Source organism: Saccostrea cucullata, unplaced genomic scaffold (genome assembly GCF_032062105.1).
Source record: "Saccostrea cucullata isolate Sc308-1 unplaced genomic scaffold, CSIRO_AGI_Scuc_v1 ctg14, whole genome shotgun sequence".
NCBI lineage: Eukaryota > Metazoa > Mollusca > Bivalvia > Ostreida > Ostreidae > Saccostrea > Saccostrea cuccullata.
In genome coordinates, this window is record NW_026941090.1 from 532,885 (window position 1) to 604,973 (window position 72,089).

Sequence of the window (72,089 nt, forward strand, 5' to 3'; positions counted from 1 at the left end):
TTGACAAAGGTTTTATTCATATAGCTAAAGATTTCAAATGTAAAGGTGTTAAACTTTATTGTCCGCCTTTTAAATCAGAACTCCAGTTTAGTAGGGGTGAAGTAGAAACTACTCGTAGAATAGCTTCAGCGAGAATTCATGTAGAACGCAAGATGGAACAGATAAAGAATTTTAGAATTTTACAGGGTATTATGCCTTGAGCAATAAGTGACTTTGCTGACCAAATATTCTTTGTGTGTACTGCTCTTACCAACCTTCTACCACCCCTGGTGTCTGAATAAATTACTGGTACTTACGCTTTGTCAGAACACGTTTTATAAAAAACTGAAATAAATTGTTTTACTTCAATTTTATTTCTTAATCTTACTTTAATATGAACAGTATCACATGTGTATATTTTACATATACATGTACCCATTTACCTGGTCCCGGGATCATGAAACATCTTAAGCTAAAGTCAAAATCTTTTTTTTTTTATTATAAAATGTTGTAAAGGTCGAGAAGACCAAAATTAAAATATTTTTCAATATTGCTTCTCAGATGAGTTGTTATCTGCAAATTTCTAATTAAATCCTCAATTGATGAATATTTTATAGGTGATAGAAAATTTGACTCAAGTCTAAGTTTGTTTCATGATCTTGGGGCCTGGTGTATGATACATGTTTATTCATACATGTACCAGTATGTATAAAAATATTGTTTTTAATTTTGGATTGATCAACTTAAATCTGAACACTTCTCATGAAAGGCATAGTTTGCCATATTTTTATTTTACTCATCACTATCCCTACAATTAACCCCTTGCATAGGACCAGACCTATTTAAACAATTTAGAGTGCTTCGCTGCACATGTCTCACCTCTGTGGACACACACTTTGCATTGTCATATTATTCTGTCAGGATGGAATTATCAAACTTTATGCCATTATTTTAAGCCAGGGGGATAATAACATCAAATATACAGGTTTTAAAACAGTGTGCTTGTATTTATTTATGAGTAGACACAGTGTTCAACTTAAACAGTTTTATTCATTTTAAAGTATGGTGTATCTAAATAACTAATATTTACAGAAACACAGTGAATAATGTATATGCATTCTATATCTGATGTAAAACAGATCTTTAAACAATTTATACAAAGAAAACAAGTGTACTAAAACTGTAAACTCTCACATCACCAGTTATAGAAGTTTCACTCAATGTCAATATTGTCAAATGACACATGATATTATTAAAGGAAATAAAACATAGGATATATGCATACACTATGATTTAAAATGATGCAATTCAAAGGATCATAAAACTTCGTCTTAGTTTTTCAAATTTGGAAAGAGCTCTTCAATGTAGAATTTTTTAAGCTTCGTGAGTAATGATTCCCAAAAAGAGTTGTCAAATTGGATGGGAATGACTAAAAAGTCTTTGATCGTATAAATAACAAAATCACATCTCTCCATTTGACATACACCCATTTGACCCTGCACCTGGGTATAATATTTATGACTTTTCTTCAACTGAATTGTATTTGTATCATCAACATAACAACAAAATGTTTTATCCTTGCAAGCTTCTAAAATAGTACACTGTCTCCATTTAAAAGGACACTTTACTTCCAAAAGATATTTGTGCATTTCAAACTTTACTAAACCATCAGGGCTTGCACCTAAGTAAGAGCAATGTGTATACAAAACCAGCCCCATATCTTCAACAATGACATTCTGTTTTTTTTTCAATTTCATGTAAGCTATATACCTTTTTTTAGCAATGGGTTCTTGCTTAATCCCCCAATGCACAGCACTATTTTCTATAGGTTTACCCTGACCCAAGAGTCTACATATGATATTATCCGATTTTGTGGAATCTTTTTTTGTTTTAATTTCATGAAAATTTGAAGCTGTTATACGAGCTACTCGAGCTGAAACCCACAAAGAATTGTTATGTTGCCCTTTAGTACGAACTTCAATTTCATCAACTATTTCTTGATTGCATGCGGATATAAAAGTCAAAAAGTCAGATTGAGACATATTTTCATCTTGAACAGTTTTTTGTAACGCAATATATTTGTCCGACAGGTGAAGAATATGGTCACTAGTCTCTACTTCTTCAAGATGAGCAATATTGAGGTCACTTTGTACATCAATATTGTCATTGGCACATGGGGGAAGAATGTAAAAAATAGCAGCACGCGAGTTATTTCCAAGTTTTGCGCACAATGAGTTTCTAAATTTTATGCTATCTACTTTATAATTCACCGTTTTTTTTTCTTTACATTTTCTCCAGATAATTTGATCTTTTTGAAACTCATGTCTTGCACAGGTTTAGTGTCTTTCTTTCTTTTGCTGGGTCGATTCCACTCGCAAGGCTTTGAAGTGCATGGAACATCATCGTCTGCAACAGGGCGTCCTTCCAGGGCAAACAACAGTCCGGCAACATGGGTACATCCTTCACCAAGGCTGAAAATACATAACATAATCATATACATGGATTCATATCAGCTATGAGAGTTTATATCATTTATCAAATTGATTAAATAATGCTTATTCACTGAGATATTAAAAATAAAATTGAATTGTTTATTGTTAGAATTTTTGCTTTATGAATGCATGCATGATTGAAATAATCCATTTATTTCATAATTTTAATTTGGCATATTTATATAATTTAAGAGGTGTCGAGTGGTTACGACCCGATTCCGTGTTCGACCCGCGTGGTAACGACCCAAGTGGTTTCGACCTACTTATAATTATATACATACAGGTAAACAGAAGGGTTCACACTATTGAAGACGAAAAACATTTCTTATTAGACTGTCAATTGTATAATAATGTTAGGGAAAAATATTTTGATAGCGTGTACAAAGAGCACCCAAATAGTAATGATAATGATTATTTGTTCAAGGTTCTAAATCAAAATTACCAAATAAAGTTAGCCAAATTTGTACATACAGCATATAACCATAGAAAGAATCTTCTGCATGTGTAAATTTATATAAATGTTATTAATGGAAAAAGTGACTTATAGGTCCAATGGGCCGGGTGCAGATTCAGTTTGACGTATTTTGTTTACACTGTATATTGAAATGTCTAAAATGCACAATGTCACTATAATAAATGATTACTTACTTACTTACTTACTATAAGGTATGGTGTATACCTTAGGTATACACATGGTTACACGGTAGCTGTATGGCTTCAGGGAGGGATACGTGTCAATTATTGGTTGTCAACATTGAAGTCAATAGTAAACTTGAAATTGTTTTTAGGACAATGATGCAATTAATATCATTTGAAATATATAAATAATTTATATTTGAACATTTTTCCTTAAAAACTAACCAGCCCTTTGTGGGATAATATACGAATTTATGGTCTATACATGTATATTAAATGTTTAAATAAACATAATTATTTAGCAATATTTTTAATAATAAACAGTCACGAGCGGTTAAAAAAATCTGAATATTTTGAATTAGACCCCAAAAAATGTTTTTAAACTATCGAAATTGTTATAATTAATATTGCTTCGGAACGAAACCACTTGGGTCAAAACCACGCGGGTCGAACAAGGAAAAGGGTCGAAACCACGCGGGTCGAACAAGGAATCGAGTCGTACCCACCCGCATTCATTTAAGAAAGGGATTTTCATTTAGCTAATACTGATAATTCATACCCTGCTGGGCAAGTGCAACTTGCTTTCTGGACATGGAAAGGGGGTTTCTTTGTCATTAGGATCCACTGCTCATACACACCCTGCTTCATTGACGGATAACATTTTGATCGTATACAGCAATACTCGCTGTCAGGATTTATCTCATTCAACATAATCTTATGTATGTAGCCCTCTTTGAAAAAATTTAATCCTCTAATGTATTGTCTATAGCACTGCATTTTCTTTGCATCGACAGTCCTGTGGCTACTATGGATTAAATAATTCTCCACATCTTGAATTTTAATGTAGGGAAACATATTCGATTTACCTGCCCAACCTGAATGCAGGTCCTTAATATCTGGTACAGGTACATCTGAAGTTTGACACGATTGATGTGGGGGTATTTGACTGGGCGTCGTGCACGAACGATCTTTTATAGCCTTCACTACACGTTGGGCGAGTTCCAGCTTGTTGCCACTCACTTTTATGTGATTTACAGAAATGTTTGTATTTGAGATTTCTGGTAATTAAGTATGTCTTCCACCGTGGTATTGAATGATAACGGCAAGTCTGTGCCTTCATTACGAAGTGGTTCCATCGCATCGTTTGGAATATAGCGCTATGGAACTCTTTACCGGAAGTGTACATACCGTCCCGCAGGAACGATAACTCGTATAAGCAAACATTACGAAAGGAGGGAATAGTAGGGTATGGGTTATATAGAGACAAACTGACAGGAAGCATAATAATGAATAATGAGTGAGAGCAGTTGCATCGGATATGCGTACAGCCTTTAATTAATTAATTTTTGATAAACAAAATAAGTCTTCCCGATCAACTTCTTTTAATATAAAACACCCTTTAAAACATTAGGATTTTTTTTTACAAAATTAAAAGGAATTGTAGGTTAATTTTAAAAATTTATTGATGTTATTAGTCTTATGATACAAATGCTTAATAATATTGTCGAGTCACAAACACATAACAGGACAACTCATAGTACCGAGCGCAATCCAATGAATGACGTTTTCTTACTTTTGGTAAATAACCAACCACAAAATAGTTCTAAACAATTTTCAAGCACTCTTGGGAATAAAGAATATCTTGAATAACTTTGTCATTCCCAGAAATAGCGTTATGACATTTCAGTAAACATACATAACAAAAGGTTTGGAGCTCTAAATCTGCATTGCATCTCAACAACTGAAATTCAAATTTTAAATGATCATTAGAAATAGCTTAGTTAAATATTTGTAAACATAAAAAAATGGGAAAAATAAAATTGAAAATGTCGATCTGAAACTGTGTCCTTTTCCCTATATTAAATGTTCTTGCATTTAATTCTTGATAAAACCTAATATTCATAAAAGAATGAAGTGCAATTCAGTATAAAAGAACGTGTGGTATGTTGGTCCACTGTTTTCATGTACATTTATCTTGAACAAGACAAAACCTTTCTAAATATGCTACGCCTTTTGATCCCGTAGACTCAAACTTGAAGTTTGAAGTACTCCAAATGTTAACATTCATATGAACTTTTGATTGAAAGATAAGGTTTTTGTATTTGACACGTGCATCGTGTGCCAAGATTTTACAAGTGTGCAGTGATTTTGACCATGTTACCTTGAACATAACTTTTAAAAATATTACTCTTTCTTTTTAAGGATCATCTAAAGATGTGTTGTAACTCTTTTGCTTGAATGAAATTTAAAAAAAAAGAACTTCTTTGTTTCGATCAATCCATAGATTTATTAACTTTGAACGCGGAGAAGTAGGTGGTTTTAGTGCTTTGTTGATGAGCTTTTCTGTGAGAATATCTATGGATTGAATTGATGAAAAGGGTTATGATTTATTGATGAAATAACTAATGTTTTAATATACCGGTAATATGCACAGTTTATCTGAAATTGTAAGATACTCTTTAAAGATATATATAATTTCTGTTATCTGAATACATTAAAAAAGTCATCAAGCTACAGCTTTTGCAGAATTGTTTGACCAATTAAGTAATTCAATTTTGCCACAACAAAGATTGTTTTCATCCAGTTCCAACTATTGCGGAGGTTGTTACAGGGATTTCTATATGGGACCATTCAAAGTCAATCACTATGTTGGGTTCGCCATTCTGATCGGAGTCACCTTTCATATAACCAAACGCCATTTTGATATATATATATATATATACAAGTTTGTAGCATCAGAAATTGTCGACCATTTTTAAAGAAGAAGTGATACCGGTAGTACTCTTTAATAAACAAATTAGAAACATTAAGACAGTTTTGTTATTTAGAAGAATTTATTTCAAATTTTGGGTTCAAGAGTGAATGCCACCGAAAAGAAGTCAATCTGGTTTGCCTGAACTGTCATCTTTGATGGGAGCATATCCTAACACGTTTTGAAAAGAATGGGACAATAATAGTAGTACATATTTAAACATTTTGATCAGTTGTAATATACAAGTGGGTTGCAATTTTCATCTAAATTATCTTTTGAATCTTCTTCATAGTTACAATAATTTCAGGGGCGTAGCCAGGGTGCTTTTGATGTGGACGCCCGAGTAGGCAGGGGGTTTAGAGACCGACTTAAATCCCAAAGTGGGTCCAGGGTAACGCTCCTTGGGAAGAAGGAGGGGGCAAAGCGCCCGGAAGCTAGTGAATTTTCTACGATTTCGATGTGCATAATCGATCCTCCTGATCGCATTTCTCTTACACTTTAAACGTTTGTTACGCAGTCATATTCGAGTCCTGTTCTGTTTTGTACAAAAAAAAAATAAAACAAACAAAAACAACAAAAAAAAAAACCGGACAAATATTCAAAATTGAGATAGGATCTGTCCAAATCGCAGTAGGATTGGAAAGTCAATATTAGAATGTAATGCATTTAGAAAAAAAAGCCTCAAAATAAGTAAACAAAATTCCGGGAAAATCTTATGATTTCAGAACGTTGCATATACTATCGTTTCCCCCCTAAAACTGATCCTGTTAATTTTCATTTTTTTTATCGCTACTCTAAATCTTAATTATTTTTATTTTTAAAATTAGTTACTTAAAACATACATATTTATTAATTTTATTTATTTTATTGCGAAATGATGTGTAAAGTTTAAGAGCATACATTGATATTACCCATGCCCCCTATTTCTCTCCTTTAAAAAAAAAAAATGATGTGGACGTTTTTTGCGTACAAACGTACGCCTGGCTACGCGCCTGAATTTTATACTTCTCTGAAAGAGAAAATCTTTTGCTCGGCAGCAGCAGGACCCTGTCTTATTACTCAGTTAAACGTGAGACAGCAATTTTAAAATAAACATGATATTATACGTGCAAACAAATTGTTTGAATTTAACTCTAGTGAACACTTTAGCGTCATCTTACCTCAGATAAACTTGTACAAATGGATCAATATATCTCTTTCTTTTACCCAAATGTATACCAAGATAGATATATTAAATTTCTTCATTGTATGCGTTTCAAATGATTGCAAAGCACTTGAGGATGATAGTTCATACAGTACACCCCTTAACCTGTAGATAGTATCATAATATAATCATTCATATTAAATAAATATGTACACTATTACTAAATAAAACTTTATGGAAACACTACATGTACGTGCACATTTGTTCACATTTACACGTCCATGGACTTCCTTTCCAAATTTCCTGTGGTCCAAATCACACATTTTTTTGTACACGTTATCACCACGTACAGTGTACATATATACCCTGACCTTCACTCGTCATGGGAGTTTTAAAAGTCTCACTCTTCGTTCTGGTGCTGTCCGTTTTGTTTTATATTTATAAAGAATACAAATATACACAGAAAGCACCTTTACCTTTCGATGGACGATTTCATCCGGATTTTAAAGAAGTTGTGGATAATTTCAGGTATGATTTAAAAAATGTTGATATAAATTATCTTTGCATAATTTAATTGGCATAAGATAAAACTCACGAGGGTCAATAAAAAGGATTATCTAAACACATTGTTTATACTTGCTCACAGTAATAGTATTGCCATAATATTTATTTTAAACATTAAATTGTCATCCTCCTCGACAGCTCGTTCGAAACGTTTTCTCCAAATTCGGAAAATTTTTTCGTTTTCATCATGAAAAAAAATCCCCCATTTCGTACATGCATCTTCAAGTTTCGACATGTGTTAACTAAAGGTTCCTTTTGAAAATAGGTCTCTCTATATCTGTGTGTCTCTCATGTATTCAATGTTTTGAAAGGGAGAACTTCTATCGTGGAATTGAGACTGGAGCCTCACTTTCGATTTTTCACGAGGGGGAGCCATTAGTGGACGTATGGGGTGGGTATGCTGATGTGACCACGAAGAGACCCTGGACAGAAGACACACTTTCCATTATCTTCTCCGTCACTAAGGGAGTAACTGCTTTGTTGGTGGCAGTGTTTGTGGACAAGTAAGACAAATAAAGCTTCCATCGATCAATTATAGCAAATACATGACTAGGTAAAAATTGTGTCGTTTTTTTCTTGCTCACCTGATTTTGAAATACATTTTTTTTCGATTCACATTTTTAATAAACTAAATACTGTCTTAAGTTTATTGTTCCTTCTTTTTTTTTTTTTTTTTAGAAATTTATTCTAAAAATTTATAAACTACGAAATACGATTTTTAGGGGATGGTTAGATTATAAAAAATCTGTGGCGTATTACTGGCCAGAATTCGGGAAAAATGGAAAACATGAAATAACCGTAGAAATGCTTCTAAGCCATCAGGTACTTGCTTCAAGGAAATCTAACTCTATTTTCCAATGACTTGATTTTATTCCGACTTACATGTAAATAGGTTATAAAATGGCTTTAATCTGGCTGAATACATTTCTGCAGGGAGGTCTGTCTATAACAAATGGAACAGTTCCAATGCAATGGATAGAAGAGCACCCAGATAAGGTGTACAGGTTTCTAGAGGAGCAGACCCCTTATTGGAAACCTGGTACATATGTAAACTACATATACAATCTAATCTTAAATTAAACAAATCTGAAAATTGCACTTGTAAATGCTCATACAGAGTGGGAAAGAAAGATCACCAATTTCTTTATGCGAGGAAGAATAACACAAAAAACATTTTTTTTTAATAATCTTAATATTTTTTTTCAGGAACTTCGTATGCTTACCATGCTATAACATACGGTCTTTATGTCGATTCCCTTTTAACAAAGGCGGATCCAAAACACAGGCGTGTGGATCAAATTTTTAAGGAAGAAATAGGAGACAAATTTGGTAAAATATACAAAGTCATTGTATCAATTGTATTACATGTATAATGCTTAATATAAAAATCATTTTTATTATAATACCGGTACATGTGTGAGTACTATTAAAACTCTAAATCAATGGTAAAATCTTTATTATTAGGTGTTTTACTCCTATCCAAAGGTTAATTGTATGGTGTTCAAAACAAATGATAGAAATATAAATTATATGTCTGTCACTCTTTTATTATGACGGCCATGATTTTCTTTTTTTTTTTGAAAAAAGCACGATCTAGCTGACACGAAAAATCAACATTAATATCTTTTTCAGGTATTGAGTTTTACAATGGACTTCCATATGACAAATATTATAGGACGACGAGGTATGACATGACTCCGTTCCCTGTCGTGCTGTGGAAGACTCTGACGTCATTAGATTTTGAACCCCTTCTACTGATCTACAAAATAATGAACAAGGAGTCCATAGTGTCAAAAGCTATAAACTCTGGGACTGATCCAACCCATCTAGTAAACCTTACTCGTTTTCTTTAAACGAAATTTATCAATACATCAGAGAGAGAAAGAGAGAGAGAGAGAGTATCAATAACATCAGAGAATGAGAGAGAGAGAGTATCAATAACATCAGAGAGAGAGAGAGGGGGGTCTCTATCTACAAATTCATCAAAACATATTTACAATGTAAGATTAAATGAGAATTTGAAGAAAAAAATCTTCTAAATTTAGGATACAGCGTATAATATCCCAGAGTACAGTAAAATTCCACAGTCTGCTTTAAACGGATACAGTAATGCTAGAAACCTTGCAAAGCTGTTTGGAATCATTGCAAATGGAGGAAAAACCGAAAAAGGGATTCTTCTATCAGAGAAAACAATTCGAGCACTAGAAGAAACTCTAACATCTGGAACCAGTCTGGATGGAACGATAATTCCGACATTTGGCCGTGGAGTTACTATGTTGATGGAGGATAAACAAATGGTAAAATGATGAATCTAACTAGTCAATAAATTATGAATTTATTCAGTATCTCGCAAAATACTAAATTTAATATAAATTTTCCAAACCCCCCCCCCTTTAGAACTACTGGTAAATGTGATGATTTTTGGTCCAAATATGATTATTTAGTACCAGTGTTTGTTGCACTATACAGAATGTATTTTTCTGTTTTTTATTCTTAATAAGAGAATCAAGTGTTTCCAATAACAACAATGTTAAGTCTCATATACATGTACATGTATGAAATTTTATCCCGGCTTTTGACACCCTTCCCCTAACCCATTGAATTTTTGTCTGATTCTAAGTCTGTCAACAAACGATAATGTTTCAAAATTAACCTAGCGCCAGAATTTATTATTTCTGTTTGGATCTTTAAAGATATTCCATTATATTTACCCTTTATTTTTTTTTTTTACTAAGATTGGGTTTGGACATGGCGGGTATGGAGGACAAATAGCATACGCGGACAAGCAGAGGAAGACAGGGTTTGCTTACGTCACTTCCCGGCTAAAGGAAGTCAGAATGATGCCTTTATATAGGGAAGTCAAACAGTATAGTGATATATATTACAAATGTCTAAAGAAACATTTGCAAAATAAAAGAGCGTAGCAGATAAAATAAACAATAGTGTAGTGTTTTATGGAATAGTGATTACGCTATGTGTTCATGTTTGTATGGGAAAGGCGAGTTTTCGAACCAAATATATATACCCAATGTACAGTAAAAAATTTAATAGATCAGCAAATAAAATGTTCATGTGAACAGAGATCTGTCGAATGTAATTCTTATGTCCTTAAATTTCAATAAATGTTTTTTCATGTATTTTGTTCATTTATTGACTAACAATCCGAGAGAGAGAGAGGAGGGGCGTAATCTTTGGAAAAACTTGGTTCTTTGCTTTTGATGATTATTGTTATTTTCTGTAAATAAATATCTTGGTATTTATACATATACCGGTATATTATACACGTTTTCTATCCACCCATCACCGAATTCCCCAACAACTACCCACTTTCTAAGTTCTATCAGTATACAGTCGATATTAATGCTCTATTCATATTCTAAGTTCCTGCCACTCTGTGTCCTCGTATGTATAGACACAATTACTAAACTCCATCTCATCATCACTGAGTAGTCCTCTGACCTCTTATTGGGTCTTCATTCCCCTACTAACTGATGCTGGTTCTCTGACCTCTGTATTGGATCTTCATCCTTTAGCTGATGCTGGTCCTCTGACCTCTTATTGCTTATTGGGTCTTCATTCCCCTAATTGATGCTAGTTCTCTGACCTCTGTATTGGATCTTCATCCCCCTAACTGATGCTGGGTCTCTGACCTCCTATTGGGTCTTCATTCCCCTTACTGATGCTGGTTGTCTGACCTCTGTATTGGATCTTCACCCCCCATAACTGATGCTGGTCCTCTGACCTCTGTATTGGATCTTCATCCCAACTAACTGATGCTGGTTCTCTGACCTCTGTATGGGATCTTCATCTCCCTAACTGATGCTGGTACTCTGACCCCTGTATTAAGGTCTTCATCCCCACTAACTGATGCTGGTTCTCTGATCTCTGTATTGGATCTTCATACCCACTAACTGATGCTGGTTCTCTGACCTCTGTATTGGGTCTTCATACCCTTAACTGATGCTGGTTCTCTGACCTCTGTATTGGGTCTTCATACCTCTAACTTATGCTGGTTCTCTGACCTCTGTATTGGGTCTTCGTCCCCTCTTACTGATGCTGGTTCTCTGACCTCTGTATTGAGTCTTCATACCCCTAACTGATGCTGGTTCTCTGACCTCTGTATTGGGTCTTCATACCTCTAACTTATGCTGGTTCTCTGACCTCTGTATTGGGTCTTCGTCCCCTCTTACTGATGCTGGTTCTCTGACCTCTGTATTGAGTCTTCATACCCCTAACTGATGCTGGTTCTCTGACCTTTGTATTGGATCTTCATCCCCACTAACTGATGCTGGTTTTCTGATCTCTGTTTTGGATCTTCATCCCCCTTACTGATACTGTTCCTCTGACTTCTGTATTGGGTCTTAACTGATGCTGGTCCTCTGACTTCTGTATTGGGTCTTAACTGATGCTGTTTCTCTGACCTCTGCATTGGATCTTCATACCCCTAACTGATGTTGGTTCTCTGACCTGTGTATTGGATCTCTATCCCCCTAATGATGCGGATTCCCTGACCTCTGTATTGGGTCCTCTTCCCTTTAACTGATGCTGGTTCTCTGATGTCTGCATTGGATCTTCATCCCCCCTAACTGCTGCTGTTTCCCTGACCTCTGTATTGGATCATTATCCCCCTACATGTAATTGATGCTGGTTTTCTGACCTCTGTATTGGATCTTCATCCCTACTAACTGACGCTGTTTCTCTGACCTCTGTATTGGGTCTTCATACCCCTAAATGATGCTGGTTCTCTGACCTGTGTATTAGATCTTCATCCCCCCTAACTGATGCTGGTTCTCTAAAAACTGTATTGGATCTTCATCCCCCTAACTGATGCTGTTCCTCTCACCTCTGTATTGGATCATTATCCCGCTAACTGATGCTGGTCCTCTGACTTCTGTATTGGGTCTTAACTGATGCTGTTTCTCTGACCTGTGTATTGGATCTTCATCCCCCTAACTGATGCTGGTTCTCTGACCTGTGTATTAGATCTTCATCCCCCTTACTGGTGCGGATTCCCTGACCTCTGTATTGGATCTTCATCCCCCCTAACTGATGCTGTTCCTCTCTATATTGATATTGATATTTCTCTATATTCCCTAACTGATGCTGTTCCTCTCACCTCTGTATTGGATCATTATCCCCCTAACTGATGCTGGTTCTCTGACCTCTGTATTGGGTCAACATCCCCCTAACTGATGCTTTCACCTTACTTTGAAATTATAAAAAGGTGCTGATGCCTGTATCATTTCTACCTTGTGTTTTAGGAATGGATACAGCATTCATTGTTGCTTTTTGAATTTCTTTTCTAATTATGTTCCCCAAACGAAGTTGGGGAACATATTGTTTTTACTCTGTTTCTTCTTATTATTATTATTATTTTTCTTCTTCTTCTTCTTCCTGGAACTTTTTTGTCCGGGAATGATCTTGTAAACTATTCGTCCGATGTAGGTAAAACCTTTTTAGGGTTAGTAGACATGTTATGTAGATTTGCGGAATCAAGGTCATTTTGCGCGCACGTGCTTGCAAGAGCGTGCACGTGCAACACGTGAAATGACCAATTTAATAGATATAGCCAGAACTGTTCTATTTTTAGATGAAATGCTTTGAAACTCATAATGTGAAAATATATTAGTAGTATAGACATGACGACATGGTGAAAATAGCAAGATCTCACGCGCATGCACGTGCACTTCGCTCTGATTGGCTGCAACTAAAGTCTCAATATCTTTCTTGTTTTTTGACGAAATTCTTTGAAATTTTGAACATAGCCATGTATTAGGATATCCTACAACATGAAATAAAGCAATTATCATGAAAACACGTGCATGCACGTGCGCTGCAATCTGATTGGCTGAAACTTTAAACAGCTATATCTCCCTTGGTTTTCAACCAAACAGGATGGGATTTGGAACATAGATAGATAAAATGGACTTCTACAAGTAGGTGTGGTCACCATGCACATGCATACACGTGTGTGTACATGTGCTGCAATCTGATTGGCTGAAACTTTAAACAGCTATAACTCTATTAGTTTTCACCCAAACGGGGTGGAATTTAGAACATAGATAGATGTAATGGACTTCTACAAGAAGGTATGGTCACCATGCTCATGTATGCACGTGCGTGCACGTGAAATGAGTAAAATCAAACATACACTTGAATGAGCCTATTTATTAATAATTTTGGATTAAATACTTTAATATTCAGTGTATTAAAATATAGATTGTGTAGACAAGATGATAAGGTCATGACGCAAATGCATTCACATGTGCACGCGTGAAATGCTAAATTTTAGTTGATTTTTGTACACTTCTTTGTAAATGTTGTTAAAATCTCAGATGCATAGAGTTTGTCTTATTTAATGAAGCTTACAGGGAATATGGCACCAAAAGGGAGTTGGGGAGCGTTTGGGGAACATCTGTAACGGTCCCCGTTACAATTAGCACTAGTTTAATGTGAAATACATGCAACCAGAAGATATGCTTCACCTATAGGCCTTCCAACATTGTACAAAAAATCCAAATTCTGGACATTCAAACATAAATTGTTTGACTAAAGATCTTCAAATACTTAAAGATAAACAAATTTAGGCTGAAGCCCACTTGCTACAAACAATCTGATGAAATAAAACACATTTCTTAATTTCTGGAAAAATGTTCTATACCGTGATAATAAATTTAAAGATTGGCAGCTAATGAGTCGGAATTTGGAACATTATAGAAATTTCAGCTTCTAAAAATAAAATGTAAGGAATTTGATATTGCATATTTGATATTCGAATCCATCCAGTTTTTTCGTTTATGATTAGTGCAATAGTTACCAACGACCAATGTGCCTAAATCCTGTTAGCAAAAAAGCGCATATACTAGTAATCCAGTGGTCCCCTTTGAAAATATCGAGTGAACACTCAATCAGGAGCCCGTTTCACTAAAAGGCGTAAGATACGACCAAACTTCAGTTAGGCCTCGGGGCGTACGCCAAAATTTAGTCCGGCGTAAGTTGCGTTTCACTAAGAGGCGTACGCCTGGCCGTAAATACTAGTATCGGACTAAGTTAAGGCCAGACTTACGTCCTTGACAACGAGCTTATGCACATGCGCATACATATCATAAAGAGAGAGAGAGAGAGAGAGAGAGAGAGAGAAAAATTTGTTCATTGAAAAGATATATGGAAAAGATCGCATATTCTTCTTTATTATTTATTGCAATATTTGTTTTGAGGTCTATAATAAAAACTTAAAAGCTTTGAAACATATTTAGATTGAAAATAAATCGTAGATTGAATTATGTTGAAAGGAATACACTCGCAACTGTGTTTTGTAGTGAAATAAAGAATTTAAGAAACCTCTCTCTCTCTCTCTCTCTCTCTCTCTCTCTCTCTCTCTCTCTCTCTCTCTCTGATCTGTCATGTTGATTTCCATAGCGTTTTCTTAAATAATGTGAATTTCGTAACAAACAAACATGTAAATATCGATATTGTCGTCTGCAATATTCGCTATTGACTCTGCACAATCAAAATGTCTTCGGAGAGTAAAAAACGTAAGCCAAACTGGACTGATGATGAAATGAAAATTCTAACATCTTGTGTAATTGATAACAAAGATGTATTATTTGCAAAACTGCCGGCTTCAGTGACAAACGAGAAAAAGAAAGCTGTATGGGAAGACATCACAAAGCAGTAAGCATTTAGGTTTTTAAAATAACGATCAACAAAAATATAATAACATCTCCGATTTGATTACATACAATTTGTTCATGTCTACATGTTACATATAATGTATATTTATGATCAAAAACCTAACTAAATTGGCAAAAATAGGAATGTTATTTAGGTTTTGTGTATTTTTATATATTTTTTTTAAATTTCTAACAAAAAATATACAAATGAAGGTAGACTGGGGATTCAAAAATATATTAAGTGTTAAAATTTTACTGCAGAATAAATTCTTCTTCTGCCTTGTGCAAGAGGGAAACAGAAGAAATAAAAAAAGAAATGGAAAGATGCAAGATCCATTGTGAAGAAGAAAGAAGCCAGTAGAAAATACCAGACGAAGAGAGCGGGCGGAGGGCCTCCCCCGGAATCTGTATTCAAGGCATGGGAACTTGACGTATGTGTTTTCTAATATTTACCTAAAATTGATATAATTATATGTACTATGTATTTAAAAAAACCTTTCGATCGTTGCTAAGATGAGTTTCCGATACTGACATAATTATTTTTTCATTAATGTTTCGCACCGTTTATTATTTTAAAAAATTGGAAAATTAGGCAACAACTTTTTTTTGTTTTTATTGCTAGATTTTGTCAATTATACCGGATGAACTTATCTCTGGGATTGACGGAGGGGTTGATACTGCCTTTGCCAGTAATTCTGAAACAAGTATGTATAAATACATGGTACATGCAAGTACATTGTAAACATACGTTCACTACACCTCATAATGTTGCCTTCCCGACTTTTGCTTCGTATACTACTATAGTATTTGATTTTCCGTGCTTTGTATATTTAGTGTTATTGTAGTATACAGTAGTTATAGTATAAAAAAATAGAAATATATGATATCTAAATACTAGTATTTCTTTGTAACAGATAACTCAGCCTCATCATGCACTGCAGTCCCATCGGAAATTTACGCTGGAATTCCATCCTTGATTGGTTTGTATAATTATACATATTATATAATATACTTATAAAATTTTATTCATAAAAATTATTATAATAGATAGTCAAAAATTTGATATGCATGTTCTTCACACGCGGAACACATAAGTGTGTAGATTAAAAATATTGATTTTTTTTTTCAAATTAAAAATTGTATGTTTGTACGCATGTGTATAGTAGAAGAAGTTGACGTTCCAGAAGAAGCTCCAAGTGTACATGTGCCCAGGCCTTCCACCGACAAATTCGTTGCTTCAACTCTGTATGGATCTAAACGTAAAGGTAAAAAAGAAACAATGCCAACGCTATGAAAATTAATGAAAAATGTATTAAACATTCCTTCAGTTTTAATTTTCGCGTAATTTTACGTTTGTTAAGAAAAAAAACCGTAGTGAACTGTTTCAACTTCATTCATGCACTTTTAACTATTCATTTTACACATATGATTTTATTTGATTTTCTTCTGTTTCAATTGACATTGTTCTGATTATAAAACTTTTCATTAAAAATAAAGACACGGCCAGCGACCCCGACGCTGAGTTTATGCTGAATTTGATAGGAGTGAAGGAGAGAAGAGCCATCGCAGAGGAGAGAAAAGCAGATGCCCTAGAGAGAATAGCGGCGGCATTTGAAAACAAATTTAGCATTTAATAAATTTGAACACAAAATGATAAAGTAGTCATGTTCTTTATTACAAAGTAAGTGTGTGATTTAATAAATAGATGAATTGTTAAAATAAATTTGCAACTTGAATGCGCACATCCTGTGCTCTCCTTGGTGCGTTTGCGTTAAACACGGCATTGTCATTGATGTTCTGTACAACCCCACCCTCAAGTAAGGGGACTTTCTCTGAAACAGCTAAATTATGAAGGCGGATACAGCATTGAATAATTTGAGAACATCTACTTGGTGAAAAGGGGAGTACTCCTCCAGTTCGATGTAAACACCTGCAAAGATTTACTTCAATGTAAATACTGTGGAATCATTAGATTTCGTGGTGGCTCAATTTTCGTGATATTCGTTGGTAGCCCCCCCCCCCCCCAAACCACCACGAATTTACATCTTCATAGGAAATTTAGAAAGAGATATCTTTGTTACTGAATCTGAAAACCCATACTCGAAATTACGTATACATCTCCACAAATAACCAAAAAACCCACAATCTAAGAAAATTGGCCCACAGAATTTTAAATGAATTCACAATAAAATTGTAAAAAAGGTTTATTTATGGTTGCAATAGATATACATTTTTTCTCAAATAAAAAAAATGTAAGGTCGCGTTTATCGTAATGAACGTTTGAAATAAAATATTTGCTTGCAAATATGACATATAAAGATATTTAACGAAAAATTGCGTTTAAATTACCTAAATCTGGATTTTAATACCCCAAACGATTTTTCTATGACAACACGAGTCTTTCCATGGGCATAGTTGTAATTCACCTCGTGTTGATCGGCTGGGGATAAGAATGGCGTTAAGAGCCATTCCTTGAGAGGGTAGCCAGAATCCCCAAGTAACCACCCACCCCCTTCGAGATGTTCCATAACACCTGACAATCCCGAGTTGCTCAAAACGAAAGAGTCGTGAGTTGCCCCGGGAAAACAGGTATTGATTTGAAGAAATCTGAAATAATATCAAATAATTTTTTTTTATCCTTTATGCATATGTAAGCAAACAATTAGCATTCTTATATTTGTTATATTTGTTTGGTTATATTTGGTGCAATAAAGTTATTTTAAAATTGACAACATTTACATTTTCAAAGGTTGTTATTTCATAAAACCCTTTTGACGATATATTAAATATTTTAATTTTCTCCTGTTGAAGTTTTGGCGTATACAAGGGTATTTCTATTACAAAAAAATGATGTGCTAGTATTTATGCTTTAATCAATACCGTTTATACCTCATATTGGAATCTGTTACGGCCTGAATATTTTAGGCATGAAAGTTTTTTCTGCATACAAAAGCAGGCTCCTGTGGACCACTCATGCCCTTAATTGGTATTAGAGTACCATCGATTGCACCAACGCAATTTGGAAATTTGGCAATGTCATAGAACTCAGATTTTACATGGCGTAATTCATTGGCAGTAACTGGAAACTTAATGTTGTCCACTGTTGTATTTATTGCACTGCACACTGTATAACAATATGATGAATCTGCGTTAAAATCATTAATGATATATATAAAGAATATTTGAAAAGGAAATGTACAACTGATTAAATGTATTACAGGCATGGCATGAAGGATGTGCAAACAGAAACATGAAGGAAATAGTGTAAAAAAAAAAAATTTTGTACCTCCAAAAAAAAACATGTACGAAAATCCTATTTTATTATGCAGTACCAAAAATTTTCTTCCAAACAACATCATTTTCCCAATTTTTAACCTATGCTAAGACGTATCTGTGGAAAGTGGGGGGGGGGGGCTAAACTTACGAAAATATGTTCATTTTCTATACTAAGTATATCTTTGGAAAAAAAAGTCATTAGCCCCTCGGTTCCGACGCCTATGTATAATTATTATTATCAGTATACCCCATAGTACTTGCAATTGTCACTTTTCTGAAACTGCTTAACCTAATTTCGTGAAACTTTGCAGTTATTGAGAACACATTGTGTAGGCGCATATTACAAAGAAATTCCGCTTCCTTTTTTTCTGGGAATTCCGGTACTTTTTATTATATTCATTTTATCTGAACAAAATAAAGACTCAATAATTGCACGGAGTTTTAGTACATGTAACGATTACTTTGGAATTATGCCTCATTTTGAATTACTTGTGTGTATTTGATGTGAAACATGCCATTTATTTTGCATGATATTGTCAAATATTAAGAGGGGAGGGGCGTGGGATATGTTAACTTGCTCACTTTTCTTTTATTATCATTTGTGAATGCAGGGGACAAAATGTTAAAACATTCAAGGGGTCAAATCTCCATATCAACGATGCTACGTGCCTGCAATAATTTTTAATAAAAATAGAGTTAACATCATTTTAAAGTTAAAATAATGAAGTATAACAACCTGTATGTACTACTAGGGATACGGATGATCTGGAATCGCCATGAAGGTCGCCTACTTCCGAAAAGAAGTCTGCCTTTGACAGATATCTTAAGGTGATAATTACCTGTAAGATGTTTATGTGTATCTTTATATATATGTTACAAAAATATGTGTAACCAGGAATTTCAGTATTATCCTGAATTTTAGGAAATACAAAATTTATGCTTGGGATATAACGTATTTAAAATTTCAAGGAAATACAAAAATTTTAACTTTTCAATACTTTTTACACATATTTTGACTGCGTTTTCAAAAATTTAAAACTTGAATCATACAATATAAATAGATGCGCAGTATAATCAATTTTCATATCAGTGAGCATACCATATCTGAATAAAAAATATTTGAAATAAACTTTTATTTATGTATAAATTTTGAAAAGGTATGTATTATTTGTAAATATTAACTTAAAATATATGATACTCTGCTTTCATTTTTCTGGAACATGTGTTTTCACAACATAGTCTAATAACTTTCAAACTTTTATATATTTTTATCTAAAAAACTAAAATCGCTTACTGGCATTTGTATTTTAAGATATTCATTTTGGGCTACAATTTTTAGTAAATTTAAAACCCTGAAACATCTTATTTACAAATATTAAAACAATTTTTATGCTGTCTCCTCAAAAATGCAACACACCAACTCCCGACATTTGTGTACACAAAATGTTCGAAATTAAAGTCAGGAATTCAAGATAAAAGTTTACTTTGAGCATAAATTTTCCCTATCAATTTTAAATACTTTAAAATAAAAAAAATAGTTTGAATTTTGAAAATTTCAAAATAGGGGCTAAACCATAATTTTAAAGATGTGAGACTCGAAGGAAACAGAAGTACCCTTTATATCATCATTTTAAATTTGTACATTTTTTTATAAATGTTATAATAAAAATTATGTAAAAAATTTCAAATACACAATCTAACAATGCTAAAGGATCTAAATTCATAGCTTCTTTAGAAATATTTTTGAAATGTGAGTATTAGAAAATTTTACATAAATCGAAGTACAATAAAGGAAATCAAAATTAATGCATAACGTCAGCTTTAAGAAACAATTCTTATCAAATGCTACTTTAAAAAAATGAATTTTAGCATTTGTATTTTTACTGAATGTTTTAAAAATATGCAAATATTAATTATTCTGTTTGTTCAGTAAAAACGTGTAAAATTGGCTAAAATTTTCAGTAAATACATGAATTTCCCAGCTATTCAGTAATTATTGATGTATTTCTAAACGGCCAGTAAATACATGTATTTACTGTATGGTTTAGGAAATACATGAAATTCCTGATTTCACATATTTACTGTAACATATACATGTATAAATAAGTATGCAAATGTAGTTTATTTATATTAATAGGTACATTGTAAAACAAATTATATTTGTCATATCATGTGATTCCATGCGTCAGTATTTGTTTATTTATGTGCGGATATTTAAGAAGCATACAATGCTACAGTAAGCATTCACATATACATGTACCTGAATGTGGGTGGGAATGGCATGACTTTTGTATGTAGGTCGCCTCACAATAGGGTCAACATCATTTATCAGTTTTCGAATGACTCTTCCGGGGAACCTATACCTACTTACGAGATCTATATCATCAAGATACTCGAGAGGGTTGGTTCGGTCCCGAAAAACGCGTTCTCGCCGAGGTGTTTCCTTTCTTCTTCTGCGAAGCAGCCAGAAAGTCGCCATTATCCAATGTTTACGTCTATAGTTACGCCTGCCTTAGACCAGCCGTAGATTTTTGTCTTAACTTAAGGCGGGCGCAAAGTTACGCCCTTTAGTGAAACGGACCTTAGTCCAAATGTTAGACGTAAGTCCGGACTTACGCCGGGCGTAGAGTTAAGACAGGCGTACGCCTTTTAGTGAAACGGGCCCCAGGCTTTTTAAAAGGCTTGGCTGTGATTTTCACAAACAGCACGGGAAATTCAAGATAACAATTTTTAATTTTGAGCGTCCTACATACACAGGTACATTATTTACCTTTCTAAGCTCTAAGTGACAGTGTGTATGACCTGCATACATACTAAATAAAAAGAAAGACAACTCTTTCTTTAGTTGTCAGCTATCGTAACAACATGACCGGGCTGAAGAAAATAAGCGTGCTGACCATCGCGGTGGTCATTCTGGCTTATGTTTATAAGACGTTCATCCAGAAACCACTACCGCTCAATTTTGGGGGCACATTTCATCCGGACTTCCAAGAAGTTGCAGATCTTTACAAGTAAGTACTACGCAAAATAATCCTTCTCTTTATTCTGTTTATTGAGTGAAGCTCAAATAAAGTTTGAATGAATAAGCAAGGGTAGATCTAGGTTTTGTTCCTACAGGAAAGAAAGTTCAACTGTGAATAATAATAATTCTTTTTTAAATGCACCAAACGTAAAGTCTTGCACCCTACTCCTTTCCCAGCCTTGTCGCTGGTTTCCTTCCTTGGGGCTTCCGCTGTTGACATGAAATACGAACATTTGTTTTAAAAGATTTAAGATTAAAGCTTCATTTGTTATGTTCTGTGACGATACTTTTAACAGGGGAGTAAAACACTTTAAATGTACATGTATGTACAATTAAAATAGATTATATTAAGAGCTCTTCGTGGTTGAAAAATGGGAACACTCACCTCGTGATGTACTTGAACGATGGTGCTTACTAATCAATATTCACATGATGCGTTAAGAACTCTAAACGATTTTTTAGATTTATTTGATTAATATCTTAGCTGGGGAATACATTTATGGAAGAAATGAACTTTAAAGAAGTGAAAATGAAAACAGGAATTAAAAGAATCGGAGGTGTAATACATATTGGTTATTCAATTCTTATTTTAATATCAGTAAAATTTTGCTGATTCAAAAATGTTAAAATGTATTTTATGCATGACAGGTAACATCACCCTCTGTAAACAACGGATTTCCTTTTTATCAATGGCCTTATTTCTTCAATCGAATTTATGAATCACGAGGATTGACTAACAGTGATGATTACATTGAGTTTTCTGAACCCCATACAATGCCATACATGCATGTATTTACCTACAATGATGTTCTATCATTGCCTGTGTGCTAGTAATTATACAGTCGAAGCCTTCTATAAGTTGTAGAATATTAACAATTTTTCGACCACTTGGACCAAAGGCAGAAACTTGGTTTTCTTAACCGAAATTTCGTTTCCTGTCATCGTTGTTGTCGTTGACGTCAAGGTGAACATTTCACGTTTTCAAAAAAAAAAAAAAAAAAAAAATATTGGGCTATTTCAACCCAATCTGCTGAACAGTACTTTTGGATAAAGACAATTCAAGTTGTTTATTCAAACGAAGAGCCGCACCATCATTTAAAGGGGAAAGTTAAGATTTAGTAAAAAAAAATTAATGAAACCTTTCAAAAATATCAAGAATCACTATAGGCCAGAAAAGATAAACTTACTAGTATTTAAAAGTATTATAGCTGCAGAACTGTAGCTCTCAAAAAAAATATTTTGACAGCTACACCGGGGAGCTACAGTGCCACCATTGAAAAAACTGTATATTTATTGCGCAGAAAAAAGTGCGCTGTTTCTCGATTTATTTCTCCATGTTTTTAAACTGTCATCTCAAAATATTACTAAGCGTGTGTTACTAACATATTCTTTCACTGTTTCCACAACAAAACATTCCTCATAATTGTTGTTAAAAGCCCTCCTGGCCCTGAAATGAGATTATCGAAAATTTCGTCTTTTATACTGCCATTTTGGTTTGCAAGATAATTCGGTACAACGCACTTCGTGCAGATGTCAACTACCATGACTACGACAATACTTGATAGAGGAGTAAGGAATTTTTTGATTAAGGTAAGAATTTGGAAGGATTAATCCAGAACTAAGCGCAAATTTTTGTGCGCAATAAATATACAGTTTTACGATGGGTGGCACTGTAGCTCTCCGGTCTGTCAAAATATTTTTTTTTCGGAGAGCTACAGTTCTGCAGCTAAAAGTATTATTACAAAGTTTTGACTATAATTTTTATTTTACTTTTTGAATAGAAATTATCAGTACGCTTTAAAGTTAGAGTTCAATATTTATACTAGTTCTATATATTTAAGAGTTGAAGTTTCTTTATATTTAATTGGACAATGGGGAATATATTTTTGTAAATTAAGCTGCTTTTGCCTGGACTTTTAGATCCAAACTGAGAGCTGGAGTTGAACTGGGGTCGTCCTTCGCGGCTTATTATAAGGGGGAACCTTTAGTGGACATTTGGGGAGGATTCGCTGATGTGGCCTTAAAGAGACCGTGGACAAAGGATACATTGTCTATCATCTTCTCCACGAGTAAAGGAGTCACCGCTTTGTTAGTGGCATTGTTTGTAGACAGGTAAATTTTTCAAACATTAACCATATAAGATATTACGGAATCCGAATAGGGCCACGTAGTTCACTATAGCACCATCGAACATCGAATGTTGGTTGGGTCGATGGCGCGAGGACGCGATAACGGTGAAGCGACGCTGTTGGATAACGATAACGCAATTCAGCGATCGCGTTATTTCGTGACATTTGACCTGGACAATAACAGAAACACACTTGATCAGATTAACCCCAGTAAAAGGTTTAAGAAGTCTGAAAATACAGTCAATAAAAACAAGACATTATTTGTTTTGGCGTGCTTGTCATGGCCATTTAATAATATATTAAATATAACACAATGTATGCGCCGATCATGATGATAATATGGCAGCATAGGTAAATGAATATAGATAATGAGCAAGAGAAATACCATCTTGATCCAAGGAGTCTGGAAAAAACAGTACCCCCCGGAGACAGCATTCTTTGCAAAATTATGCCTAACAAAGTCAATAGCCACACGCATTGAAGGTCCGCAAAGCACATCAACATTGAAGGTCCGCAAAGCACATCGACATTGAAGGTCCGCAAAGCACATCATCAAGCTGGTGGATCCTATTCGGGATTCGATCCATGCCATGACGCTGAAACGAGAAATTAAAAGAAAACGAAAAAAACAACCGAAGAAAAAAAAAAACAGTTATAATGAAAATGTATTAGAAAAATGTTAGAGGTGCTAAAGGGGAATAAAATATAAAATTAAGGGGCGGGAGGGTGGGTTTTAAAAAAATTTTGCGTCTGCTTCCTCCAAATTACAGATTAAAAAGGAATATTCTAGAAGACATGCGCATACAAGAAATATCAAGAATTGTTTGAGTCCCGAGCCCGATGATTTATGAAGTTCAACGTTAAGAAACGAGCCCGATGATTTATGAAGTTCAACGTTAAGAAACTAAGAGCTATCTATCTTTGTATGTATAAATTGAAGCTGCACGAAATAACCAGGTTTATCCATATTGGATAAACCCCATTATTTCGTGACATTTGACCTTGACAATAACAGAAACACACTTGATCAGATTAACCCCAGTAAAAGGTTTAAGAAGTCTGAAAATACAGTCAATAAAAACAAGACATTATTTGTTTTGGCGTGCTTGTCATGGCCATTTAATAATATATTAAATATAACACAATGTATGCGCCGATCATGATGATAATATGGCAGCATAGGTAAATGAATATAGATAATGAGCAAGAGAAATACCATCTTGATCCAAGGAGTCTGGAAAAAACAGTACCCCCCGGAGACAGCATTCTTTGCAAAATTATGCCAAATGGGTCAAGTGACAAAGTCACGTGACCCATCCGCCACAAACTAAAACTGGGGCGGCAATTTTGCAGCCCAAAATAACAACAGCACAAATCGTGCACAAATTAGGTACAAATTGCACCACAATATATGTATTATGCCAAATGGGTCAAGGGACATATTCGCATGACCCATCCGTCTCAAACTAAAATAAGGGCGGCGATTTTGCAGCCCAGAGTAACAATAAAAGCACAAATCGTGCAAAAATTAGGTACAAATTGCACCAAATAACTAAATTGGTAAGTGAAAGGCACAAATTGCACCCTAAGATTAAATTTTTTAAATGAATGCAAATTGCATTGAAAATGATAAATGTGCAAATCGCAACACAATGGGGCTCATGACAAGCATCATGGAAATATGACAAAACAAAATTACACAACTGAAATGATCTAAAGCATTTCTCAAAGTATAAATAAAAATGTTATTTCCCAAATCTGAAAATGAACTCCATCTTCTCAGAACGAATCCTTGCATTGCGCCCTAATATATGGATAACTGATTGATTAACACGACCCTGGAACTTACTTACCACAAATGTAGCACATGCACTATTAATCCTACGTCTACCCTTTTGTCATTCTGCATTTGCAAGGCAATTTATCAATTAATTTGAGGCAAAATATGTGACCACATAATAAAAGTGTTAGGGAGTTAGTATTCAGTAAATGTCAAAGCAATTTTTGAATTGCAACTTAAATACTTTGTGTCATAATATTAAACAATATAAGAACAGAAGATAAATTTACGACAACGGTTTTATGTAAAAATTGTAAGCTGCTGACTGTAGGGTGGTATCAATAAAATATATATCGATACGTATCGATATTCAAGAAACATATCGTATCGAAAATTAACTTTCAATATGAATCGGACAGGCATTTTTCTTCTAATTCTGTTAAAAAGATTTCAGTCACCAAAGATCATTTCACTTTTTTGAAATAAAACTGTTCAATGATCATACAATTTTTAAAGGCAATAGCACAGTTAGTAGAATTTTTTTAAAGCATAAACAATTTTATTTTAACATGTTGATTTTATAGTCATTAAAAATTTAAATTTGATAGTCATTAAAAGTTTTAATTTGAGATGTAAGTTGTAATGACAATGATACAGGAACTCTCAATGAATAATTTTTATGAAATTCATGCGTTAACTGATTTATAAGCCTTTTTTGGTTGACTTGTTGTAGAATCCAATATATCGCATATCACTTTAAACAAAAATGTATCGTATCGTATCTAAATTTTTTTTGCTCAATACACAGCCCTAGAGCCTTACTGTCATCTTCACAACTGCGTATAATTTTCCTCTGAAAACCCTTTTGCATACAAGTGGGTTGCATCCCCAATGTGAAAAATGAGTGCATCTTAAATTCAATTGACTGAATATTGAAAAATTGTAAAGCTTTGTTTAAGGTCAATTCAATGTATTACGACCATATTTTGTACCTAAGAAATGAATAGTTCGATATTTTAAATCTTTGTAGCAAAATATTCTGATTGATCGATTATTATTGTTTTATGCCAAGTCGACAATATTTTTTGCAGATGTTATCACATGTAAAAATGCTCCACCAAAGGAATTTACCACATGTTGATTATTGACCAATTAATTGCACCTTGATTTTTACATTGAAGTCTATGGACAGCGCATGTTTTTGTAAGATATTTTAAAAAGTAGACTGTTTGAATTTCAAACTAATCCGAGTAACATCTTGGTGAAAATATGAGCTTCTTTGTTTATTAAAATATGATATAAAATGAATTTTATACTGAAGAATTTTTTTTTTGAGAAATAAATTTTTTTTTCATCAAGGCCAGATAACTCTTCAGGAACTTTCAATGTGCAAAATGACCGTCTCTTTACATGTTATTAGACTGAGTCTTGTGAATTTGGTTTATTTCACTTTTATCTTTATCTAGCGTTTTAACAAGTTTAAAATTATCTAAAATTGTTGAAAATCCCTTTATTATACATTGAATACAATAACATGGACGGAAACTGAGAATGGGATAAGGTTTTGGAGTTTAAAAATTAATGTGAAAAGTGGGACGCTCTTTTAATATTTGTACATAATGCAACAAAATTCTGCAAAGACTGAAACAATATCATTGTACAATGTGATTTTTTCCACATGAACACATGTCCCCGAACCAGTTTAGCCAGTCTTAAATGTTATAACAAAAACTGGAATGGCATCGCAAGAGACAATTATATGTTCCATACCAAAAGCCACTATTTCACTCACTCTTAGTAATGCAAAGAAAGCTCATGTAAAAGCAGACCTAAATAAAGTCGCTTCAAAATCATAACACAAATGTGGCAAAACACTGACAATGTTATCCAACATAGGTAATATAATGGGTTTCTTATATCCTGAGACGCATTAGTTACATCTCTTGTAACCAGCCCATAACTTCTTAATAATAAATGAATCGATTGGATTCTGTCAACCATGTAAGTTGATGACAAAACTGATTCCTGATAAATAACATTTGACAGTAGAAAAAGCCAAATTACTCTCTGACAGATATGCTATAAAATTAATCATATGATCAACAGGAGGGGGCCAGATATGCTGAAATGATAACTGTTGCCTGATATTGAAAAAAAGACTTTCTTTCTGTATTTTGAGATACACCGGTTTCAAGGACTGGCTATAGCTACGTATACTGTAGCTCCTGAATAGCTCTCCAAAACTGAATAGCTTTTAAATGTACATTAAACTTAAAAAGTCTGCATAAATTACATCCCGACTAATGCAATAATTCGTATGTTTCCAGATGATTTGTGATTAAATTGCTGTAAAACAAAGAAAAAATTGTCAATATGAATTTTTTTTATAAACTTTCAGCCCAGATCATAACCCTTAATACAATAGATACAAGTTCTAAGAAGGCGGTATTCCTGTATTATTCCTCAGGCCAGCCGACAGGTCAATGTGGGCAACACCAATGTTTACTTTACTAAACACCACACCGTAACCAAAAGAACTTGAACTATCTATATAAAAATGAAGTGCATCATATTGATTATTATAAATATTTCTGCCATACACGACTAGGAAATTGTGTCCTATACTTAAAATCACCAAGAAATGGAATCCAGATTAATAAGTCTAACTTGTTTTAATTTATTTATTTATTTTAAGAGTGGATTAGAAAAAAAATTGTTCAACTTTTTATTATTTGATTGATTCATTTAAAAAAAATAATAAATTCCATATACATGTATATTTAAAGAAATTGAATGTTTATGTACATGTAATGGCCCGATATTTTCTTTGAAAATTATATAAAAAATAACATTACTAGATCCGTAGAAAACATATCAAACATGGGAAATCCCAAATTATTACTATGTGACAGTGACCAGTAGATGGATGGATAGTTTACCAGGGTCCGACACTCGTCAAAATTTGATCTCGCCATTTGGGCAACCTTGGTATGATTACAGGTTGCCCGAATGAATTTCAGGTCGTCCAAATAAAATATCAAATGAAACAAAAGTTAACTTAAAGTGTAATTGTTTAAAATTTGTTAAGATAATTAAAAGAAGTTGTGTTTTTTGCATACTTGCCAACCTCCAGCATGTAAAAATCTGGTCATGACCAGATTTGGAAAGTAAAAAATCTGGTCATAACGCGTAACGACATTCACGACATAATTACCATGATTAAATTTTATAATATATATACAAAGTATTTGTGTATTGAGAATTCTTTTATTGAAAAAGGATTTAATTTACTATGACAAAAAAAATCAATATAATTTGATTTAATTTACATGTTAAAAATGAGAATTGAAGGTTTCATATTTCAATATTGACCTGATTCAGAAGTATATAAGTGTGCATTTTTTTAAAAGCCTTTTCACATGTTTCAGTTTCTGCTAAATTTGAAAGTATACCAATTTCAGTTTTGAAGTTATTTTTCCTCACTCTTAACTAATTAACTACTGTAATGTTTTAAATGTGAAGTTAGGCCTACACTGTTTTCGATCACTTTATTTTATCTAGAATGAAAGTTTTTTTCCCCAGGATCCTAGATATGTACATAAAGATCGTTTCTCTTTTTCTTGGTTCAATCAGAGACATGTGTTTGGTTCAATTTGTTCCTGTTGGCCCTGATAACGATCTAGTTCTATCGGAAGCCATTTTAATTGACTTCAAACATTGAATTGTCAAAACAACACCCAGTTAATTGTTTACACCTGCACTGATAATTAATCCATCGGCATTGTTTACACGTAGATCTAAGCTTGGGTTTTAACTGGAAGTTAAAAGTGCAACCTAATTTACGAACCAAATCCGGAAATCGGGAGATTTTCGGGTTGTTTGGAAAAATCGGGTGATAAGCATGACCCGCCGGGTCATAAAAAATAATCGGGTTACGGGTTGAAAAATTGGGTGTGACCCGACGAAATCGGGTGAGTTGGCAAGTATGGTTTTTTGTATTAAAAAATGTTAACTAGACATTTTTGCAATGTGAAGATGTATTCTAGTATTTTATCAAACAAAAATATAAGCAGAATCAGACATGCAGAATGCTAAAGTTTGTAGCTTAAAACATTCATTTTCACTTGCCATGAAGGCCTAAATAAATAGGGTCGAATAACCCTGGACTGAATTAATCAGGTGTTATATTACAGTGGACACCCAACATGGCTGTCTAGCAGCAGAATACGATCATCAGATGATCAGAAAGTTGTAGGGGAATGCAAGATGTTACAATGATGATTATTATTACTATTTATATTTAAGGTGATTGTTGACTAAGTTGGCATATTTTATATCTCAAATAAAACTTTATGAAAGACTTTTAGTAAAAATTGCATCAGCTGATTGATCGAACGCGAACGCAGATTTCGCAGGAAGTAAAATCTATGCAGCTGCAATTTGAAAATGTTGAATGGGTTGGTTTTGTAACAGGAAAATATGTTTTTAAGGTCTTTTGAATTTCATTTTAAAAAATTAAACATCATTATTAAATATTCCCAACTTGTCCCAGGTCGTCATTTGGGCGAGCCAGACTGAAAATCAGGTCGTCCGAAATCATTTCTGGGTGGAAATGACGAGGTGACGAGCGCGAATGTCGAACCCTGGTTTACAGACTATAATATGCAGGGTCTTAAGCAAATTTGTTATTCTAGTTTAAACCACGATGAATACACGTGTTTTAAATTTAGGCAAATTCCCAAATGTGCAAATAATGCACAACACACTCGCTATTGGTTTTGGCAATGGTGGAAAGGGGGGGGGGGGTTCATATTTTGTCAGAAAACATGCATAGGGTTCCCCTTTGATAACAAGTATGACGACATTTCAATTTCGCATTGTATGGAGATTCGTAAAATTAAAAATATAATAAATAATAAAAGGATTTAGGTCAAATTGAACTGTACCTCGATTATGTTGAGCTGGAATAGCAGGTTACAGGGAAACTGAAGAAGTTACAGTGACTCTGAGTCAGGTGCCTGCTCGACAATGGCGACATCATGTTCAGCACGTGGCGGCGTGGCAGTGCATAAGTTGCTTCAGGTACTCTATGTTTTAGGCCTGGATACGGAACTTCTTGTGATTTCTCTGGAATAAGGTCTCCTGGCCTTCGAAGCTCTTGATACACGTAACATATTTACTTGTATTTGACAATAAATCAGCAGATGATGATCGATTAATTCTTTTAAAAAATTTTTGCGTCTGCTTCCTCCAAATTACAGATTAAAAAGGAATATTCTAGAAGACATGCGCATACAAGAAATATCAAGAATTGTTTGAGCCCCGAGCCCGATGATTTATGAAGTTCAACGTTAAGAAACGAGCCCGATGATTTATGAAGTTCAACGTTAAGAAACTAAGAGCTATCTATCTTTGTATGTATAAATTGAAGCTGCACGAAATAACCAGGTTTATCCATATTGGATAAACCCCATTATGTCGATGACGCGACAATGCAATGACTATGATGCGATGGCACGATGGAGCGATTGTGAACATCGCTGCATCGTTATAATTATGTATTGTACCACCGCACAATCGTCATGACACCATCGTATTATCGCTATCGTGCTATCTCTTCGTTGTACCATCACATTTATAATCGAAATCGCATTGTTACGCCATTTCATCATCGTCATCGCCTTATCGCTTCATCGTCGTCGCATTATCGCGTCATTACACTAGCTACTAAAACTTCAATGGTGCGATGATGCCATATGAATCCCATATACACATGTATTTTTAAGCCCTAGAAATTTTGTAACTGAGATATTTATATCCTTTGATATTTGCAAGTTTCACAAATAGCAATTGCTTAAACAGATATAATCATTAACTACCGAGTTTATTTCCAGATTTATAGCAAGAAATGATACAGTCTACCTTATCATTATAATGAATGTGTTATAGAGGATGGTTGGATTACAATAAGCCAGTTGCCCATTACTGGCCGGAGTTTGGACAGAATGGAAAGGACAACATCACAGTAGCACTGCTAATTAGCCATCAGGTACAGTAGCAGGACAACCCACCCCCTCCCCCCACTGAAACGTCAGATATTATGTGGGAACATGGTCAGAACAGTTTGATTTTGTTATGGAGCATTCTCTACAGCTGATAAATCTAGAAATTCGATTAGTCCCAATAACTTTACAAAATATTTTGAATTATAAATTAAAAATACACCTTTTTCTATATTAGACATTATACTTGCTAGGAAACTGCATTAATTAACTGTTTCTATCGTTTGAGACAGGGAGGCCTCTCTGTTACCAATGGGACAGTACCAATGGAGTGGATTGTTGAAAAACCGGAAAAGGTTTGGGAATTTCTGGAAAAACAACGGCCAATATGGCCACCAGGCAAGTTTTGATTCTCTGAACTATTTGTTTTATAAATTAAGCATTAAGAATTTAATCCTGTACTTTTCGATACATTTAAAAACTTATTAGAAATCAAAATTTCTAAAACCTATGCAAGTGTTTTTCGTTATATGTACAATGGACAATTAATAAATGCATAATCAGTGTAAAAACTAATTATTGCACAAAAAGCATGTGAAGATTTTTGTAATTAAAAATGTAGATATGTTTGATTAGGCACAGGCTATGGATACCACGGCATTACATACGGGTTGTATGTAGATTCTCTTCTTACCAAGGCGGATCCTAAACACAGAAGGGTGGATAAAATTTTTAAAGAGGAAATAGGCGATAAATTTGGTAAAATTTAATTAATAAAAAATTTGAATAATCTTTTCTAAATCATTAATTAATATATTGGAGATGTGATTAAATAAACCAAAAATGAAGGGTAAGTTATGTTATAATAAGTCCTTTGTAATAAAACCACTCTTTCGGTTTTCATGATTTTGTATTTGGTACAGTAAGTACGTTTACCTTTTTTCAGGAATTGAGCTGTACAATGGTCTACCAAACCATCTGTTTTACCGGGCAGCTAGACACGAACCTAATCCTCTTTACGTCACTCTTTGGAATGTTATTACCTCTATGGATCCGGAGCCATTAAGTTTAATGATGACCTTGGCTCTTTCAAAAAATTCCCTTCTGACGCAAATGTCGCAATCAGGAACAGATCAACTCCCATCGGTATACAATGGACTAAATTTTAAAAAATAAATATTATTCATACAATAAATTATTTGGAAATTTTAACCGTTAATAAGTGACATACATGTACCTTTATTTTCAGGATCTCTCCTTTAACACGCCTGAATACAGCAGAATTCCCCAGTCCTCGATGAACGGGTACAGCAATGCCAGAAACTTGGCCAAATTGTTTGGAATCGTCGCCAATGGAGGGAAAACAAAGGAAGGGGTCTTACTTTCAGAAAAGGCCATAGAAAAGCTGAAACGGCCTCTTACCAGCGGGAAAAGCATGGACGGTGTCATAAATATAGAATTTGGTTATGGAGTAGGGATCGGTAGAGACGATAAGGTAAATATACTGGTAAATCAGATTTAAATATTCCAATAACAGTATTCACTTATACCATACATGTATGTTTGTGTCGTACTAAAAAAGGACATTTTTTCTGTTGCAGGGGAATGTAGTGTTTGGACATGACGGTGCTGGAGGTCAGTCCGCCTTTGCAGACCCCGCCCATAAGACTGGGATGGCCTACGTCACTTCCCGACTGAAGAGTATGACCATATCTGGTGACAAGGATTTTCTGCAATATAAAGCTGCATATTATCGCTGCCTGGAAAAGTATCTACAAAAACACAAAACCTAGGACTGACTAAAACTTAGAATTTCATATAATTATTTACTCCTAATGAGGAACTTATTGATTACGGGTTATATTGATTCCTTCTTGGAGTTTCATCTTTACATATCTTTCCTCTTTTCTTTCTTTTTTTTTTTGTAAGCCATTTTTTATATACATATAGGACTCTTTGTATATGGGTCAGACCCAAACTTAAGCTCTTGATGATCAGGTCTTGATAATAGAGTTTTTTCAATCAATGCCACCTTTATTCTAAGACAGAAGGCGTGCACCATTTGAGTAAATTGTAAATCTTGAAATAAAAAAAATACTTCAAAATGTTTGTTGAAATATTTTTTGCTAAATCTGTCCGATAACTTTTTAATTCCCCCCGAAGATTGGAAATCAGGGGGATGTATGATAATACTGCAGTACATGTAAGTAATTATTACTTTTATATAGTTATTATAATACCGTTTCTTATGGAATCAAGTTCATCTTTTGTCCAGTATTGATAGAACCTAGATAAGTGACTGTACTTACAGAATGGTACACTATTTACTAAGCCCTATAATGCTATATAATGTAAATTTTGTTTCTACATTTTATGTCAGTAGTCTAATAGTTATGCAACTTGATTATCTATGAAACACGGAAGATGTGATGATCATCTCGACGACGCGGTACGCTGTTAACGGGAACTTTGGTATTTCTGATTTATACTAACCTACTCTGAATGACAGACAGAGGGCGTTTGCAACTATTTATTGAAGCATTTGATAGTGGGCAAACTGTGTTTACTTTGTTGAAATACTAATGTGGGTTTTGGCTGCGAGTAAGTCGACGGTAAAAGAAAGCATCACGAAATTATATTCCGGTTATAAACGCTTCACGTGTGTCTTTTATTCTTTATAAATATTTGCATATCCACTGCTCTCTCCTGCTCTCTCCCACTCTGAACATGTATTCATCCACTGCATTTAAAGGACTACAGACCCAATTGCTTCTACTATGAGTGCAATTGCTCTATCACACTCATGTAGAACAGTCTCTTCTACGACTCCACATCCAGTTGAGAAGTATATATATGAAATGTTTCATAAGCGGAATAAAAATAAGTTTTTAATAATATTCTTTGAAAAAAAGGAAATTTAGAATATTTAAAATTGCTGAAATCTTTAAAAACAATGTAATTGTATAATAAAACTTTTTAAAAATTATAGAGAACTGCCACATTTTTACTTTTTGTATCATGCATATTTGAACAAAGAACGATAACTCTTCACACTTGGGTAATAACATTCAGAAAGAGAAAATTTCTTTATCTAGTAAATCTATTTCAAGAATGATTTCAGCTATTAAAAATGAATAGAAAAACTAAAAAAATATAGAAAAGCATTCTGGAGTAATAATCATTATAAAAGCATTCTCATTTTTCATCATAGTCACTGTGTAGAAACGGACTAGGGTAAAGTGCGTTACCCTAGTCCAAGATGGCGACAAGCAATCATTGATTTTTGTCAGAGGGTTTTAATACCGTTGATCGGTGACGTCACAACTGCATCAAAACAAAAATGTGATGACGGCGCTGCTTGTATCCAGATAACTGTGTTTGAGAGGGAAATACTTTTACATGTTTGTGATTTATTAGAAAAAAGGAGCATTAATCAGGTTTACTGATTTTAAAGCCGTATGTTTTTCTTTACTAAGACAAGAAGCTGCGTCCTTATTTAAGTCAGGATTTCCTCTGATATTCTTGAAAAACAATCAAAGAATGCAAATATAAGTAATAAACAACGATTATTCAGTGAACATGGCATTATGAATAGCAATAGCTCTGCTGGCATATTTTCCATGATGCGCAATATGCCAGCAGAGCAATTGCTATTCATAATGCCATGTTCACTGAATAACGTTGTTTATTTCTTAATTGTTGCCTCTAACGAAGAACTGAAGCATCTGAATCGTAGAACTGTAAATTATATTATTCATGTGTATATTAATTTACCGATTTGCTAATTCTTACTGTTGCAGAAGCGAAAAAACTACACAACAGTAAAGGCTGAAAAGGTAACCGGTTTTATTTAATAACATGAAATAGGAAATTTTTTAAAACAAAATACCTTTGTTTTATAAAAGAATGTGGGAGGATAAGAGAAGCCGAAGGATAAGACAAGCCAATCGTTAACGTTCTAATGTACCTAGCTACATGTATATAGGCATTTACAAGTTAAAGTTCACAGTAGTTGTCAAAATCATATCTAGATTCTGAACAAGCAAAACGTTACTTTCAGAATCAATTTAGCTTTTACGGTATTCAAGACTTTTCAATTTTGTATGCAAATGCTAATATGCATTACATAATTTAGACAAAAAGTAAAATTTCTTAAAATGAATCTGGCATATGGCTATCTCCCAGTTTCTTTCGAATTATCATATACATATTTGTCGAGCAACTTTATTAAATGCATGTAATATGCAATTTCAATAAAAGTAGCATCTCATATTTTACCAGTTTATTTTTTATTGTTGAAGAAAGCTTTGATAAATAGCTCATGCACATTTATACCATTGTGCTTTTAGTTTTAAAATATGCTATTAAATGAAAACCCAAATAAAGAAAAGGTCAAAAGGGAAAAATAAATACATTTAACATAATAAATGTAAAAATGTTGCATTTGATTTCAAGCCCATTGATCTATCAATCGTCTTTTATCTGTCGCCGCGACATCATTATTATATATTCCTTGACACAATAAGGAAGTAGATTAGATATATTTAAATATAGACATCCTCAAGAGGCCACTATTGCTTTGATAAGTGGATGGATCGCAGCATTGCTGATTTATATAGACCGTTCTGCATCCGCATTGACCCCCCTGCACGTACATGTGTGTCCCCAGTCAGTTCGTAATGAAATTCGTTAAATCACTTCCTCAAGTTGGGTATTGTGGTTAAGCTGACTACTTACTGTTCTTTTACTTGTGTCCATCAATTAATAGACTGCTCGTTAGAAATATATAAAATAATATCATTGCACAGTATCATTATTATTATTAAAGAAAATAAGTCAGAGGTATTTATTGACTTTGCGAGTACAAGTGGGTGGTCAGGATGTTTTAGGCATTATTTTTGTTTTCTTTAATAGCAAACCTAATAGTTACAGAGCTAGCGTTATTGCCAGAACCACTGTCAGAAGATTACTTTCTTTTTGTATACATTGAGTCCGTTTCAGATTTTTGTTGCCTTAATTGAAGACTAATAAAACTCTCTGTGATACAAAAAACCCCTACTTTTAGTGTAGTTGACGCTTGTTTATATTATAATATCACCCGTTACCTTGTTTTTCGTCTGTCTAATGGGACCTTAATTCATTTTTTTTTAATTGATGCAAATCGTGTCGTAATGCAGAGAAATATATCCTTTTTTGGAAAGCCCAATGAAGTTTTCACTGTATCCGTTTATACTTACTGTTCTTGCTTAGTGTAATAGGCTTCAGCGACAGACTTATTTGCGTTTCCGTTATATTTCCTGCTAGTTTTCACTTGGCTGTCATATCCTTTATGAGCATCTGTTATTGATTGCACGTCAATTAATCACATGCCCTAAGGAATGTAATTAATTGCCGATCTTTGTCCGATCGCAATGGACGTAAACCAAACCGAAGGAGACCTGGAAATCTCCAAGAATTCCCCTGTCCTGAATGTTCTGAACCTCACTGATCTTCAACACCAGAGGGAGACGCTACAAAAACTGAACGATCAACTGGCGCACCTGCTAACGCCAGTAATCGCCTTTCTGAGCCTTCTCATGGTGTTTGGAATCCTCGGAAATTTACTGGTTTTGTATGTGTACGAATTCAGATTTAAACGTTCCAGTTCGCGGTCTTTCATTTTGTGTCTTGCACTTCTGGATTTTGTGGCCTGCGTAATTGGAATGCCTTATCATATATACGATATGTACCATACCTATACGTACTTTGACGAAGGGTCTTGTAAAGGACTGTCTTACATTCTTGGAGTTACAGTGACGGCGTCATCTTTTGTACTGACACTTATTTCCATTGACAGACATCGCAAAATATGCAAACCGTTCGGAAAACAGATTTCAGATCTTGGAACTAAAAAAGCATGCTTTGCCTCAGTTATTTTTGCAAGCCTGTTTGGTATCCCAAATATTATCATGTACGGCAATTCATCTATAGAAGTACCCGGTGAAAATTTTACTGGTGTGGAATGTTATATAAAAGACGAATACGAATCTTCGGAATCCTACATTTACTTTGGACTTTTCTTCTTTCTATTTATTACTACAACAATCGTGCTTATCGTTCTTTATTCTCTGGTCGGGTTCAAGATTCGCCAACGAGCGGCAAATATTTCCACCGATTCTGGAAGCGCACGAAAAGAGAAAGTAACGAATAAAGGTCGGAGATCCTTTAGCTTCTGTGGAGTTTCGGATCCAGAAACAACAGACGAAATTTTATCTGAGACAGACGACAGTCTCTCCACAGTCAAAGTCAAAACAATTTCATACAAGAAAGGAAACGACGAAGCACACTCCGAGTGTAGAATGGAGTATGAAAATGCGGTGACACCAATTTTTAAGGGTGTTATAGAGCAAGAAAAAGACTCTAGTTCTAGTCAAAATTCTCACACCAGGTCCTCAATGATTCGGAAGAATAAGAAGAGTGATCAAAAGAAGAAAAAAAGCTTGCTAGAGTTTTACAAACGACAGACAATGTCTATGAGTGACGATGATAGCGAAGAGTGCAGACAATCTGTCCGTGGCTCCTTGTCAGTTAAATCGCTTTCAAAAAGACAAAAGAGAACCGTACGGATCACGGGAATGCTGTTTATGATCACGTTGATCTATATTGTCAGTTTCCTACCCCATCTTGTGCTCTTGGTCCTTGAATTTATGGACCCTGCCAGCTTTGAAAATCTTTCCCCGATGGCTTTCACGGGATATAACTTTCTTTTAAGGTCTTATTTCATAAACAATATGGCTAATCCCTTTGTTTATGGATTTCTGGATCCTAAATTCAGACATGAAGTATTGTTTCTTTTTAAAAGCATTGTACATTGTAAATATGGAAGAATCTTTCGACGGTGATGCTTTATTGGCAATAATTTTGACATATACAGTACTATATATTTCTGTATAAAAATGATGCTTTAAGTCTTTCATTTCTCCACCGATCAGATATTTTTGTTAAAACAATTTGCATGTATATATGTGTTAATTATTTTTACTTTGTTATAAAAGTTTCTAAAGAGCTTTACTCATGGGCTTCTGGGAAGTCAAAGTCCGCATATATTATGATTTTTTCAAATTTTGATTTAATATCAGTCAACGTTATATTTGCAATTGCATGCAGCAGGCGTTTAAAAATGATCTTAGTCATAAAATATAATACATGTAGTTTAATAGCTTTTAGTGGAAAATGAAATTAACAGTTTCATTGTATTCCTAAGTGTTTAAACACTACAAAGCTTAAGTGATACCTGATGATATACACATCCGAGATCTCGCCTGACATAAATGATGTATTATAATTATTGTATAATACTTTAAGCGCTGATCTCCATTTTTGTGATTTTTTCTTTGTATATATATATATAATATATTTCATTTTCTATAATAAGCCTGTTTTTTGTCTTAATTTTCAAGGAATTACTGATGAATTTTCCCAGTGCATTTTTTAAAAACTAAACAAGTTAACGTATTGTTGTCCTGTTTGTTTTGCAATAAAGTTTTATTAACAAAATTGTTTTTTATTGTAAAGAAACAGCAGTAGCTTCTCGGGAGGAAGGATACTTAATTAGGTTATCGAGGGCAATATACTACTTACTTAGCATGCCATAAACAACAGTCATGTTTTGCATGTAAAACACGTATTTTCTTGTTTTGCATGATACTTCTTTACGTGTTTGTCTTTCACTTTAAAAACACAAACAAACAGTGTTTCTTTATATGAAAAAAAGATATCAAGTTGAAATATTTTCTAAGATGTTCGACATTTTTATCATTTTATTATACATAAACAAATTGAAGCAGATCCTATTGTTGTTATTACGGACATTATAACAATCAGCCGTTGTGTAGATGGTATGAACTGACGCAAACCCTTCAGGATATTGACCAATAACGAAGGTAATCTGCGTTAATTAAGCTTCCTACCTCACTGTTTGACTACGTATATACGATGAAAATTTTTATACTTGTCTGGGCTCAGAAGAAATTAGGATTTTTAAGACACAGTGCTTCGTGCATGTAGTACTTTTGCATCGTGTCCTATTCACACTCTGTTATCATGTATTAAAAGCTAAATACATGTATTATAGTTACATTGAGCTTGAAAACAACACTCCAAATCATTTATCCTACAGTTCCCCCCGCTTGAAAATTGGGAGGGTATAAAGTGATCGTCCGACCATCTGTTAGGTTTTGGGGTACCCATCTCTTATCTGCAACTCCTCTTATATCTCTGAATGAAATTTAATGAAACTTTCACAGAACCTTTGTTACACAATGCTATTATGTGCCTGTTATATTACTTTTTTATTCGACACAAATTTTGGGTTTCCCATGGCAAAACATGGAGACTGTTGTTCTTTTTATCGCATTATGAAGTGTACTAATATCTTATCCGAAGAATATCAACAGTCTCGTTTAAAGTCATCATTTAGTAAATTTTATGGTCGCTACAATGACCTTGTCAGAAAATACAATTTATCATTGAGACAAATGCTGACTAACGTTTTTCATACTTATTGTTAGTCCATTATTTATACACTGAATTGACGACGGTTTTTCCCGTTATTTCCCAAGCATGACAAGGAGCACACGGCGGGTGTCACTCCTCCATGGCACCTGATCCCACCTCTGATGTTTCGGTGGTCCGTGTTTGCTATGCTCCAATTTTGTATTGTTTTATGGACTTTGATATTGAATGCTGTTCGTTATCTCCATATCCTTCCGCAAATCCTCTTATACATGTACCACTGAACGAATTTTAATGAAACTTTCACAGAATCTTTGTTTAATACAAAGTGCAATCGTGCACCTTCTATTTTCATTTTTGATCCGACTCATATTTCTTCGTTTCCCATAGCAAAACATGGACATTGCCATTCTTTCTACAATATACTGAAGGGTTACAATCTCTCATCCGCCACTCCTCCTATGCAATATAATAAAACGTAATGATTCAATCACAGATTCTTTTTTACATAATGCTACTGTAATCTTCATATTTTACTTTTTGCCCTGGCACTTATTTCGTGTCTCCCAGAGCAAAATATGGACTTTGCCATTATGATCATATGAATAGCGGGGGTAACATTGAGTGCCTCTAGTTTCAGATGAAATATCCGAAGAATTCATTTAAAGTTCTTTTTTAGTCAGAAATTTTACAATTCCAATCATTTATAAGGGATAAGAATATCTGAGATATCTCTTGGATATTCCATTGTAGATTATAATTCTGATCAAGTATGTTATGTTTCACATCATACGATGGTTTGCACAAGTCTAATGATGTGCATGTACTAGTATTTGATGTACGGAAGGCACTGAAAATATGTAGAATAAGTACATGTAAGTAATAAAATATTCAAACAGGCATAACACATGTCTTTATTAATATATCTCAATGCAAATGTTTCACAAAACTCTGCAGTATTGGAAGTTCTCATGTGGTCTTGATTGAAGTCACCTTCACATTGTCTATGGCAACTATACCAAGGAACCCTGTACATCATGTATACGGAGAATACAGGAAACAAAATTAATATCAAATCGTATTGTAAACCTCCCGCATAGCTATTCTTCCTCCAAATGCTAGCCCCTGCTTTTCTACAAGATATTTTATTAAATTAAATGAATGTTTAGCCCTCACTTTTTCTACGAGTATATACTTTTACAACTTTTCCTCTGGAATATTTTACAAAGGCGGTTTATAGACTGGCGCCCCTCCCCCTTTTTGATTTTTTTTATATGTAAAACTTAAATGTCCACTATCCTAAAATCAAGGGAAAACATCTCTTAATTTATTTCTAAGAACTCGTCAGCTTCCAGGGGCTTTGCCCTCGAACACCAACCAGGGCTTTGCCTTAGAACCACTGGGGGCTTCAATGCAGCCCAACCCCTAACTTTTACTGCCCCCTTTTTGAAATTCCTGGATCTGCCGCTGTTCTATGACATCCCCCATAACTTTTTGAAAGCAAAAACAAAAATCACCATAAATAAAAAATCTCTCCAACGTTGACTTTGCTCGAAAGCAAATTTTCTCTGAATCTAAATATATATTAATAATATGGAGCTACACAATTTGAACAGTTATATCGCTGAAATCTATCAAAATCAACACGATGGGTGCAACTATTTCTGAATCAACATATTATTGTAATGTTTGCAATTTTTTTGTCTTTAAAGATGCCATAATATTGGATGGATGGACCGTTATTGTGTAATTTTAACATTTGAAGAAACCAAAGTGAATCAGATTTGTTGATGAAACTGATCCTGGGTGAATATGATAAATAAAATGAGAATCCGCTAGTAATGCAAATTCCATACTCATAAAAAGTGACTGATAAAATTATATAGGAAAGGTTAACTTCACCAGTAAAATGGGAGAGGATGGTAAACTCGCAATACGTTTATTTCCAATACATCTCTCAGTCAAAACTGTTAACGATAGCGTTGGAAATAAAATTTTGTGGTGGTAATATACTGTATGATATACCTTCTTAAATTACCGAGGGGATTCTTCACTAATGTGGAAAGGTTCAGTACATAAAATCTTCAATATCTTAACCTTACGTCTATAAAGTACACCAATTGTACAAAAATAGTCGATCATGGATCTTCAAAATATATACACTTTTCTATGATTTTTATGTGATAAAAGGAGTAGTCGCCCACTGAACTTGTTTTTCTCTTTATCAGTATAAATGGCCCACTCATTTAAATAAATGATCACGGATTGTACTTCCTGATAACACGAACTTTTTGTTCACTTAATCTGGTGAATACATTTAACACGAAGTCTGAAGATGCAAACTCTCTTAAGAGGACTAGATCGATAAATAAATAAACTTTGATTTTGTTTCTATACTCATTCCTTTACTCATTAAATATAAATTTTTTCTGAGACGAAAGTGTTGACATTTCAACGTTTATACAGAGCATCTAAGAGTGCCAATTAGTTCCATTACAAAAAGGCATATAAACAATTTTCTGTATATCAATAATTCTTTGCAAGAAAGGTGTAAAAGACAATGTTTTCTTTTTAATTTCACAAAGACATATTCATGAAATGGTACAATTTTGACAATATATGCTGACTTTAACCCTTTACAGTGAGTGACAAAACAATGAGGGTAATGAGCATCTCCTTCCAATCGGTCACACAACCCATGCGCTTCTTGTCATACCGCCCCGTGGGGATCCGGGCTAGAATAGATCCTCAGTACCCCCTTGCTTGTCGTAAAAGGCGACTAAATGGGGCGGTCCTTCGGATGAGACCGTAAAAACCGAGGCCCCGTGTCACAGCAGGTGTGGCACGATAAAGATCCCTCCCTGCTCAATGGCCCTGAGTGCCGAGCATAGGCCTAAATTTGCAGCCTTTCACCGGCAATGGTGACGTCTCCATATCAGTGAAATACTTTGGAGAGGGACGTTAAACAGTATACAATCAATCAATCAATCTTGTCATACCACGGAAAAAACGTCGAGATTCAGTATGTAAATATGTCTTATAACAATTAGTATAACAAGGTCAGTCAGGATTTTACTTGATGTAAGATTTTATTTGCTGACAAGCTTATTGTACATGCATCAACCAAGAACTTTCGAAACTATTACTTTAACGAGTCTGGGAATATTCTTGTTTTATCTACTTATCTGTCAATAACTTTAGAATTTGTTCATAAGTAGAGCATGCTCTTCCATATCAAATCAATGGAGAGAAATACATCCCCTATGCAGGAGATAAGCATGCTGCATAGGGAAGTTGACGAAAGAAAAGTGAAAGTAATCACGTTTATCATAATACTTTGTTTTTAAACTTTTAGTCGAAAGTTATCCAAATATTAAACAGATATATGGAACGCCGTAACTGCCTTATGTGGAGAACTTTCATTATATGCTGGTACTTTGACATTATATGATGGCATTTTATCATTATATGATGGTACTTTGTCATTATATGATGGTATTTTATCATTATATGATGGTATTTCGTCATTATATGATGGTATTTTATCATTATATGATGGTATTTTATCATTATATGATGGTATTTTGTCATTATATGATGGTATTTTGTCATTATATGATGGTATTTTATCATTATATGATGGTATTTTGTCATTATATAATGGTATTTTGTCATTATATGATGGTACTTTGTCATTATATGATGGTATTTTGTCATTATGTGATGGTATTTTGTCATTATATGCTGGTATTTTGGCATTATATGATGGTATTTTGTCATTATACTACTTTTCATTATACTACTTTTCATTATACTATTTTTCTTTATACTACTTTTCATTATGCTACTTTTCTTTATACTACTTTTCTTTATACTACTTTTCAATATATGCTACTACTTTTTCGTCATTATTTGTAGTCTCGATCATCCAGATGCTTGTCTATAACACAAATTTGCTGTTCCTAGACTGGCAGTACGAAATTGAGGATCAGACAGGCAAGCCAGTCTAGGTATCGTAACAGTATTTCACTTAGGTTCACGTCAAATCATGGCTGAAGCAAAATAATCTCAGAGTCTTCCCTTCCGATTCGGGCATTTTGATACGAGAATGGAGCTGAATTTTTTTTATGAGATGAAAAACAAGATGTGAACTTCCTGCATTGACCAGATTTATTAAAATTTTGTGCGTGCTGATTTTTCTATATACTGTCAAGAGTGGGGACTGATTAGGTCCTGGGCTAGATTTTCAAACACCTGCTCGACTTCGATCGAAACAAACTTGCGTGCCTTGCTGGATGCCTTTGTATTTTTCGGTACTAAAATCTTTACTAAAAAGCTTGTCTGACGTGGTTTGCTTAAATTCAAAAAGCGGAAAGAAATAATATGTTATATAATTTCTCTTGATCGATAATATATCTTCAAGAGACCAAGCGTAAACAATGTTGTATACAATAATGAACAAAGAACATTGAATTTAAACTCCTGGCTCCAGAATCATAAAAACATAACTAAGACTTAAGTCAAATTTTTAATTAACGATAAAATATTTATTAATTATGGAATTTATATCTTCATTTGCACATAACAACATCTCTGTGAAACAATATTAAAAATATTTTAATTCTGATCTGCTTGACTTTACAACATTTTATTATAAAATAAAGAATTTGATCAACTTAAGCTTAAGATGTTTCACGATCCCGGGGCCAGCATTTTTCAAGTAATGTTTTGAATGACCTAACTGATTTTTTTGTTTCGGTCGAAGTCGAGCAGGTGTTTGAAAATCTAGTCCAGGGCCTAATCACTCCTCACTATTGACAGTATATAGAAAACTCAGCACGCACTAAATTTTAATAAATCTGGTCAATACAGGAAGTTTACATGTTGTTTTTCATCTCATAAAAAAATTCAGCTCCATTCTCGTATCAAAATGCCCGAATCGGAAGGGAAGATTCCGAGATTATTTTGCGTCAGCCAAGTGAAATACTGGTACCATACCTAGACTGGCTTGCCTGTCTGATCCTCGATTTCGTACTGCCAGTCTAGGAACAGGGAAATTGTGTTATAGAGACAATCGTCTGGATGATCGAGACTACAAATAATGACGAAAAAGTAGTAGCATATAATGAAAAGTAATATAATGAAAAGTTGTATAAAGAAAATAAGTATAATGAAAAGTAGTATAATGATAAAATACCATCATATAATGACAAAATACCATCATATAATGATAAAATACCAACATATAATGACAAAATACCATCATATAATGATAAAATACCATCATATACTGTCAAAATACCATCATATAATGACAAAATACCATCATATAATGATAAAATACTATCATATAATGATAAAATATCATCATATAATGACAAAATACCAACATATAATGACAAAATAACATCATATAATGATAAAATACCATCATATAATGATAGAATACCATCACATAATGATAAAATACCATCATATAATGATAAAATACCATCATATAATGACAAAATACCATCATATAATGATAAAATACCATCATATAATGACAAATTACCATCATATAATGGCATAATACCATCATATAATGACAAAGTACCAGCATATAATGACAAAGTACCAGCATATAATGAAAGTTCTCCACATAGGGCAGTTACGGCGTTCCATACAGATATAACAGATTCTGTTATATTGTTCATTTCAAGCTCACTGTGATACATCGTTTCGATATATAACAAATGAAATACAATGTAACAGGAATTATGATAATGAGTTGCATTTTTATTATAAATTTACTAGTAACTAATATATGATACAGCTGTATACATGTATAAGAATTCATAAATATTCAGAGAAAAATGTTTTGATTAAATTGATGCAATGTTACACGATTTCATATTGTTTTATGTTAAATTTTGGGTCAGAAAAAGCAATGAACAATTTTTAAAATAATTTTTCTTGGAATAAGAATTTAAAGTACATGTAAGAAACTTATAAACTTTTTGTGAATTAAAAAGTTCCCAACGACTGAAAACTGTTATATTTTATATTAAACTTTGATGGCCTATTGTAACCATGCCCTAACCCTTTGACCATGATTTGGACGAACTTGAATATACATTATATGTACCCACAAATAGCATGTGTATTAGATAGCGGAATTATCAATACAACAGTTTGTATCAATCTGTGTTAACATTGAAAGCTTTTTATATATTATTAACGGAATATTTGCAAATGTGTATGCGTAGTTATATATATGCATATCAATATGAGCTAGATAACGTTCGAGAGAACACTGCCAATGTACTTGATACATTTTTTCTTCTGATTAACAGTAGTATAAATTGAAGATAGATTTTCTCGATAATATCATGTCTTTTCTTTCTCGTTAGATAAATGTTCAAGTATATACCTTGGAGTGTTCAACGTCTAAATGAGATACGTGGAGATAACGAACAGTATTCAAGATCAAAAGTCTATGAAACGATTCAAAATAGAAGTGGAGCAAACATGGACCTCCAAAACATAAGAGGTGGGATCAGGTGCTATTGAGGAGTAAGCATCCCCTCCCGACCGGATACACCCATCGTGTGCTCGTTGTTATGATTGGAAAATGACGGCAAAAATCCATGGACAACTTAGTGTGCAAACAATGGCCTAACAATCAGTATGAAAAAGTTGTATTTGATGACAAGGTCATTTTATCGATCATAGAACTTAGGAATGACGACTTGAACCCCTTACATGGCACTTACGCATTTCTACGCATCTGACTTGTTAAACAAGTATAGTGTGTACAAACATTCATAACTTCGTTAATACTGCTAATATCAGAATAAATCTTGCACCGTTGGAAAGAGAAAATAATTATGATAAAATAATATACAGAATTTTTGTTTAGTGGTTGTACCTGTTTTTTGCTACCTTGATTTAAACTTTGCGCACTATTTGAGCGATTTTGCCATTATTGAAATCAATGTAACAGGTACACTGTATATGTAAAAATGCTAAATTTTGGTGATTACCTACCAACACCATTCCATCCCCTAAAATACTTAAAATTGGTTTGTACAAAAAATTGTACAACATGCTCATAATTTTCAACACAACTATAGAATATTTTTGATATATTTAACTAAGCAAAAAAAAAAAAAAAAAAAAAAACTAGAATGAAACTCATTCTTGAATAAAGGAAAATTACTGTATGATTTTTGTGTACAACGTTGCCATGGCAACTGAAATGATATTTTTATAATCATTTTCAGAAACTACACAATACCTGATTTCAGATATTCATTGGTATGTACAAAGATTACAAGAAATACTCAGAAAAATGCATTGAAATCTTAATATCAATTTGTCTAGAAATGCTTAAAATCTTTGCCATGGAAGGGGTTAAACGAGCCTTCTAATATTCTTATATGAACACTCTGACAAATAAGATTGTGATTTTGCATCATTTTGAAATTCTGTTTATTTGTTTTCTAAAAAACAGTTTAATTTAAATGAAATCATGCGACTTTGTTTAATACATCATTTTAAAAATCTTAACACGATATGTAATAAATGAAAGATGTTTTTGTCCGGTGTACTAGTGAAAACTGTCGTTAGTCCTCAGAGTCGCTCTAAAAATAGAATTACCAAGCGGTAGCCTTGCAATTCGGCACTCGATCTATTATCATGTTAAGGTAAGTCACAATCGTTATCGGTTGGTTTTCGTAAGAGTTTAGGGCTTCTTTTTTATCATCATGAAACATGACAAATATCGAATACTTCCCAATCTGATTAAAATCAGATCCGCAATCCGCTCCTTCATACCATCGTCTTTTTTCACTTCAAGTACTTATCCTCATTTTCCCTTTATTTTTTTATGGTCGCAACAGAGCCCTCGTGTAGCTACCATAAAAGATAATGAAGCGGATCAAGGATCTGATTTTAATCAGAATAATTCCCTAGCAGGTACTCACTAAACTTGAGAAAAGTTGATTTTCGCATTTTTCGATAAAATGCTGCTAAGTTTATTTAGTAAAAGCATGAATTTTGTAAATTCAAAATGCAACATTTATTTCAAAATATTTTGCAACGTCAATGTAAAACGATGTAGAATATAGTTTCTTTCTCGCTGCGTAGTGTGAGAGAAATGAAAGCGTGTGCTTTTTACAATTTATGTATGTAAAAATATCCAATCGGAGACAAATTTCATTATTTACTGGAATGTCATGTGTTATGTTATTTTCGAAAAGATTTTCTGTTAAGGATTACTATATGTAAATCTAAATATTACAAAATTCTATATTTTGATGACAAATATTGATCCAGCGTTTACAAGGAAATTGTGCATTTCACAAAAAAAAAAAAAAAAAAAAAAAAAAAAAAACAAAATTGACACTATCTGTCCTCCTGTAATCTCTGCTCGTCCGTAATTATTGTACATATGTATCTTTGTACTACCATGAAATATGTAAAGATAGCGAATAGTATTGGAGCTAAAAAGTCCATAAAACAATACAAAATTAGAGAAGAGCAAACACGAACATCAAAAACATCATAGGTGTGATACATGTAATGTGCCATGGGGGAGGAAATTAGTGTGTAAATAATGATCTTACAATCACTAAGAAAAAAAAGTCAGTCAGCATTTAACTTCATGATAAATTGTATTTGCTGACACGGTCATTGTATTAACCATAGCAGTTACGAAATGATGACTTTAAGCAATACTGCAGATATTCTTTCATCATCAGCTTGTTTGTCAATAATTACCTTGTTTTAGAAACTGTTCACACGTAGAGCATGCTCTTCCGTATCGAGTCAACTGAGAATTATAAAGTCAGTATGCAGATGACAAAGGTTTATTGCTGCATAAGTGAGGGAATTTTACCAATGAAAAGTTAAAGTCATCACGTTTTTCATAAAGCTATGTTGTTAGATAGTCATTAACGTCTTTTTCTAGTTAAAAATCCAAATATGAAACAAATGTGTCAGACCAAATGATATCTTTTATTTTAAGCTTACTGGGATATATCGTGCTCACGTAAGAAAAGCTGCAGATCTGTAGCTACCTTAAAAAATAATTTGACAGACCGGAGAGCTACTGTGAGACCCATTGAAAAAATGGTTGTGTATTGATTAATTCTTCCAAATTCTTACATCAATTGCAAAAAAATTAGATTTTTAAAAATTCCGTACTCTTCTATCAATTACTTTCCTAGTTGACATCTACACGAAGCGCGTTGGGCCGAATTATCTTACAAACCAAAATGACAGTATAAACAGACGAAATTTTCGATGATCTCGATTTCAGGGACAAGAGGGCTATAAACAACAACTATAAGGTATGTTTTCTTGTGGAAACAGTGAAAGATTATGTTAGGAGTACACGTTAGTAATATGTTGAGAACATGGAAAAATAAGTCGATAAAAAACGCACTTTTTTGTGCGCAATAAATATACAGTTTTTTTCAATGGGTGGCACTGTAGTCTGGTCTTTCAATATTTTCGGAGAGCTACAGTCCTGCAGCTAACAGAAGAATGAATAGCTTTTGTTATAATTGACAATATGTCGTGGATATATATAAAAGTCGATTTGAAGGCTACAGCAAGTGTTTTCTTCTATACACGTAAAAGATTTTGCGCAAATTCTTTTTCACATGAAAACAAAGGTCTGCTAATAACGGGGCGATTGGTACACATGGGAATTCCAATAGATTATCAGAAGATCTGTCTCCAAAAAACCACAAAGATTTTTCAGTCAGAAACTCAAGCATCTTTTTATCAAACGTTCCAATATTTTCTTGGAGATTTTTTTAGTATCCACATCTGATTTACACCACTTCTCAAATATTAAGTTGCACAGTACTCTTGAAGTTTCTCCTTCACTACTGTTGATATTTTAGTGAGGAGTAGAGAAAGAGGCTTGGTAGAACATCTACTCGAACCCACTATGTATCCTTGTTTGTAAGGGTTTTTATGAAGTTTCGGAATACCCTATTGATATAGCAATTCATTTAAGTTGTTTTAATATTTAAATACTGTAGAAGTACTCTTTTCCGCGTGGTATTAATTTACGCTATGTGATCCACGGAAATGGCTTAATATAAATGTAAGGCATATAATGAAGTTGTTTTAATATAAAAATTATTCCGCGGAAAAACCCGTGGAAAAAAGGACTTCTACAGTATTTAAAACTGACATGTATGATTTTGAAGAATTTCTTCCTTAAAAAGGGGGCTATACGTTGGTTTCAGTCGAGGGCTGAAAGTCAAATCTGACAAATAAAAAAACTTGATGGACAGTGGATAGTCTCACAGTCTGGTATACCACCTAAAAATCATGAGAAGCCAATATTAAATAATAATATAAGTTATTTGATGGACAGTGGTTAATTTTTGGGTCAACTGTAAACTGACCCAAAGCAGATTATACTCGATAATATGGTATCCCTTATAATTTAATTTTAAAACAATTAAACAACTTTTGATGTAAAATTGTCAATAATACAACCATAGTAACGGAAGTGATTTGAAGCGAGGGGAGGTAATAACTGATACAAAGATCTAGCAGCCATGATGTTTGTTTACATGAGGTAAGAACGAGTAATTGTTTAAAGTTTAAGGTACATTTCTTAAATTTGGAATTTTCCATGGATTCCGAGGACTGGAAATGGGGGGATTGCACGGATATGATGATTAAGCCGGTCGTCAAGGGGGTGTGTCCCCATTCCAAACCAGATTATACAAAATGTTCTGCGTTTTTTTTTTTTTTTTGGAATTCAACCAATGAGAGGAGAGAATACAAACAAAATTAATTATATATATATATAAGTTAAATGTACGGGACAATATGTTACTTAAAAATGATTTGACATGACTCTATGAGACATAAATTACGTTTGCATTTCGTGTGCCGATGTACACTTTTAAGCTTTCTTCATGTTGGCATTATTTTCTTTCTAAATGTGTTAATCATGAAACTTGGGATTCATGATCATTAAATGTTGCTCTTTACTATGATAAGAAATGAAATTCAATATAGTAAAGAGAAACCAGGTGATCTGCCCTGTCTACGACGTTTTGGGACAACCCTCGTAATGCGTTAATCGAATATGAAAAAAAAATCTTGGCTAAGTTTTATAGCTTAATTCATGTGTTAAGATCAGACAAGAAAGCCTCCTGTTCGTGGTAGGTTTAGAAATACTTGATGCTTAGCTATAAATCTCCAGGATCAAGAGATCTTTCTTTGGTACCCAGAAAAGATCCTTGTCACGAGAAAAACAGTCCTGAATATGAAAACCCTTAACTCCAACCAACTCGAATACGGGAAAAAAAATTGTGACCAGTAAGACAATGATATGTGATCAGCATGACGTTGTGGACTATGGGTCCCTTTGTTTATTGGATATTTTCAGCATTCTGAAGGATCTCAAGGATCAATGACTGTTGTTGCTTGCTCTTGTTCAGGTCAAAAGAGTCGCGAAAAAACCGTCTTTATAATACTGAAGATATAGAGTATTAGTAGAAATTCATATTAAGCATAATATCATAATATAGAATGATTATATTGATAAAGAAACATTTTTTACTAATCTGCCTAAAAATAAAATAGAAAAATATCTGAAAATGACCCTTTTTATCCCATAACAACATGCAGAGTCGAAAGGATCATAGCAGCACAATCGTGTATGTTCATTTGTTAGTGAGTAGATGAATGAGTTCTGTGAGAGACGAAAATGACGTATTTTACACCGGGATCAATGTCGAATATTCCTTGATTTATAGGTTTGCTATTTGCGAGATGTTCCTCCTTTCTGTGTCCTTCTTTATAATTTATTTCCCTTATATTGCTTGTTTTTCGACTCTATTTTAGATTTTGGCAGTAACCACATTTGGAGTTCAACAGATCAGAAAAATTATAAACTAGTGTAATCTTATGCAGTCTTTAATATAATTTCACACCAGGTACAATTATATGAAATTCTGCTTATTTATAGCACTCAGTCGGAGATGATCTGGAAAAAAAAAAATATTTGAGAAAATAAACAGCTAAATTCTATGAAGCATAATTATAATTTCTTCCATCGCATGAATTTACATTTGCAAAATGATTAGTGATTTAAATAGACTTCAAAACACAGGTCTTGTAGAATGGACTTTTTCATTCAAATGTTCTTCCCAACAAAACAATAGCTCAAGGGTCCTCCGAAAAATACGCTCTGGTGTGGTGTAGGGGCTACTCCAGCATGCTAGAGGTTCACGGCGAGATACTTTTGACTTGGCGCCGCGTTAGCATCCATTGTAAAAATTTTGAAACCCCAATGGAAATAAATTATTTTATTAAGAAATAAGGCTTTGTATATTAACGAATGGTACAAAATAATAAAATACTCAATATTTACGATAAAATTTACGCATAAAAAAACTGTTAACCTCTCTTATTAGCAATAAATCCATTATTTTTAAAATCGAAGCAGAACTTGAAACCAGTCGTCTGTTTATAATTCAGAAATGGAATTCAGAAAATCTGACGAAACGAAACTAGTGTAATGCAACGAAAAATTCGTTTTCTGACAAGCAATCCGCAAAATTAATGTGAAGTCAAATCGAAAGTACTTCTGGTGACAAATTGGAATTATGACAATTTTCATTAATTAACAATAATGCACACTGAATAAAATGGATTTTATTATTTCTTGTGGCTTTTATACCTCAAGCAAACACGTAGGTACCTGAAAATTGCTTGTTAACAGTTTATTTCACGCATAATACGTTCCGCCCAAAATCTCAGGCGGAACGTGCTCGTTAGAAAATGGCCTTCGGATGTAAGAGTCCGAGGTATATAAGGAGCGTAGGGACGTTAACCGAGGCTCTTACTTGTAGGAGTAGTAGGGGCATAATTATACTTCGGCTTGCATGTTTCATATTTTAATTTTGACTTTTTTGTTCCCTTTCTATGATTACTCGATTCAAATACTCACAAATTGCTATGAAGAACCTTTCAACCAAAACTTTCCATGGTTTGACTTAATGTACATTGTACAAAATTCAAACAAGTACATGTACATGTATATCGCGTCGGTGAGAGAAGGTATTGAAACAGAGTCAGACAGTTATTTCGCGACATTTTACAATTTTTTGGGTGTTTTTTAACATTTAGTTTAATTTTTTGGATTGATTGGGGTAAAATATACTGTACAATACTGTAGTGCATTGACGAACCTTATTATGTATTGATTGACGTGATTCGCACATTGTCAACAGCAACAACACCATTGTACTGAAAGTTATCCGTCAAGTCGCCGCCAACATTACCACGAAACCCATACTGTCATGAAAGAAAAAGATGAAACGATTCATTTCAAGGAAGAATTTATCAATTGTGATTAAATATATATATATTTACAATTAAGTTGCACAAAGCAATAGGGTCAATCACCAATTCTGTTACCTTTAGCTCGACCATGAACATGACATTTGAGTAAGACAAAAATATTTATATCATAACTATTCTGTTGCATGGCTTTATATCAAACCGAGTCGCCCGCCTGAATATGACATTTGAGTAAGACAAAATTATTTATATCATAACTATTCTGTTGGCTTCATATCAAATCGAGTCGCCCGCGTGGCGTAGTGGTTAGAACGTCTGCTCTGGAGTCGACGAAGTAAGGAGTTGATCCTTACGTCGCGGGTTCGAATCCCACAGTTGGAGTTGGAGATTGGTCCTTTGGATGAGACCGTATAAACCGAGGTCACGTGTCGCAGAAGGTGTTAGCACGAAAAAGATCCTTCCATGCTCAACAGTCCTGAGTGCCGAGTATAGGACAAAATTTGCAGCTCTCCATCGGCAAGTGGTGGCGTCTCAATATGAGTGAAACATTCTCGAGAGGGACGTTAAACAGTATACAATCAATGAATGAATCATATCAAATCGAAAGTTTCAAATTTAATTCTAGATATAATAAAACGAGGTTACTATCGTAATTTATATCAATTATCTAAAGACAATGGGAATGCATGATAATTGTACTTACAAAGGATTTACTTTTAGTGGTCGTTATAGTCCCGTTGAATGATCGCCATACATCGTCAGTAGAGGATACATACACATGATTTGCTGAGTCGATGAAGGCATCGTAAAAAAAGCTCAGTTTGCCGTTTCCTTTAACCAAGTAATCAAACTCTACACGTACAGTTCCTTCGATACAAGAATTAAAGAGAACATTATTATTGTAAAACAATGCATCATTTTCATTTATTTCATATCAGGCATTACACATAACAATGAAATAATTTGCTTTTTTTTTTTGTTCTGTAACGTCCCATTCGTTAATCTATATTCTTATAAGTGAAAAAAATTAATATTTACTCTTAAAGAGTTGATTAAGTAGAAATTTAAAGTATCCAATGAATAAGATGCTAAAGATACAGAAAAAGAGACAGAAAATTTACGCAATTAGACCAGATGTAAAAAAAAATTTAGGGGTTTGAATTTTTTTTTTTAATTTTTTGCTTTACTTTTTTTAATTCACTTTATTATTTACCTGTCACATATTTTGACGAGAACATAATTCCGGATTTTTTAGTTGTACATGTCTGTGAAGATCTGATGATGGCGTAGTGATCTCCGTCCAATGGAGATGGTATTAACCTTTCTCTCTGTTAAATAATTTCTATTCAAATGTTTAAATTAACTTTGAAATAGAAGAAAACCTAAGATCAACAAATATTAGTGAAAATGCTTGATTATAATAAATTTAATATTTTTGGCAGCTTGCTGATTTCTTGCGCAAGATTGGCTATAAAATAGGTATTTGCAGACGTTTCTATGAATTCAAGATATGCAGAAATAAATTTACTTACATGACTAAAATAGTATCAATAATTATCTTCAGATATGGAAAAAACTTAATCGGTAAGAGAAATTCATTCATATATTAACCTGATATGACAAAATCAATCTTTTTTGTTAGAGAAGTTAAGATTTTAGTGGTCGAACATTTGCGATAAATAGACTAATTACTTACAGAAGTCCTTGTAAAATTAATGGTATTATTTCCAGAATTTTTGAGGCAAAATTCTTGCTCAAAATCACAACGAGAGCTAAAACAGAAATTTAACACAATGAAAACAACATTTAAAGAAAAATTAAAGATAAATATCATCATTAAAATTGAACTAGATTCATACAAGGAATGTGTTCGACGGAACTCTATATCTGAGTTTCCCTATATATAGAGCAATTCACTTAGTCACTGTTCAGTTTAATCAGTCGTCAGCAGTGTAGACGGGCATATGCTATACAGCACCCCAAGCGACAAAAGTAACTGTGAACCTCTCCTATTCATGTCTATTGCAGGAGAGTAAGATACCCAAAAGGTCAGTACAGTATAAAAAACAAACAGCTCAAGTCAATATCGAAAATAGTCGTAAGAATATTATTTTTTGCATATTCATCAATATTCATAAATGTACAAAATAAAATAAATTAGCATATTTTGCATATGAATCAAATGTGAATATTTGAATATTTGGGGCCATTATTGGTAAATTAGTTATATAAACCAATGCACAGTCAACCAATTATTATATAAAATGGATCATTAGTGTAGTCTACAAATGATTTTGTGTGATAAGTTACATTGAAATCATAAATGAACCAAAACTGTAGAAGGAGACATTATTATAAATGCATTTTATAGGTAAATATATATTTTCATAAAATATCATTTGTTCAAAAAAAATTCTATTTTTAGTAACCATGACAGGCAGGTCGACAGGTAGACCGTTCATCGAAATCAAAAACCGATGCACTATTTTATGTTAATAAATGTGCTTTTATAGTGTAGTGACAACATTACAAATGTATTTTGTGTGCCAAATTTATATATTATATTGAAATCGGAGCATAATACACAAAATTGTAGGAGGACTGTTATCAGACAGCGAATAAAATTTGAAAAATTGTGATATACTGACTACAGACGGACGGACGCCTGTCAAACCTGTCAAACCTGTCAAATTTTTGTTCTTCATTTAAACTGTTATCGCACCTGTAAGCTCTTAAACTGGTCTCTGACCAGTAGACCTTTCAAAGAAAACAATTTCATTTGTTTAATATTCATTAAAAAGTAATTTGCATTTAATGTTTTGTTCATATATTTATATAAGAATATAAATATAATATATGAATATTTAATCTTATAATAACAAAACCGATTTACTGCAGATTATGTGGATAGGACTATTTTCGTCTTATTTTGTACTTGACCCAAAATGAGTATATGTAACTACAATAAAGTGTAAACAAAGGTAAGATAACCAGTACGAACACGGGTCGCCATTCTACGCCGGTACCCGTGAAATTAAAGCGGTCAGATGTCAAGAATGTGAAGAGTATGCCATCGTACATGTACCATAGCTTGATGTTGATATCGTAGATATTTATATCAAAAATGGCGTATGCCTCTCTACGAGCCCTGTTCAGCTTTAAGGATTTTAATTTACTTACTCTTTCTCACAGGTAACGCCGGTGTATCCCACGGGACATTCACAGTTCCCTTCCTCATTGCAGACTGCATTATTCATACAAGGATTAAGATTCTCCTCACACCTCACGGTAACTGTTTCCTGATTTTTTTTTTTTTTTTTGAAAAATGCAGTAAAAAATCAACGAAAATTTAAGATTTAAGACTATAAGCTGAACGAACTTTATTAATAGTAATCATCAGAACATCCAATCTTTTGCTTTAAATACTTTTAACATTAGATTACATATGACATTTTAAGCAGTATTTATAAAAAATATATGAAAAGTTAAAAATGAAATGCACCTTTCCACCATCTATAGAAAACCTGGCTGTTCTAATCTTACTTTTGGAAGACGGTAAATCCCGTAACTTCCGGTTAATATCGTCATTGGAGCCCCGTCCTTCCTGTTGAATATATACACATTTACAAATAACAAGTGCTATTTCAGGTAAGATCTAAATATTAGATTGCAAAAACATCGTTCAACATACTTGTGCAAATAACATATTAACAAAAAATCAGAGATTCTTATAAAGAAATGACTCTTACAGGAAATATCATAACAATTTGTAATTTATCTCAATATCCGTAAGAAAGAAGTTCGGGTTCATAAATAACATAAAAAGAATTATTTTTCTGAAATGGAGACAATTTGGAGTAAAAGTAAGGTGTTGCGAAGTAAAGAGTTGATCCTTACGTCGCGGGTTCGATGTCCGCTGTGGGACGTGGAGTCCGGTCGTTTGGTTGAGACCGTATAAACCAAGGTTCGGTGTTGCAGTAGGTTTTGGCACAAAACGATCCTTCACTGCTCAAAGGCCTTGTTTTGGAATGAGACTTTACCCAAAGCCAGCCCCCACCCTTATAGTCATGCTGTAGAGTGAGACTTCCCATGGAACTTTTATTGTCTTCCATTGAGGGGAAAGTATTGCTAGATTTAAACTTCACAGTATGAAGAAAGCTCACTCTAGAGCAAGACTTTCCGGGTAATTCAAAGATGGGGGAAGTTCGCTCAACAACACGGTAAGGGTCGAATAGAGATTTAATTTATAGCCCTCTATTTGCAAGTTAATGAAAAAAACGAATGAACGTTTAACAAATAAATTCAAATTTAAGGGTCGAAACAATGATCTACTTAACAAATACATACTGACATTTGGTCTAATGCGCATGACTTTTTTTAACCAGTTGCTAGAATTTTTTACACTAAACTGTCTACGGAAATTCTTTTACCAGGTCTTCAAAATTAGTGCATTGCAGGTATGATCGGTTGAAAAGGAATGCTAACTTTTCTTTTGCAACATATACCTTCTATGATGATTTTTGCCCGTGTTTACCCTGCTCTTATTTTTTTGTTTTGAATAATGCAAAACATTATGCATATGTCGATTTTTTTTTGTATGTCAACATCGAGTACATTTTTGTTAAGTTAACTTGTTAAAGAGAGATACTAGTATATAATAAGCATAGATAGTTCATCATGTTCATTCTTAGGTAATTAATTATTTCTTTTTTCCGTTTTATTTCAAAAAAGGGGGTGGCGGAATTGCATCCTGCTAAAAGTAAGGCCCCTTTTTTCCTGTAAGTTTTTATCCTTTTAATTTTAAATTCATCTTTCCGTGCTTTGAGGAAAAATTCTAGTATATATTTTTCTATTTTAATGTGATAAAACACGCGTAATTATACTTACTGATCACAACATCATTTGTGTACAAGCTAGCAAAGTCAAAGGTCCAGTTCTATTATTCACCCAGTTTCCATTAATTCTAAACATATACTGTGAGTGATACCGTATTTAAAAGTTACGTTAGATCTTTACTTACAAGTGGAGACCCTAGACACACTGCTAGCGCTGCAACGGAAACAACTAATAATCCTAACGTAGTCCTCATGTCTCTGCTTATTAATAATTTATGGGTGTAATTTAGCCCCTTTTATACTTAATAGATATAAGGGAGGAGTTTTGTTTTAGTTGTTTTGATTGACATTGACATGCTCAATTCTGAAATTTCATTCAATACTTTGCATACATGTAAGTCTAACAATATTCTTCTACTTTCAATTTTCTAACCTTGTACGATATTCCATGATCAAAATTTAAAATGTTGAAAGAAAATAAGTATTTTGATATGTATTATGTTTGGGCTGTATACATTGTTTATTGAAATCATTGAAAAACGATATGTTAAATTCCTGGACAACTGTTATATATAGCAACAATGTCTATTTCTATCATTATTCCGCAAATTTGGACCAGACATTATAACTCACTAGGATAGGAATACAATAAGATTAGGTTCCAGAACTTACAGCATTGAGAAAAGTATATTTCTCATCATTATTTTGTGTGGAAAAGGTTAAATATAAGATCACCTTAATAAGTGTCATCCAACCATTTGGTTCAAGTATAATATTAGATGAATTAACTAGTACGCTACAAAGTTTATTCAGTTAAAGAAATGTTGGTCTTTTTTTCATTCAAAACTAAATATTTAGAATGTTTAAATCTATTTTTGATAACAATTTATAAAATTAAATAGGTTTAAATAAAGACACTGAGCCATATTTCATTTTTAACATGTACGAATTGAGAGATCCCAGTGGTACAATGTTAAAAAATAGAATTTATGGCATATATTTACATTTGGAAATAATCAAAATTCATTAATGCCACTGACTAAGAAAAGAGATAATTGTTTGATATTTAAATTATCATAGAAAGCATCATCATGTTATGGTCCTTTAAGCAATATTGGTATGTTTTCTTAATTAAATGACTATCACTGTTTTTGGTTGTTTTTGTTTTTGTTTTTTTGTTTTTTGTTTTTTGTCTTTTTAAATGAAAGATTTTTTTTAGTTATAGCGTGTACATGTAATTTCTAAGTCTAATTGAAGTATAGGGTATTTGACTAAATTAATAGGGTAATATAATTACAAATATAAATACATAAGTATACAAAAATAGACAATAATTGATTTTCATACTAGTTAGTTTTAAGTGATTTGATGTGATAAAATAAGAACATTCGCCCACAAAGCTTTATTGCTCTTTATCAGTACAAATGGTCTACACACTTAATCAGATGTTTATGAACTCTTTTGTTTTGATAACACGAACTTTCTTGTTCTTTATAAGTACAGATGATCTTTACAATTAATTAAATTTCTGTATTCCTCGAAAACGTAAATTCCTTCTTTTTAAAGGCGTTTTAAATCAATACAGTCTTTCTAAGCAGAGTTTCTAAGATTCAAACACTGTAGAAAAGAATATATAAAAGTATAATTGAACACAGGAAATCAGAATCCCTTTTCTACAAATACACAGTTGGTTTTGTTACTAGTATGTCCTTTAAAAATCGCAATTGTGGTTTTTTAGTAACTCATGAGTCATTTGTAAGTTGTCAACATTTTAAGAGTTCCCTTAAGACCCACTTGTGAAACAGACAGAAATATTTCTATGTGAATGTGATCTGTGCAAGTAAGACGACGGTGTACTTTAAGATTCTGTGTTTTAAAGTTTTCTTTAAAAAATCTTAAATTTGATAAGAAACCTATCATTCAAAAAAAGTAATATTAACATAGGGTAAGTCATGTACGCCCTAGCTGCGACAAACCTAGGTTGAAAACAGTTTTCGTCAAATATTATATTTCTTTGTTAATCACTCTAAAAATAGAAATCTGAAGCACGGCAAACACGGACCTCTAAAACATCTGAAATAATATCAGGTGCCATGCAGGAGTTAACATCCCCTCCCAATCGGCCACATCCTAAATAAATCTTTAGACAATTCAATGGGTAAATAATGGCCCAACTATAAATGTGAAATATAGATCTCAATAGATTTATTTGACCATAAGGTCATTGTGTCGATCACAGAACTATCTAAATGATTAAATAAAACGAGACTGCTGATCTTCTAGTGTCATCAACTTGTTTACCATTAGTTTGGGTCGCCTTACCACTAGAGCCTGCTCTTTCGTTTTAAATTTACAAATTTACTGATTCGCAGACGGGATTTAAACCCCCAAACTCCATCACGGAAATTTTTCGAATGAAGTTCACATAATTTAATAATAGGTCAATGAAACATAGACATGGGTGTAAAAATACCTTTAAATGTCTAAGAAGTTAATTTTCCACCGTCATATATGTCATGTTTAAAAAAATCTATGATTAGTTGCATGATATTTTGTAAGTATGAAGATTTATAACTTGCGAGTTTGTTTTCTGTGTAGACCTTCATACTATTAGACAAACCATATACAGCTGTAAATCTCAATCAAAGTTCAGTAGTCCGTTTAGCTGTTGTTCCTCTCTCGTGGTTCAATCCCCTCTAACTAACCTGTTACGTACCTAGTCTAGTATATAAATTCAAATAAAAAGCTATATATATTATTGTTTTATTTTATATTCTATATTTTTTTTTATGAAAAATATCAAAATATCAACTAAAACCTGGCAAAAAAAAAAATAATAAAAAAATAAAAAATCACAAAAAGTTCATCTCGAACACTGACTTTACGATAGAGAGTAAAATAGTGAACAAAACATCGTTAATGGCTTTGTGAATATATGAAAAATGATCTTGATAAGGTGAAGAAACACTGGCGATGTACTTGATTAACTATTGTTTTTTTTCTTTTGATCAATCGTATAAATTGAAGATTGCTTTATTTTATTATTTTTCACAATACGATAAGTACATGTATCAACATCAAGGTAGAGGCTATATAGGTTCTGACAAATGCTTATCCTCTAAACATTAAAGTTTAATCTTCATCAGTTTTTTGAGTTAAATGCTTACATTCTGAGATTCGACAAATCTTAATTTCTGTGTTATGTCTGAGCTTGCTTTAAAGCGTTGATGTTTTTAAAATGGGAATGATTTTTGCGATTCTCGGATTTGTTAGGTCTTTCCACCTTTCCGTGGAAAGACCTATTGAAATTGTTCTGTTTATTATTATTAGGTCTTTCCACCTTTCTGTGGAAAGACCTCTTGAAATGCTTCTGTTTATTATTATTTTATTTCTGGAGATGTTTTGAAACTGTAAGACTTATCGAAAAACTTTATAGTTCATGATATTGGATAATAAAAGTTATTCCGAAAAATGACCCCCCATATTTGAAATTGCCCCTTTCGCAAGAAATATATAGAGGTATGAAACCTTCACCAATGTCTTCAACTAATTAAGGGGAGTCTTCAGTCTATTCATTGCGAAAGTATTCGATGACCCCTTCAATGAGTTATTGCCCCTGAAACTTTCTGAATATTATAAATAATTAAAATTTTTCAAAACGAGATGTCGTAGAATCATGCAATCAACTGCATAAGATTTAGTGACCTTTAACCTTTAAAATTAAAGGTCAAAATCCAAAAAAGAAATTAAACATTTTTTACATCTCTTTTGCCTTTTTACATATACGTAATGTCTTTGCATCGTTAATATGTACTCTTAAAAATATTTCATAGATTTCATTCTTGTCCCCTAAGATTAATCCTTTTAAAAATTATGGTCCCTTGTGCAAAAATCTTTGTTATCGCTACTCCACCCAAACTATATACCGTAGAGACACCAAACCTTCACTAATGTGTTAAGGGTCTTTAGACCTAACTTCACTGTATAAATGTGAAAGGATCTGATGACGTCATGTATGAGTTATTGCCCTTTAACTTCTTTGTACTTAATATTAAACCTTATAACTTGAAAACTATAAGTCGTAGAAGCATGGGGTCAACTGCATTGTGACCCTTGACCTTTGACCTTGAACATTTTATCAAGGTCAAAGGTCAAGGTCATTTCAATTCTTTTTAATTTTCATGTTTTCTAACCTTTAAGACAATTTTGTTTTTTTGTTCATGGAATTTAATTTTAAGGAGTCATATATAAAACAAAATTGAAAAATTCAAAGAAGGTGGAAAGACCTCTTATTGTTCTGTGAACAATAAGTCTCCTAGTTATTTTTATTATTTTTCCGCCAAATGGTTTTTTGTTTCACAAGTTATTGAAGAGATTTATAGTTCATAAGAATGTACTCCTTAAATGATTGTATATATTGACCCCTTTCAGAGTTATCGCCCCTTTTGCAAAAATGTTTGTTATTGCTACTCCTCCAAAACCGTAAATCGTAGAGGAATGAAACCTTCACCAATGTCTCCGAATAATTAAAAAAAACCTTAAATCCTTCATTGCAAAAGTATTCATGACCCATTCAATGAGTTATTGCCCCTGAAACTTTTTGAATTTTACAAATAATTAAAAATTTTCAAAACGAGATGTCGTAGAGACATGGGACTAACTGCATAAGATTTATTGACCTTTGACCTTAAAATTCATGTAAAGGTCAAAGGTCAAGGTCATTCATAAAATGAGAAATTTAGCTCTTTTTGTATCTCTTTTGTCTTTCAACATATACTTAATGTCTATGCATCATTACTATGTACTTTAAAAACTATTTCAAAGATTTCATTCTTGTCCCCTAACATTAACCCTTTTAAAAGTTATTGCCCCTTGTGCGAAAAACCTATTTTTCGTCCGAAGCTATATGTCACCAAATCTTCACAAATGTCTTCAGGGTCTTTACGCCTAACTTCACTTTATAAGTGCAAAAGGATCTCATGACCCTTATATGAGTTATTGCCCTTTAACTTCTTTGTACTTACTATTAAACCTTATAACTTGAAAACTATAAGTCATAGAAGCATGGGGTCAATTGCATTATGACCCTTGACCTTTGACCTTGAATATTTTTTCAAGGTCAAAGGTCAAGGTGTTTCCAATTTTTTCTTTAATTTTATTTTTTCTATGCTTTAAGACAATTCTGGTTTCTTTTTCATGGAATATAATGTTAAGGAGTCAGATATAAATAAATTTGAAATTCAAAGAAGATGGAAAGACCTCTTATTGTTCTGTGAACAATAAGTCTCCTAGTTTTGTTTGTTTTTTTTTTTGGCATATGAAATCTTTTTACATCGCAAATACATGTATACGATGATTTTATTTTTAGATTTTAAAATATTTTCAAACATCGCTTCCGTGCACGTACTCTAAAAGATTTAAGAAAAAATTGTTTATCATAAATGAGAAAGCATAGATTCGCAAATGAAAATTTTTCTTTAAATAAGACATTTATAAATGCTGATGAAATTTAAGCAATCTTTCTTTTTTTAATCAGGAAGATAGTATTCGTATCCATATAATTCTAGAATGAGAGTGAATACAATAATGGTAATTAAACTAAAACAAATCTAAATAAAAATTAGAAATGTTGAATAGAGATAATATGGGTACTCCAAAAATGTCTAAATGACTAATGCCTGAAAAGCCAAATTTGAAATCTGGTCCCAGGACCATTTAACATCATTAGCATAAGTCAAAATATATACGCCCTTTAAAGGTTGCTGAGTTTTTAAAGGGTTGTCTCGTCCCCCCATTTTTTATGCCACTGTAATCGAAGATTCGGGGTATATAATTTTTTGTCGTGTCCGTCTCTCTGTTTGTCCTCAAAAACGTTAACCGCGCCCATAACCTTTGATTTAGAGGAGCTATGACTTTCATGTTTCACATGTGTATTTTTTGTGACAAGACCTTTCTTTGGTTACCACCAAATTTGACCTTGACCTTGGTGTTTGACCCACTTTCCCACAAAAATTCCAAACTTTTACGTTGGCCATACCTTTTCAATGGTAGATACAAGGAGTTTTCTATTTCATATTTGTATTCCTTGTGGCAAGATCTTTTATTGAATACCAACAACTTTGACCTTTTTACCTTGACCTTGGAGATTCTGTTCTTCCGAAAAAAAGTTTAACCTTGACCATAACTTTTGAACGAAAAAAAAGCTAGTGCTTTCATTCTTTACCTATGTAAGCCTTGTAAAAGGAAGGATATGGAGATAACAAACAGTATTCAATATCAAAGTCCATAAATCAATGCAAAATAGGAGCAAAGCAAACACAGACCTCCCAAACATCAGAGGAGGGATCAGGTGCCATTGAGGAGTGAACATCCCTGCCGACCGGTCACACCCGCCGTGTGCTCATTGTCATGATGGGGAAACAACGGAAAAATCCGTCGTCAATTCAATGTATAAATAATGGACTAACAATTAGTGTGAAAAACATCAGTCAGCATTTGACAAGGTCATTGTATCGACCATAGAAATTACGAAATGATGACTTTAAACGAGACTGTTGATATTCTTGTTTCATCAACTTGTTTGCCAATAATTTACCTCGTTTTATAAATTGTTCATACGTAGGGCATGATCTTACGTATAGAATCAACTGAGATACATAAACTTTTTATGCAGGTGAAGAAGGTATATTGACGATGAAAAGTTAAAGGCATCATCTTTGTCATAGAGGTTGTTTGTTTGAATACCATTAACGTCTTTATCAAGTAAAATATCAAAATATTACACAGATGTGTCAGACTCTTGGATACGTATATCGTATCGACATAAGAATGGAAATTACAATTGTTAATTGACAATACGTCGTCGATTTATTTAAATGTCGAGTTGAAGGCCACAGCAAGTGAATATATTTATGCACAGTACTCTTGAAGTTTCTCCTTCACTACTGTTGATATCTTAGTGAAGAGTAAAGAAAGAGGCTGAACAGGAATGTATCTTTGGTTGTAGATTTTTAACGACAATGAAATAATTTTGAGGTATAAAACTGATTTCTATTTTTTTTGTGAGAATTATTTCCAATTTCTTCTAAAATACAATTTAGTTAATGAGCCTTACAAACGATCTTCTTCAATTATTTTTGCTTTGTAAGCAATGTACAGTATTTTAGATTTCTTGATCCTGTTACTTCAAATTGTTACTTTTGCATTGTAGTCAATGACAGTTTTATTCTATATTATGCAAAATAAAATCCAGGCCTCACCGCTATAAAACAAACTCAAGTATAGAAAAGAGTAGATTTATAGATGGAAATAAAAATTTATTCAGAGAAATACAGATTACGACAATGAAATAATTTTAATTCTATCTATTTTTTTGTATGTAAGTCTAACTTGATGATCAACATATGATCTTCTTCAATGATTTTTTTATGGAATTCGGGCATTTTAAATTTCTTAATTGGAAACAGATTACACAAAGGGTTTATTTTTTTCAGTTTATCCCTCATTACAGAAATATATACCAATGGGTTTATGAGTGGCTCACATTTGGAATTAGTTTCAGGGGTCCTTGTTTGCTCTGCTCCTGATTTGTATTGTTCAATTGACGTTTGAGTTTGAATACTGTTCGTGATCTCCACATGTTCATAGAAAACTAAATTAAAATGTGATTTTTTTGTAAATTTTATTCCAGACGAAATACAAAATTTCGCTAATTCTAGCACTCAGATTAGTTTCTGGAAAAATAAATTGTGATGCATATCAAAATTGGGATGGAAGCAATAATTATATAGAGTGTAAATAAAGTGCATTTCAAATCAAAGTTTTCAAATTTATTAGTTTATAAACATACAAGAGGCCCATGGGCCACATCGCTCACCTGAGTAACTTTGGTGATGTTTTCTTTTACCAGATTTTCCTCCTTGTAATACTTACTGTGGCCCCGCTCTACAACACCCCCGTCATGATTTTAACAATTTAGAATCGGCTCTATACCAAGATACTTACACATAAGTTTAAGCTTTTCTGACCTACTAGTTCTTGAGAAGAAGATTTCTAAAAATAATTCCAAGATATTTTTATGTAAAACCTGGAATCCCTATTGTTGCGCCGTCCTACCCCCAGGGGTCATGATTTGTACAATTTATAATCCGTACCACCCCAGGATCCCTCCATATGAGTTTCAGCTTTTCTGACCCATGGGTTCTTAAGAAGAAGATTTAAAAAGTGTTTTCCTATATTTTTCTATGTAAAATTTGGATTCCCTATTGTGGCCCCGCCCTACCCCTGGGAGTCATAATTTGAATAATTTAGAATCTACACTACTCAAGGATGTTTCCACATAAGTTTCAGCTTTTCTAGCCCAGTGGTTCTTGAGAAGAGGATGTTTTATAATGAGCCCACCTATTTTTGTATTTACTTGATTATCTCCCCTTGAAAGAAGAATTGGCCCTTATTTTAAGAATTTAAATTTCCCTTCACCCAAACATAATTTGTATAAAGTTTGGTTAAAATTGGCCAAGTGGTTCTTGAGAAGAAGTTGAAAATGTGAAAAAATTACAGATGGACAATGGCTGATCATGGATTTTGCAGCTCACTTGAGCTTTTAGCTCAGGTGAGCTAAAAAGTCGGTATTAGACTAACCAATGTTATTTGTTGATTGACGTTAATCGCACATTGTCAATTGCAACAGCACCAACGTACCCATGAGGTCCGCCAACAAAACCTTGAAAATTAACTGATGCAAAGAAAATGACATCAAAATATTATAATGAAATTCTCATCAAGCAGTAGCATATGATTTGCAAAAATTTAGGCAATGGAATTACTCAAAAATCTCTTCATCATTCATTTCTAACATCAGTTTGACAGGTATTAAAATTTATTTTTCAATTATTGATCGTTTTTAGGCTTTTATAACAACACCTAAAAAATGTTTCAAATCTTATTTGAAATCTAAACTGACAAAAGTTTGTATTCAGCTATTATATCAATGAATATTAACTAATGTTTGATAAGGATTTGTAATTTACGGTAATTGCACTTACTCTTGATTGGATTGTCATGCATGGTTGTAATACTGACGTCGACCGACCCCCATACACTGTTAGTTGTCTTCAAAATACTTTCTTTTTGGGCAGTTGTGAGGGCATCGTAAAGTTTAGTTTAGCGTTTCCTTTTGTCAAATAATCAGACTGTACACGTACCGTTTCTTTTCATCAGGCCCCGTGGGGATCCGGGTTAGAATAGGTCCTCAGTACCCCCTTGCTTGTCGTAAAAGGCGACTAAATGGGGTGGTCCTTCGGATGAGACCGTATAAACCAAGGCCCCGTATCACAGCAGGTGTGGCACGATAAAGATCCCTGCCTGCTCAAAGGCCGTAAGTGCCGAGCATAGGCCTAAATTTGCAGCCCTTCACCGGCAATGGTGACGTCTCCATATCAGTAAAATATTCTGGAGAGGGGCGTTAAACAGTATACAATCAATCAATCTTTTCATCAGGGATTTTTTGGGGGAAAAAAATTAAAAATATAAGATTATTTTGGTAAAAGAATTCTTTATAATCGTTACACCCAGAAAAGAAGGCACTTAATTTAAACGTTAATGATTTTTTGAAATATACTATATGAGTAAGTAATATAATTATTTATGCAATTTGAGTAATTAATATAATTATTAACCTACAGCTGCTAGAGATTCTGGCCAAAACAATTTTCACGTTTTTTGAGAAGCACGTGTCTTTTTGATGAGAGCGAAATGACCATTATCCTTCGGCGACTGGATGTTCCTTGTATTTTAAATTTGAAAGATGTTAATGGGTTTTTAAGGAGACCGACTTAGGTTTTATTGTGTGAAAACTACAAAAGCAAAACTCTTCATTTTCATAGCATATATACCTTGCATTAATTTCAGTGTACATGCAAAGTTTGGGAGAAATCTACCGTCCAGGTATTTTTGAGGCACCGTCTCAAAATACAGGTACATTTACATGTACTATAGGATTATATAGGAAAATGCCAATTTTTAGCACTTTAAAGCAAATTATACAAATACTACAATAGACTTTTTATTCAAACTATAATATTTGATGAGTAATACTATACTATACAATATATGTAAGAAACACAAATTTCTAAAGTCTTGTTACCAGATGGGGCATCTCAAAATGCAAAAAATAAACGAATTTTACTGTTTTTATAGAGAACTATAAAATATGACGGGTACAAAGGATTCATATGAAAACATAAGAAAATAATGGAGATATTCTAAAATTTCTATGTTTTAAATTTCAAGAGCGTATGTTTATTACTTTTTCTTTAATAACATTTTAATTACCCCTTTCTTTAAGAGCTTCAGATTATCATAACGTCAAAAACACACTGTAGCGACCGTCAACCTACCTATCAATTGCAAAAATCGGTTAAAAAAATCAGTTATATCAAATTGTAATTACATTTTTATACCTATTTTTACTTAATTTTGTTTAATTTTAATAATTAAGCGAAAAAAGTTGCATTAAAACAGTAAATACGCTTCATTTTACTATGATGCGCGAGATATTGCGCAATGGAAACTTCAGTCGGCCCCCTTAACGATCTACTTTTCCGTTGAACCTAAAATTTATTAAAATGATATTTCTTTCTATTTGGCTTTTTTTAACCGTGACGCGGCTCCAAACCATTTGCGCAAATAAAAATACACACATGTCTTCTTGATCAGTGTCCCTCAGAAAAAGAAAACAAATAATTTAACAAATTGTAATGTACTGCCTCGTACAGATATGAGGAATAATGATCTTGATAAGGGGGAAAATAATGTCGATGTACTTGATTCGCTGTCATTACTTCTCTTGATACATGTAAATCATAAAAAATATATGATAATACCTACTTTACTGTTTCTCGATGAACAAATGGACATATGCAGGTAAAACATAAGTTTGATTTGTTTTGAACATATTTAATTGACAATGTGTCAAAGGGATTGGTTCCAAAAACTTAGATAGTCCTATCCCATAAATTTTAAGGATTTAAGTTTTGCAAAAATTACATCTCTACACATATCAAATTATTGTAAATGCACTTTTTTATCACCAGTTGATGACTGTAAACAATTTCACATTGTTTACCAGTAGACTGTCTTGGACTGGTGTATATATAAAATATCCTTGTGTAGGGTTAGGGTTAGATAAATATAAAACATATGTTTAATCTCATGTTTTCGTGGGGTCAACGTTTCGAGGTGTGAGGAAATAATATGGGTTTGTGTGGATTTAATTTCATGGATGAAGAATTGTTAAGATATGTAAATGACGTATAGTTTTAACTGTATATGTCCATTTATTCATCGAGAAACAATAAAGAATGTATTATCATATAATTTTATATTTTATCTCTTGTCAGCATGTACAATTTATAATGAGACAAATTCTGACTGACGTTTTTCATACGTATTGTAAGTCCATTATCCATACCTAAATTGACGAAGGATTTTTTCCGTTATTACCCGATCATGACAAGGAGCACACGGCCGCTGTGACCGGTCAGCAGGGGATGCTCACTCCTCCATGACGCCTGATCCCACCTCCGATGTTTTAGAGGTCCGTGTTTGCTCTGCTCCTATTTTGTATTGTTTTATGGATTTTGATTTTGAATACTGTTCGTTATCTTCATATCCTTCATAGTTAACCTAAATTCGTGGATATCTTCATACTTCGAAAACAACGAAATTTAACTCCTACCCCCACTCCATATGAAAATTAGTGATTTCAAAGTATTCCAATTCTTTGCTTTATTTTATTTCGTGTTGTGGGATGCATTGAAATAAACTATGCCTGAACATTTATTTTTTTTAAACTGCCCATTAAAACGAAGATCACAGGAATATTTCGAATTTTCGCTTCTTAAAAAATATGTTGCACTAACATGACTTAACTGATGTAATTAACAGACACTGAAGTTCTAACAAATTGCTAGAAGACCTTTTCTCAATTTCCCGATATTTTTATATGTCTAGATCTGACATATACTTATAGCTAACTGTATGTATATTCATTATATGTCCTACTTTAGCAGTTAACAATGAGAAGAGATTTGTTTTTGTTTTCTTCCACTCATTAATTTGTAAAATTTAAATTCATTAACTCAAGGAAGGCAATTATTTTGTAGAAACTTATTGGGTATTGTGTAAATTACATTATTGTGCATATTTATTGATTCTTTTGTGCATTTTTAAAATATTCCTCCACCCATTATATTGAAAATGAACCATATTTCAAAAATGAGGAAAAAGCTTTCCCACATTATAAGTTTTATACAAAATATTAATTCCGTTGCTAAGGAAATAGCAAATCATTTGCTAAGGCAATTTTATCATTAAACTATGACATTCAGTATATACGAGGGGTGATCAAAAAATTCGGGAACTATCTCTATATTTTAAAAACCACGATTCAGATCAGAATGAAATTTGACACATCTGTAGTCATGTACATCATCTATAAATAGCATATGAAATGTATTGATTTTCTTCATCATTGTGACGTCACAATGTAAAAATGACGTCAATATGTAGGTTACTCGTGACGAAAAATGGTTGTCTCAGTCTTACTCGATCAACAAACGGCTATAAAGTTTAAAGTATAACTTAATAATTCCTTTAAAGTATCTCATAATAATTTGTGCAAGGTTTAAGAAGAAAATATGCTTTCCAGAGGTTTTATCATAAATTGAATTGATTGTTTTAGTTAAGGGAGAGAGATGGTTAAAAATGACCTTTGTGTTGTACCGCCAGTGAAAGCAAACTGGGGAAGAGATGTGTCCTTTGTTAGGGAATTTGTCATGAAAGATTGCGAAGTCACAGTACGAAAAATGGTTGAATATCTTAACAATATTATTATTATTAAATCCCTAAAATACCTTTTGATTTTGACTTTTAGCTTATTAAATATGATAAAAAAAACAATGCCCCGTACGACTAAATCCATATTTGATAAACGACGTTCCTACGACAGAGATCTTAGGTTGTGATGGCCACCATCTTCTTTCTGGGAAAGGATATCCTTATCCAACCATCGTATCTCCTAGATTTGGACTTTTCTGACAAATGAATCGTTCTTTTTATAAAAAATCAACTTGCATGGTAAGAAATATAAGACTTGGAAAAATATTTTAGCGTCTATGAACGAAATGCCTCAGGGCATGTCACGTGACCCCCTGGATCACGTAATTCGCGCATGTGTAGAACGATGGCATATAAGCATTATAATCAGAGAGGGCTACTTTGCAAAAAACGAACACTGAAACCAATTTTTTTTTTGTTTTATCGAAGTTATACAATTTGTTCGCAAACTTTTTGATCACCCCTCGTATAGTTACTTGCAAATCTTTATAAACGAAATTGGCAAAAACAACCTTATTTAAACAAATCTGACAAAAACGTTGACTTTTTCATACGGTAAACATAGCCATAAAAAAGAGCAAGTTGGAAATTTTTGCCTAATTTGTATAAAATACAAACTTTTTTTAATGTTTCGGGAAAAATCCCTCTCGCAAATATATTTTATTTAAATTGTTTAATATTCATGCTCGTTTAAGGAAAATGATATATAACATCACTACCTAATTTTGACACCTTTGCTTTCTTAAACAGATATAGAACATAGTTCTGTCCCAATGAACCACATTTTACATCCCTCAACTGTTAAGATGTTTAATTGTACCAAAAAACCTTTGATAAAATCAATTATTATTTTTTTATTATCCATTTTATTTGAGAATGAAAGTGAACATTATTATTTATCTGTGTTAACTGCTTCTTCTTGGAAAAGAAAAGAAAATCTGAAAAATAGAAAAGTAACCTCATAACAGTAAAAAAAATCACATAACCATAATCAAAGTATATGAACAATATTTGATAAAGTAATACATGCATTTATTGAAGATTCTACAAACCTCTCAGTTTAAATTTCTGTTACCCGGATGTTATCTA

The 72,089-nt window shown here is 33.2% G+C and overlaps 6 protein-coding genes, 1 long non-coding RNA gene and 2 pseudogenes across 7 annotated transcripts in view; 5 read left to right on the top strand and 4 right to left on the bottom strand.

Annotated features, from left to right (window-relative positions):
- Nucleotides 1-306, top strand: part of LOC134257133 (uncharacterized) — a 1,830-nt gene extending 1,524 nt beyond the window's left edge. The window contains exon 2 of the mRNA XM_062739778.1: nucleotides 1-306. This exon is cut by the window's left edge and continues 764 nt beyond it. Within this exon, the coding sequence (XP_062595762.1) occupies nucleotides 1-200 (200 nt within the window). The 3' untranslated portion in view covers nucleotides 201-306.
- A 1,647-nt stretch (nucleotides 307-1,953) lies between these two features.
- On the bottom strand, nucleotides 1,954-4,309 carry LOC134257131 (uncharacterized; annotated as a pseudogene).
- Nucleotides 4,310-7,369: 3,060 nt separating this feature from the next.
- On the top strand, nucleotides 7,370-10,522 carry LOC134257121 (beta-lactamase domain-containing protein 2-like). The gene is made up of 8 exons (XM_062739767.1): nucleotides 7,370-7,531; nucleotides 7,879-8,070; nucleotides 8,290-8,389; nucleotides 8,501-8,606; nucleotides 8,774-8,896; nucleotides 9,200-9,396; nucleotides 9,613-9,864; nucleotides 10,303-10,522. Exons 1-8 carry the CDS (start codon nucleotides 7,386-7,388, stop codon nucleotides 10,489-10,491), a joined length of 1,305 nt encoding a protein of 434 aa, XP_062595751.1. The 5' UTR covers nucleotides 7,370-7,385; the 3' UTR covers nucleotides 10,492-10,522.
- A 5,099-nt stretch (nucleotides 10,523-15,621) lies between these two features.
- LOC134257143 (uncharacterized) lies at nucleotides 15,622-16,220 on the top strand. The gene is made up of 3 exons (XR_009989859.1): nucleotides 15,622-15,671; nucleotides 15,863-15,944; nucleotides 16,155-16,220. It is a non-coding gene; the product is annotated as an uncharacterized LOC134257143 (long non-coding RNA).
- Nucleotides 16,221-16,858: 638 nt separating this feature from the next.
- On the bottom strand, nucleotides 16,859-18,365 carry LOC134257139 (putative nuclease HARBI1; annotated as a pseudogene).
- A 2,999-nt stretch (nucleotides 18,366-21,364) lies between these two features.
- LOC134257172 (beta-lactamase domain-containing protein 2-like) lies at nucleotides 21,365-33,528 on the top strand. The gene is made up of 8 exons (XM_062739817.1): nucleotides 21,365-21,527; nucleotides 23,459-23,650; nucleotides 31,397-31,496; nucleotides 31,743-31,848; nucleotides 32,086-32,208; nucleotides 32,396-32,595; nucleotides 32,699-32,944; nucleotides 33,051-33,528. The coding sequence occupies exons 1-8, from the start codon at nucleotides 21,382-21,384 to the stop codon at nucleotides 33,240-33,242; spliced, it is 1,305 nt and encodes a 434-aa protein (XP_062595801.1). The 5' UTR covers nucleotides 21,365-21,381; the 3' UTR covers nucleotides 33,243-33,528.
- Nucleotides 33,529-36,760: 3,232 nt separating this feature from the next.
- Nucleotides 36,761-39,116, top strand: LOC134257173 (uncharacterized). Its single transcript, XM_062739818.1, has one exon. It carries the CDS (start codon nucleotides 36,861-36,863, stop codon nucleotides 38,328-38,330), a length of 1,470 nt encoding a protein of 489 aa, XP_062595802.1. The 5' UTR covers nucleotides 36,761-36,860; the 3' UTR covers nucleotides 38,331-39,116.
- Nucleotides 39,117-51,863: 12,747 nt separating this feature from the next.
- Nucleotides 51,864-58,353, bottom strand: LOC134257085 (uncharacterized). Its single transcript, XM_062739728.1, has 8 exons — nucleotides 58,289-58,353; nucleotides 56,771-56,872; nucleotides 56,449-56,567; nucleotides 54,965-55,040; nucleotides 54,482-54,596; nucleotides 53,972-54,135; nucleotides 53,157-53,262; nucleotides 51,864-51,949 (listed from the first exon to the last, which is right to left on the bottom strand). The coding sequence occupies exons 3-7, from the start codon at nucleotides 56,523-56,525 to the stop codon at nucleotides 53,161-53,163; spliced, it is 534 nt and encodes a 177-aa protein (XP_062595712.1). The 5' UTR covers nucleotides 56,526-56,567; nucleotides 56,771-56,872; nucleotides 58,289-58,353; the 3' UTR covers nucleotides 51,864-51,949; nucleotides 53,157-53,160.
- A 13,511-nt stretch (nucleotides 58,354-71,864) lies between these two features.
- The window catches only part of LOC134257093 (protocadherin Fat 4-like), a 3,678-nt gene continuing 3,453 nt past the window's right edge, over nucleotides 71,865-72,089 (bottom strand). The window contains exons 7-8 of the mRNA XM_062739736.1: nucleotides 72,053-72,089; nucleotides 71,865-71,938 (exon numbers count right to left, since the gene is read on the bottom strand). The exon at nucleotides 72,053-72,089 is cut by the window's right edge and continues 52 nt beyond it. Of these exons, the coding sequence (XP_062595720.1) occupies nucleotides 72,061-72,089 (29 nt within the window). The 3' untranslated portion in view covers nucleotides 71,865-71,938; nucleotides 72,053-72,060. The remainder of the gene's footprint in view (nucleotides 71,939-72,052) is intronic.

Coding starts and splice junctions, on each gene's coding strand:
- LOC134257173 (XM_062739818.1), top strand. CDS start 36,861: ATGGACGTAAACCAAACCGAAGGAGACCTGGAAATCTCCAAGAATTCC.
- LOC134257172 (XM_062739817.1), top strand. CDS start 21,382: ATGACCGGGCTGAAGAAAATAAGCGTGCTGACCATCGCGGTGGTCATT. Junction 31,497..31,742: donor CACTGCTAATTAGCCATCAG/GTACAGTAGCAG, acceptor CGTTTGAGACAG/GGAGGCCTCTCTGTTACCAA. Junction 31,849..32,085: donor ACGGCCAATATGGCCACCAG/GCAAGTTTTGAT, acceptor ATGTTTGATTAG/GCACAGGCTATGGATACCAC.
- LOC134257121 (XM_062739767.1), top strand. CDS start 7,386: ATGGGAGTTTTAAAAGTCTCACTCTTCGTTCTGGTGCTGTCCGTTTTG. Junction 8,071..8,289: donor GTGGCAGTGTTTGTGGACAA/GTAAGACAAATA, acceptor TACGATTTTTAG/GGGATGGTTAGATTATAAAA. Junction 8,390..8,500: donor AAATGCTTCTAAGCCATCAG/GTACTTGCTTCA, acceptor ACATTTCTGCAG/GGAGGTCTGTCTATAACAAA.
- LOC134257085 (XM_062739728.1), bottom strand. CDS start 56,525: ATGAATAATGCAGTCTGCAATGAGGAAGGGAACTGTGAATGTCCCGTG. Junction 55,041..56,448: donor GGCGTTACCTGTGAGAAAGA/GTAAGTAAATTA, acceptor TTTCTGTTTTAG/CTCTCGTTGTGATTTTGAGC. Junction 54,597..54,964: donor TTAATTTTACAAGGACTTCT/GTAAGTAATTAG, acceptor ATTATTTAACAG/AGAGAAAGGTTAATACCATC.